Raw genomic sequence first — 72,089 nt, 5'->3', positions numbered from 1 at the left:
AGTATATAAGTAAACAAAAACAATTCCAGTTGAAAATCCTCCCCAATAAACCATAAGACAGAAAAAACAATAACTAACTTCCAAAGTAAATTAAATAGCTGTAAGCAATCATTTAAAGAAGTTTTTTCAGAGATTTTTTAAATGCTTAGAATCAGAAATGTAAAAACTAAAACTAGAAAGAAATGCAGTGAGAATCACTAGAATTCAAAAAAGAACTTGAAAAAGATAAAGTCATAAAATTAGGAATAAACTATTAGTTGCACAAGGGAGAATCAGTTAAAATGAAAAGTTAGTAAGATATTAAGGAAAGAGGAAAAATAAGTGAGAGTGAAAATGAGAAAAGAAAGAAGTAACAATGATCAGAGAGTAAAGAAGGCAAAGAAGATCCAAACTGCGTATAATTGGAGGGTCTGAGGAAGGAAAACAAAACTATGGAGTCAAAGTCAATACTTAAATTAAAATCAAGTAAATAAAAGAATATTTCCAGAAATAAAAGAATATTTGAATCTATATATTGTAAGGGGCCACAATATATCTGGGAAAAAATTGGCATAGAACAATCCCAATCACACTTCTAGACCTATCCTAGTAAAACTATTATATTTTGAAGACCAAAAAAATCATCAGGGCCTTCAGGCAAATGATCAAATTATCTATGAGAGCAAAAAATTAGGCTGACATCAGATAGTTATGAGCAACATAGAAAATATGACTACAGTGGAGCTGAATTTTCAAGAAGTTCAAAGAATGAAGTGCAAGTCAAGAATTTTATGTTTAACCAAGCTTTGCTTCAAGTGTCAAAGCTGTAGAAAAACGGTTTTGAACATCAGTCACCTCTGGGAATACTATACACGTGAGCCATTCCTGAAGAGTCCACTAGAGAAATGTTTCTCAATCTTTTTTTCCCATTTTTGCTCCTCTAAAAAAAGTCTTTTTAGATATTCCTAGACACGTAGTCCACACTGTGAAATTTTAATAACTCACCTATCCTGTGTATCTGTTGATGTACTGCTGTCCTTTGGAAGGTTACACGCCACTGTAACATGGCCACAAGAACCAATTTGAACCCTCTTGGATGTACTGAAGGACAAACTTTTTTTAACCAAGAGATAAATGAATTCTTTTGGAAAAGGATCGATGAAGGATGTATTTAATTGTAGAAGTAGAACTAAAACAATGGTAAGGTCATGAGATGAAAAGGAGTATTTAAACATTTTATGTAGAAATACAAAGTAGAAAGACTATCAACTCCCCAAAAAGAGAAAATGAGAAAGGGTAAAGTCAAATAAGATCATTTACCATTGTATGGATAATCAGTGGATATCAACAGATAATATCTATTTAATACAGGCAAACTAGGTAATAAATTCAAGTAATATGGAGATAAAAAGAATACATTAAAAAAAAAATCACATAGGCGACTCCCAACTGGATGGGAAAAAACACTATGAAAGACAGGTATTGGGATAATTAACAAAATTGGGATATGCTCTACAGATGAAAGCATTGTACCAGTGTTAACTTTCCTGGATTTGAGAGCTATATTTTGGTTTCATAAGAGAATATCCTTGTTCTTAGGAAAAACACATTGAAGTATTAAGGGATAAAAAGACATGATACATGCAACCTATTCTCAAGTAGTGTAGGAAAAAAACGTATTTATGTTTACTGATAGATGATAGTTAAAACACTGTGACAATATGCAAAAAAATTGGTCAATCAGAGTATGTGGGAGTTCTCTTATTATACTTTCTGCTTTTCTATAAGCTTAAAATTATTTTAAAATCAAAACTTAAAAGGGGACTTAGGAGCTATGACAACAAAAGCATAGGCAACAAAAGAAAGAGTAGATAAAATGGCTTTACAAAAATTAACAACTTTTGTGCACCAAGGAGCACAATCAAGAAAGCTAAAAGTCTACAAAATGAGAGAAAATGGTTGCAAAATCATGTATCGGATAGGGGAATAATATCCAGAAAATATAAAGAAGTCCTATAATGCAACAACAATTAAAACAAAACAAAAAAACCTAGGTGTAACTGGCTGCCTCAGCCTGTTCAGTATCCAACTCTTTTTTTTTTTAAGATTGTATTCATTTGCCAGATAGCAAAAGAAGACAAGCAGGGGGAGTGGCAGACAGAGAGAGAGGCAGGCTCTCTACAGGGCAAGAAGCCCAATGTAGGACCCTGAAATCATGACTTGAGCTGAAGGGAGATGCCCAAACCAACTGAGTCACCCAGGTACCCCAAGTGTCCAACTTTTGATTTCTGCTCAGGTCCTGTTTTTGGGGTTGTGAGATCAACCCCCACATCACGTTCCATGTTGGGCATAGGGCCTGCTTAAGATTTTCTCTCTCCTTATCCCTCTGCCCCTCCCTAATTGTCTCTCTTAAAACAAACAAACGTCTTTTAAAAATGGGCAAAAAAACTTGAATAGACATTTTCCAAAGAAGATAGGCAAATGGCCAATAAACCCATGAAGAGAGGGGCACCTGGGTGGCTCAGTGGGTTAAGCCGCTGCCTTCGGCTGGGGTCATGATCTCAGGGTCCTGGGATCGGGTCCCGCATCGGGCTTTCTGCTTAGCAGGGAGCCTGCTTCCCTCTATCTCTCTCTCTGCCTGCCTCTCTGTCTGCTTGTGATCTCTCTCTGTCGAATAAATGAATGGGATCTTTAAAAAAAAAAAAAAACCATGAAGAGATGTTTAATAATATCTTTAGCCATTAGGGAGATGCAAATAAAAACCGCAATAAGGGGCGCCTGGGTGGCTCAGTGGGTTAAAGTCTCTGCCTTCTGCTCAAGTCATTATCCCAGGGTCCTGGGATCGAGCTCCTCATCAGGCCCTCTGCTTGGCAGGGAGCCTGCTTCTTCCTCTTTCTCTGCCTGCCTCTCTGCTTACTTGTGATCTCTATCAAATAAATAAATAAAATCTTTTAAAAAAAATCCACAATAAGATAACATTTACATCTACAAGGATGGGTATAATTTTTTTAAAAACAAACAAAAAATAACATCTTGGCAAGAGTGTAGAGAAACAAGAACCTCATGCATTATGGTCAGACTATCAAATGATGCAGCCACTGTGGAAAACACTTTTGTGGTTCCTCAAAAAGTTATCAAACTATCTTATGGCCCACTAATTCTACTCCCAGGTAAACATCCCAAAATGTTGAAAGCATTGTACACGAAGGATTATAGAAGCATTATTCACAATAGTCAAAAACAGAAACAACGCAAGTGTGCATTAACAGATGAATGAGTTTTTAAAGGTGTTACATTTATAAAATAGCATATTATTCAGCCATGAAAAGGAATAAAGTCCTAGTACATGATACAGCTCAGATGGAACTTGAAAACTTTGTGCTAAGTGAAATAAGCCAGATTTAGGACACATATTATAAGATTGCATTTATATGAGATCCCTAGAATAGGCAAATTCATACAGACAGAAAATAGAATCAAGATTACCAGGTGCTATCAGGACAGGGGATTAAGGGGGTACTGTTTTATGGGTACAGACTTTATTATATTGAGTTGATGAAAACATTTTGGGTTCTAGATGATAGTGATGGCTATACAACATTATGAATGTAGTTAATGAATTTTACACTTACAAATGGTTAAAATTATAAATATTATGTCTATTTTACCATAGTTGTGGAAAAAATAAAAAAGGAACATGTGGAGAAATGATTATGTCATTTCAAATACAATACAGCATGCATGAGAAACTCTTCAAATGTTCTCTGTACCTTAAATACAAAGAATCTGGCACATATTTTCCTTAAAACAAGCAAGCAAGCAAGCCAACAAAACACTTTAAAATCTTTTTTTTTTTTTTAGGAAAAAAAATAAAATCTTTTTAGGAGAGAGAAAACCCTGAGTTATGAATTAATTATACCAATCTCTATACCCTATTATATTACTTGTTAATGATAATCTAACTATACTGTAAATTCCTTCATGTTGAAAATTGCTACTCACCTCTGTGCTCCATGACCTGCCGTCAGATGAATAAGTGAATGAAGAAAGGATGAATTAGTTGGACGAAGGATGCAAGGAGCTATTACAAGTTGGAGAGAAACCAAAGTCTAAGAGGGTTGGGGAAGAGAATATGGTGGGGATCTGACCTGAGGCAGGAAGATATGGAGGATTTGGAAGGGCAGAAAGATAAAGTAGAGACCCATTGAGTGTGAACAACAGAGAAACATGGACAAGTCACAGGATTCCATTAAGTACACAATAGCACCAGGACTTTTTTGGAAGCTTTTGCTTCTTGGGTTAGAGCCTCAGTGAAGTTCTGATTTGTCCTGGGACTGAGTAAGAAGCTTAAAAATAGAATAACAAGTCTTGTCTCCTATTCAGCCCCCAAATAAGCCACTTTTTTGAGTAAAGCCATTTTTCTGATATCTTCTGATTTAGTTCATTTTAAGTTAAGGTAGAATGATTACTGATCAATAAAATTACAGCTATGATTTTAGCTAGCTGAATTAGATGGAGTAAGAGAAAGAATCAACACTCTGATGAACAAATTGTTATGCTAGTAGTCTTTTGGACCCTTAGCTACAAATTTTCTAGGCAGTTACATGCTTTATATAGAAATTATTTTTAATTTCTCTGGCTAATTTGTTGAAAATAGTCATAGTGTTCCCACCTTATTGGAATTAAGTATAACCAAAATTTATATTCTGAATCAAAAGTAGAAAATTTCCCCAAATAGTGTAGATTGTCCTCACCAATCTTGTCTCCCAGTGTTTGTTTATGAGACTGTTTTCTGAAACAGTACCAACATTACATTTCAATGTTTTAATCTTTGACAATATGGTTTTTTTTTTAAGATTTTTATTTATTTGACAGAGAGAGATCACAAGTAGGCAGAGCAGTAGGCAGAGAGAGGGGGGAAACAGACTCATGCTGAGCAGGAGCTTGATCTCAGGACCCTGAGATTATGACCTGAGCCGAAGGCAGAGGTTTAACCCACTGAGCTACCCAGGCCCCCCTGACAATGTGGTATTACAGAAAAATTGCTTTTTTTTCTCTTACTGGTCAGTTCAGTCCTTTTTATATGTCTTTAAACCTTACTAGTCACTTGTTATTTCATTTTCCTCTGTGTGTTTCTTTTATTTCCCTCAGAATATTAGTGTTTTTGTTACTGGTTTCCAAGAGATCATTTATGACTAAGCATGTTACCGATTTGCCATTCATTGCAAATTAAATACCATGTGTTCTCACCACCATTTTACTGTGATGTTTTAATTTTTGGTTGTACAGAAGTTGTGTATTCAAATATAATAATGTTCTGCCTTAAAAAAAAAAAAGAACACTCTGTGGTCCAGTCATAGATTATTCGAACTAAAATTTCAGATACAAAAAGAAAGGTCAACAAAGGTTTAGGCGAGTAGTAAGAAACCTCTTTTCAGGAATGTAGTCATTAAAATAACTTCCTGTAATCTCTCCCCCAGAAATAAACTCTGGAAGGGTCTAGAAATAGCAGTGTCTTGGGAACATAGGGTACTTTCTTGCAGATGAGAAATGCCAGCCATAGAACCTGTTGAACAAGTATAAATTTTATTTCCAGGAGTTCAGCCAGGTATATAAATAAGGGAGCTGCTAGCTAATAGACGTTGATGACTATTGTCTTGGTCTACTTTGAGTATAAACATCCACGTTCATGTCTATTCTTCCCTCACCAGTTTAAGAAAGTAACTAGTCTTGATCTATAATGTTTTGAAATTGAAAAATGTTAAAATAAAGCATGTTGCAAAATCTATAAATATGTATGTACTAATAAAAGCATTAAAATTCTGGAGAAATATACACTAAACATTTTTTCTTTTTTTTTTTTTTAAGATTTATTTATTTGAGAGAGAGAGTGAAAGCAAGCATGAGCATGCAAATAGGGGGAAGGGACAGGGGGAGGGAGAGAGAATCTCAAGCAGACTCCCTGCTGAGCACAGGGCCCGAATCAGGGCTTGATCTTAGGTCCCACAAATCATGATCTGAGCTAAAAATAAGACTCCGGCACTTAACCAACTGAGTCACCCAAGCGCCCCTACACAAAACTTTTAATAGTTGTCTAAACTGGGAGATGAGGAAGGTGGATGGAGAAGCAGAGAAAATTAGAGAGAACTTCCTTATTACCTATTGTTCCTCATGTGTTTTTTTCCTTATGTGTTTTAGTAGCAGTAATCTTTATTAACACGTAGTGTGTACTAGGTACTCTTCTAAGTATCCTTTAGATGTATATCCACCTCAATGTCCTGAGGTCAGGAATATCATTATCCTCATTCTATAACATGGAAACTGAAGCCTAAAGAGGTTTAGCAACTTGCCTAAGGTCACAGAGCTAGTGGGTCTAGGAGTAAGGATCCAACCCTGGTGGAATAACCCCACTATACCTTCAAGCACAAAACAATCTGATAGTCAGAGAAGAGGCAAAATTATAATTCCTGAAAGGAGCACAACACTCCATTTAAAGAACTATTCCTACCCGGGGGCAGGGTTGGCTAGGGCTGGCAGGGTTTGGGAAACAACAGCACCTGACCCGAGCTGTCCAATCAGAATTGTTCTTCCAGATTCCTTCAGCTAGATCTGGAGGGGCAGGCAAGATACTCAGAGGACAAAGAAAAATGCCCGTGCACAGTAAATAAATAAATAAATAAATAAATCTCTTAAAAAAAGACTCAGTGATTCCCAGAAACTTCTATTTCAAACCATTACCATGGTTATTTTGACCATCTGTCTCCACAGCAAATATTAGATTAAATGATATTTATGTTTACTTGTTTCTGTGAAATGCTTTACTCGTTTCATTTACTCTTATTCTCCTTGATACAGCCATTTGTTAAATACACACATGTGGATTTCAGTTTTATATTTTCATAAGACTTTTTGAAGATTTATTTATCTATTTTGAGAAAGAGAGAGAGTCATGAGGGGCCGAGGGAGAGAGGATCTCAAGCAAACTCCTTGCTGAGGACAACACCTGATGTAGGGCTTGATCTCAGGACCCATGAGATCAGGACCCATGAGATGATGAGCTGAACTCAAGAGTGGGATGCTCAATCGACTGAGCCACCCAGGAACCCCTTTCATAAGACTTTTTATATAAATTTTCAAAAATGAAAAATACCCTATCCGACCATATTTCCTGGCTTCTGATTTTTTCAATGGTCACGAGAAGTTATGCTAGTACCGTATTTTTACTGCATCTATTTCCCTGCTCACCAACTTCAAAAGGAAATATTCATTTCCTTTCTCTAAATTATTTCTCCCCAAGGAGCTGCTCTGTCTTCTCTGAAACAACAGAACAATAACTACTCCAAAGACTCAGGTCAGAGTAGCCAGAGGGGTGCAAGTGACCCTTTTTTCCCCAGAGAAGCAGGAGTCCAGAAGAGTGTCACCGCTAGTTATATGATCTGATCAAATCTTAAGAGGAAGTGTATGGTGGGTTTGGAACCAGCAGATTAAGATGTGAGATTGGAAGCCAGATTCTCACCTACAGTAGCTGACAGTCTTAAGGTGCTCCTTAAAGCTTCAGGTAAATAATAAATTAATTAAAACATATTTGAAAATAGAAAGAAAATAATAGACAAGGCAAGGTTAACAAAAATAAGCATTTATTGAGTCCCAATGAACCATATACAGCAAATGTTCACAATAACTTGAAAGAAAGAATAAGCGTTCCTATTTTGAAGATACGGGAAACCGAGTCACAGAGAAATGACATAAATTGCCCAAGGATACAGTAAGTGGAGAGCCAGGATTTGGACCCCTTTCCATCTCCCTCAAGAGTCCCTACTTTTCCACTAGACTGCATGACCTTTTTTTGTAAGCCAGTATTCTACTTCATCCATTCCAAGTAATTAACTACTCTATCATTTATAGTATCCAGTATTAATTATAGAGGCTGAATTGATAAGGCTCTGTTTATTTCTCTATTATATGCTTAAATATTTTCAACCTTACAGGTGCAAGAATTGAACTCTTCATGGCGTACCCAGATCCACAGCTCTTCCCTGAAACAAAATCACACTGGTTTTTCTATGCCAGTTTTGGCAGGGCAAAATGTTTCTTCAAAGGCAATAAAGTCATCGTCAGGGTCCTGTAGCTTATCAGCTGTAAGTGTCCTCTGCACCTCCTGTCCTCGGGTGCTAGACTGCTGTCTGCCTCCCCTCTGTGCAGACTGCAAAGGGCTTTATTATTACCAGCTGAGAGCCAAGGCAGCTGAAGGGCACATTGTCACTACAGTTTGCTTCCCCACATGTCAACATATTCTGAAAGCTAGTGACATCTGATTTTAGCTCTTTGCTGCCTTCTGTTCCTCTGGCTTTGACAGATTTTAATGAGACAAATGCTAGCCGTGGGTTTCCTTTATCCATCTTCCCCTGCCTTACCCCTCAGGAACTCGCTTTCTGCAGCCATCCTTTGCAAAACGGCAAACCCAACATGAAAACTGCTGATAAAGAGGAATAGTCTTATGCCCAGAGGAGAAACTTAGCAGAGCATTCCCAGCCTGTCTGACATCGACCCCTGCCTCTACCTTTTCAGTACCAGCCATGCTTCTGACACTCAGGAACATGGACATCAAATTGCTCTTAAGAAAGAAACAGCTGATGCTTCCAGAAGTCTTTTCTGTAATGTAAATACTAGGAAATGTGTCAAATAGGGCTCAGGTTCTTCTTACTGAAACCCAAGCAAGTCAGCAGGTATATTCTCAACCCAAATACCTAGGGGGATTCTCAGAATAACAACCATTCATTGACGATCCACCATGTGTCAAATACTTTCTATATATTTGTTTGATTGTCCTTGAAGATGAACCTGTAATATACTTCTATGATGCTAAAGACCAGTTTTGAGGTTGGACAGACTTGTGCCCAAAATTATACTTCTATCCCTTGGGGAGTTTGCTTTGTAGTTTGAAAAATGCCTTTCCAAATGGCAGACCTCCCGCTTGATGAGCTAGAATTAGTAGGACCACCTCCATTCCCTCTTTTCCTACCAGGTTTTCTAAAAATCTCAACTTGGATATTCAAGGGTTGAGGGCAGCTGGAAGAAAGAGGACACCATATAAATTCTTAGTAGGTGTGGAAGGCTTTGGGGGCACAGAAGATTTGTGCCTTGCTTGCAGGGAAAGCAAATCACTCATATCTAGCTTGCCCTGGAGGGCAGATCACTGGAATGTCTTCAGGATGATGGCATGAGATAGCCCATTCCATGCCCTACAGCTTGGGCGGAGCCCACTGGAAACTAAGACGTCCCCACATGCCCCAGTAAGATGACAAAGGGAATGAAGTGGCCTGGTGTATGGATGGACAAGTGGCCCAAACTATGAGGGCATCACAACTGAAGGCTATGATAGGATTTTTCAAATATCAGTAGATGTTGGTGATGGCCAGAGACCAGGTGGGATGTGTTTTATCACCAACAAAGATTGGACAAAGACATAGAGACCAGACAGCCCTCCTCTTATGGCTGTGATGCTATTTATGAAAGGTTCCCTCTATGCACAGACATCTTCTGGAAGAAAGAAAGGTGGGGAGAGAAGGGGAGACAGTCTGGGAAAACCCATGCTTTACTCCAAAGTAAATGAATTGAGACTGAGATAATACTTAAATTGACTAGGAAAAAAATCAGCATAAAAAATGGGACAGAATAGGTTGTGAGACCTAGGGCCTAAAAGAAAAACTGAATTCAAACTGTATTTTGGTACAAGTGAGTTGCAGAGTGCACTAATATTACCTGATACACATGTTGTTCATGTTTTTATCTATTGCTTAAAATTACTGAAAAAAACTGGACAATGGAGAGAACTTGGCATATATATAACCAGAGAATTCTTTCTGAGATGACATCAATCTATAAATCAGTATTCATTAACTACATTGATTCAACCAAATACAATGCAATATTCATTATGCCCCATACTTTCCATGAGGATATCAGTGAGGATTTGGCCATTGAGTAGCTGAAATCAAGATATGCAATTATCTTCAGAGAGTATGAAGTAAGAGTCTGAGTAAATATGAGTAAGAAATATGTATAGGCCTTGGAGTCAGAAAACCTCTTCAAATTCCATAATTTACTAGTTGAGGAAGACTGTATAAATTACTTAACTTCTCTAAGTTCCCATTTTTTTAAAGTTTTATTGTCTGTAAAATGAGGGTCAGAATCATCAATAATGCCTGACTCAAGACTTGTTATGGAGATCTGAGGATCAAGCGAGGTCATGTATGTGCTGAATATTCCTCAGCACGCACTGTTCTTCTCTTCCTATGTCAGGTGAAACACACAAATCGCAGCCACATTGGGTTGCTCCTTCCCAATTTGAGGATAATCTTCCTAAGAAGAACTCCACTTTCTCTTTAGTTTTCTTGTAGCCTAGTGTAATATGCCAAGATTGGTACTGTCTGCACGGCTTCCAGCAGCACCAAGTCACCCTGCCCTCTTGGGCACAGAAAGAAGCTTGGCAAATAAATAAATATATATATAAATATATAAATAAATTCATGTCCATATATGAGTATGAATGTAGGGAGAACATTTTAAGTAAATAACCAAACTCTCGAGCAATCAATACGCTTGAACCACAATTTTCTCATCTGAGTATTCTAAGATCTCTTTAAGAGGCAAGAATTCATTTTGAAATTGTCTTATGAGACCAGTTTAATAGTTCGGTTCTCTCTATATGATGGTGGTAAAACAGAAGTTTTGTGGTGATTTGATTTTTTTTTTTTAAAGACCCTATCTTTTAAAAGTTGCTTATTTAAAAAAAAAAAAAAAAAGTTGCTTATAAGAAATTCTCCCTGGAAAGAATGCAGTGTTGGACTTAACCTAAAATCTAGATCCATGTTAGTGACTCACGGCTGGACTTAGGAAAAGACATTTTATTTTGAGTATTTATGGAGATGGGGGGGGGCAGAGGAGATGAGAAGCTAAGTATACGATCTGATTCCTTATCTCAAAGAGCATTTGGCACATCTGAAGGAAGAAGATTAACTGTAAAATAAGTAAGTGTCCTATTTTGTATTAGGAATTGAAGTATAAGAAAGAAGTTCAGAGACTAGGAAGCTGAGCATGGACGGGAGCTATATGTTCCCGGCTGTCCTCTACAGAAACATGAGGGATCCCCCCGCCCTTGGGGAGTCCTATTGCTCGCTACCATATTTAAGCTTCTGAGAAGTCTGCAGTTAAGGGAACTGTTTAACTTCGAGTAAATACCTTTACCCAAATATAGTTGACTTCGCTTCTGATCTTCGGGCAGGGGTGGGGTGGGAGATTGCATACCGAGGGCTGGCCCCCTGCGGACCCTCCAGATGTGGCGCCTTTGAAAAGGTGATATGCTGACTAGGTTACTGTTGAGACTAGCATGAAAGATTCGAAGGGAAAACGTCTGAAAACAAGACCCTGAGGCGGTGTCCCTCACCGGCCTGTAGAGCAGGTCCTGTTCTCCCTCATCCCCTCACCCCATCCACGCACCCAAGCTCATTTCCAATGGTCAGGACCTGGCTCGGCCCTGGCCACTATTCTCTAATGGAACAGATCTTGGCTGACCTCAAATATGGCAGTGCCCTGATATGCCCATAGGCTCTAAAGAAGGTCTATTTTTTTTTAAGGCAAAGTTTCCTGTCATTCACTTAATTGCCCTATGATTTGCCAATCAAAACAAAGGGCACATTTCCCAGAATGGGTAGTTACAGAGATAATTCTGTCTCCATTTCTCCTTCCCCTTGGTTTAAAAAAAACTTCTCCCCATTGTTTATCAGATGAAGCCCAAACTTCTTAGCCTGGGGTACAAGGTCCTCCATGATTACTCACCTCATGCCATTCCCTCGTCCTTTGCCTCTGCTACTGGCATTGCGCGATTCTTGCAGTTCTAGAACTCTCCTGTCTCCCTCCCTTGTACATGCTGTTCTGGCTGCCTGTATCCTTTCTCCCCTGATTCTTTGCCTGGAAAACATCTATTCAAATGTCATTTCCTCTAGAAATCATGCCCCATCCTTTGCCAAGCCTTGGCTAGATGTACTCTTTTGTGTTCACAACATTTGTGGATTTGGTGGCAAAACACTTAGCAGATCATATCATGATTAATTATTGGTGTAGGTCAGTCTCCCCTAGACCCTTGCTACTTGAAGTATCAGAAATGCAGACTCTTCAGGCCCACCTCAGACCCACTGAATCCGAATTTGGGGGTTTTTGGGGTGGGGGGAAGGGCAGAGAAAGAGAGAGAGAGAGAATCCCAAGCAGGCTCCCCAGCCAGCACAGAGCCCAACTGGGAGATCATGACCTAGCTCAAATCAAGAGTTGGACGCTTAACTGACTGGTCCACCCAGGTGCCCCAGACTTTTCATTTTAACAAGATTCCCATGTGATTCCTATGCTCACTAAAGCTTGAGAAGGCTTCCCTTACAGGAAGACTGTGAGGGGCCTCGAGAGGTAAAACTGTCTTTCAGCTCTGGATCCTCAGTAACTACCATGGTATCTGGCATGTCCCAGGAACTAAATTTGGCACTGTGCCTATACCTGAACCTCACCTGACCTCTTAGATTGGTCTTGAATCCCTGTCAAGAGCTATTTTCAAGATTGGTCTTGAAGAACTCCTGTCACAGTAGTTTGTGGGGCCCACATGACACGGTGCAGCCCAAAGCCATCCTCCACATCTCTCCCGTGGGATCCCCACTCTCTGGAAGGCCCGCATTCCAGGCCCAGGTCTTGAAGTTATCATTTTGGTGTCAAGGTGAAGCTTCCTCAGCTCATTTTCTGGGGAGCAGCCAACTTTAACAAGGGGGAGTCTGTTGTGAGCAACTGGTAGGGGGTCAGGGCACTCCTAAGGAACTCCAAATAACCAGATAGAAACAACCGAAGGGGTCAAAGTTCCTCTATAAACAAATGGGAGCAAGACAGTGTGGCAGGCAGAACAATGGCCCTCCTAGATATGCCCAGGTCCCAGTCCCCAGAAGCTGTGAATATTATCTTATGTGGCAAAAGGGACTGGTGAATGTTAATCAAATTAAGGATCTTGAGATGAAGAGATTGTCCTGCATTGTCCAGGTGGACTTGATGGGACACAATGATCCTTATAAGTTTAAGAGGAATGCAGGGAGTGTCAGAGTCAGAGGAGTAAGAGAAATGACAACAGAAACAGGAGTTGGAATGATGTAGGAAGGTGCCATTAGCCAAAGAATGAGGACAGTCACTAGACAGGGAAGAAAGCAAGGAAAGAGAGTCGTCCCTTCAGTTTTCTGAAGAAACCAGCCCTGCTGGCACCTCGATTTTAGCCCAATGAGGCTAAATGTCCCATATGGGACGTCTAGCCTACAGAACTACAAGAGAATAAGTATGTGTTGCTTTAAATTACCAAATGTAGGGTAATTTGTTATAGCACTACTGGAAAGCTAGTAAAAGTAGGAAAGCTCAGTTATTCATAATGAATGTGGATTCCCTTTTGCACACAAGCTCGGCCACATGGGAATGTCTGGGTTACTCAAAACTAAACTCCTGCCGTCCCAGGCTGCCAGAAATTGATTTTATTTCCAGCTGATCAGCTCTTGGAAAGTTCTAGAAAGAAACATACTCCCTTGAGTGAGGGGGAGTAAAAGGTTGGTTCTATCACAATTTCAAAAGATCCAGCATTTTTCAAGCAGATGTACTACTTCATATAAGAACACTCTCCCAAAGGCATCTTCCTAGCCTAAAACCCCGAGTAGTTCTTGAGAGCCAAAGCTTCCAGAGAACAACAATGAACTTGTCATCCTGTGTTGATAAATTGACTGCTGGGAGCTCTGGAGGCTTGGTGGAGAAAGCCAGTCATCATAATCATGTAGCAAAAGTCCCTGGGGCCATCAATGCAGAAAACCAGTAGCTTCTATTAATAAATCAATCCCTTCCCAGAACTTAAGTTTTTTTTTTTTTTCTTACTGTTGGTTTATGGGGAAACCTTAAAGAAAAAAAAGGGTGGAGGGAATGTCAGATCTGTCTAGACCATGAAATCCACCTGACATTATGATTTTTATGGACCGTTGGAGCTATCCCCTTTGAAAGATCTCATTAAAAGTGGAGCTCTCAGCAGCTTTGAATTCACATGGCAGGAGCCTCCCTTTGGAGAACTAACAATGGTCTAGATGCCGGAGAATCCAAAGGCTGAACAGTTTCCTTGGTGTCCACAGCTAACGCTACTTTCTCAAGATTTCTGCAAATCGCATTACTTTAGCTACGGGTAGCTGGCTCTGAGTCTCCCAGAAGAGCTTTCTCTGGAGTTTCCAACCCTAGAAACCAGGGGCGGTAGGGTGCAATTTGGCTTCTGAAAGGGAATATCCATCTTACCTGCTCAGGGCAGTGTTCTGAGTTCGTGGCCCCCAGGAGGGGAGGGAAGATGGGCTTCTGTTCAGAATCTAAGACAACCACCGAGAGGGGCCGGATCCACACATACAGGAGAAGTGACAGCTTAATTCCCGGCCCCCCACCAGGAAACCATGGCAGGGGTTAATTAATTTCCTCTCTAGCGGTTCCCTGGGAGAGTTTGCATTGGTTCCTAGCTGTGTGAACCCACAACACTCCCTGCGTGAGGCCTGGTGAAGGAGGAAAAAATGAGCTTTTTGTTCATTGGTGTCTTTGTTTCTCTCTCTCTGTCTGTCTTTCAGGAAGTAAGTCAGGGAACTCAGTGACTAGGCTTGGAAGGGGCAGAAGACAGGGCTGTCTTCAGGGGAACTACAGAATAGACAACAGTTGCCTCTGGCTTCTCAAGGTAACCTTTTTAGGGCCCCTACCTTTCATATACATCCTCTCACCTCTCTCGGATCAACCAAATTAATGTAGGGGAGACTTCGAATAATATCTGAAATTTTAAAATCACCTATTCAATTCATTCAATAAATACCAATCTACTCGGTACCAGAGATTAGAGAGAACAGATCTCCTAAGGGAAGTCACATTTACATTTACTAAGTACCTACTATGGGCCATACATTGTGCTCATTTGTACTGACAACTCTGTGAAGTACGGACCCCTGACCCCATTTTATAGATGGGAAAAGTGAGGCTCAATAAAGTAAAGTAATTCACCCAGCATCTTATAACTAGTAAGCTGTAAGCAAAGCAAGAAATTAAACCTGGTTTGCCTGCCTCTAAGCCTTCACTTTTTCTGCACCTAGGTATGACCTAGAAATCTGGAATTAAAAACAAAAGAAATTTAAACATCTAGGTTCAACTCTTGGCTTTGCTATCTAGTAGTTGTATGACTTTGGTCAAATGATTTAAATTCTTTAAGCTTGAGTGTTTTCATCTCTAAAAAGAGATAAAATAATATCTATTTCATAGAATTGATGAGAACTAAATAAGATAATGCTTGGTGCCTTATTTAGTACAATATGTGGTACATAAGAAGTTTTCAAGAAGTATTAACTACACATCAAGATGACGATTTTCCATGCTGTTCTCTAGGAACTTATTCTGTGATGGTGACTCCCTCGTTGACACATTTCCCCTTTTCTAAAATTTTAACATTTGTAAATTGCCTTTGAGGATTGTTTCTCCATTAGCAAAAAATGTCAGACTGAGTGATCTTGAGTTATTCATGATCATAAAATGGGCCAAATCAAACTGTAGTCACTAAGTTTTCTAGACCACTTTTTCTTGGACAGACCAGAACTTTGGCTCTCTTACTCCCCCCTCATAAAACTATCTATTATTACCTTTAGTTTGTAAAATACCAGTGATGATCTCCTTCGTAAGGGCATGGTTTTTATAATTATTGTTGTAGCAGACATAAGAATATCTCAAAGCGTTTTTGTAAAATTACAACCTCAAGTTTCTCCTCTAAGGTCTTGAGTTCACAAATGGTGCCTCCCCTTGCCAGGGTGGTTTAGAGGGACAAAGATTAAGTACACCCCAGGAGGTGTGTGTCTGGGACTAGACAAGAAATGCAACTGCACAACTGCCTAGCAGATATCCTGGTAGTGTCTGGTGAAATTGAGGCAACATAAGTCCTGTGACTAGGTAACGCTGTTCTTCAGTTGGTGTTTCAGAGAGCTTCTTATGCAGATCCATCAGAGGCCACCTCTGAGAATGTTTGCTGTGGCCTCCTTAAGACAACGGAGTGTTGGCGGCCGGCTCACATCCTTTAAGAGGGAAATAGACAAGGAAAATGTAGTGAAGGCCCACTAAGGAATACTATGCAGCAAGTAAAAGTAACAGTGTGGATGGGTCATAAAAAATCTAGGGTGAAAAAGAAAAAGTGAGGTTTAGAGCATAAAATCATCTAAGTAAATTAAAAACATCTACACACAAGGTAGCATGACTTATTTTAGGAGGATACACATATATTTTTAGATACCGTTCAAACATATTGGAGGGGTCTTGCATTAACCAATGAAGAGAATATGATGGACATAAAGGAGTATGATGAACTCAGCTTTGTACAGCTCAAGTCCAACCAAACCAAACAAAATAAGAGAGATGCAGCTAGATTGCAATGGGCATAGAGAGAAAAGCATGAATTGTCTTCATTTGAAAAGATCAAAGTTTCATGAAAGTCATGGCATTCAGGTTGTTGGAGAGCAGGATATAGGCTGGTCAAGGTGGGAAAGTCTTTTGAAGGTAGAGCTGACTGCATAAGCAAAGACTCTGAAAGAAGGCAGAAGTTATTTCAGGAAAGGATCTAATGTGCATGTTAAGAGATGGTTTGCAGTGGGGTACCTGGGTGGCTCAGTCAGTTAAGCATCTGATCTTGGTTTCAGTCCAGGTCATGATCTATCTCATGGGTGGGAGATGGAGCTCAGCGGGGATTCTGCACGAAGATTCTCTTCCTCTGCCCCTTGCTCCACACTCTCTGTCTCTCTCAAATAAATAAATAATTCTTCCAAAAAATAAAGGGGGAGGAGGTTTGAAATGGAATGCTTGAGAAGGTCAAGTAAATGGATGAAAGCTGGAGGTGGGGAAAGACCTTCAAAGCCACACTAAAGACTGTTTTGAATACAAGGGGCGAGCACTGAATGTTTTAGACTGGGGAAGGGATAGCTCTTTTTGAAAGATATTCTGTGAACCAAGTTAAAGGTAGAAGGGGAGAGAATGGACTGCAGTCAGACAGACCCATCCTTGGGTAGAATAGGAATCCTTTATAGCACAATCACGTAGACATATGAGAAATGCGGTTTTTTAGACCGTATCCCAGTTCACTGTGTCAGAAATTGTCTAGGGAGAGCCCTGACATCTCAGTTTTTAAATTAGGCCCAAGGTGACCCTTACTTACCTCATCAGGGGTTAAGAACTATGTCATCTTCAACCATGGCTGGATGGAAGAATCATATCAGTTAGGGAGATCTTTAGATCCTTGATGCCCGGGCTGTTGGTCAGACCAAACTGAACTCTCCACTCTCCAACCAGGAGGGGCGGGGTGGGGGGGTAGGGAGTCTGGGTATGAGCATTCTTTTAAACCCCCACAAGTAATTCTGCAGCCAAGGTTGAGAGCCACTGCACTCCAAGAATCCTCCTTTAGAAAGTCAGGAGCCAGCAAGACTTCTCCCTCATTCCATCTTCATTTAATCTCCAGCTAATTTGATTCTCTCCTTAATTGGTTAAAAACCTCAGGCCCTAAATCACTTATATTAAAAATATAAATTACCCACCATTTTATTTCAAGAACCCCCGGGCACACAGTACAGTGCTTTTCCATCCCTGGCAATTGACATTTGATTATCATAAAAGGACTAAAGTTGGAATTAAATAAAAGTAGTAAGATCTCTGCTCTAGTTGGGTCTGATGAAAAGCAACAGTGACAGGTGCTTGAACATGCCACATATTTTGTATATTAAGCACACCATGAAATCACATACATTTAAAAGTCAAACATACAGATATTAGCTGCATATATCAATTAACATGACAGGAGTGGGTTTGAAGTAAAGAAAGCAACAGACTGGGTTTGTAACCTTGAGCAGCACTAAGACACATAAATTAGGCCTTGGAAGTCTATTATTTATTTGTCAGTGAACAGATTTCTCATTTAAAATGGTGCCTGCCTAGACTTTCCTGGTGTGGCCTCCCCAGCTTTCTATTAAAAATATCTATGGAGACCCAGAAAAACAAGAAAACTTGAAAATTCACACCACCCAAAACAGAGACTGTCAACTCAGTGCCAGAAACTGGGAAGATTTTCCATTAAATAGAAGGAAATATAATATATTAAAAACAACAACAACTGACATTCCCAATGAAATGTAATAACAATCTTTTTTTTTTTTTTTTTTTTTTTTGACAGAGAGAGATTACAAGTAGGTAGAGGGGCAGGCAGAGAGAGGGAGAAGCAGGCTCCCCGCTGAGCAGAGAGCCCGAGGCAGGGCTCCATCCCAGGACCTTGAGACCATGACCTGAGCCAAAGGCAGAGGCTTAACTCACTGAGCCACCCAGGTGCCCCTGTAATGAGAATCTTTTAATGTAGAAACAAGTAATTATCAAAGTAGGTTCCAAATTGAATACTGAATACGGAAGCTGATAAACAAAATAGTTTGTTCAGAGATCACAAATATTTAGGATGTTGATAAAGAAAAATAAAAAATAAAAAAATAAAAAGCCCAATAGAGAGAAGTATACAAAAATAACTGATCAATTAGAGATACAAGTTTTTTTAAGAGGAATACTTTATATTGGGGCGCCTGGGTGGCTCAGTGGGGTAAGCGTTTGACTTTAGCTCAAGTCATGATCTCAAGGTCCTGGGATCGAGCCCCATTTGGGGCTCCATGCTTAGTAGGGAGCCTGTTTGTCCATCTTCCTCCCCTTCTGCCTCTCCCCGCTGCTTGTGTCTCTCTCTCAAATAAATTAATAAAATCTTTTTTTTTTTTTAAAGTACTTTGTACTGCTCCTGAGGTCCTGAGAATACTCTGTAAATTCAGTGATATCCGTATCAACATCCCAATACATTTTGTTCTATAATGTGGTGAAATGATTCTAAGCTGTATTTGAAAAGTATCATCAGAGGGAAAGTGCCAAGAAAATACTGACTTTTCCTATCAAATATTTAAATTTATCAACAAACTTTCATGGTTTTAAAGATAGTAGTACAGAAATAGAATGTGGAATAGAAAGCGTATCAAGTTTAATTTTTGATTAAATGAGATGTTTAAAGTTGTCAGAAAAAAAGATTGAGCTGGCTTTCTGGAAAAAAAAAATCAAGCTCTCCCTCCAACTTTACACTAAGTAGAATTCTAGACAAACTGAGGACTTAAGTATTTTTTTTTAATTAATTTTTAAATTTTTTTAGAGGACTTAAGTATCTTTAAAATAAGAAAATGTTGGGGCACCTGGGTGGCTCAGTCGGTAAGGGTCTGCCGTTGGCTCAGGTCATGATCTCAGCGTCCTAGGATGGAGCCCTGCATCAGGCTCCCTGCTCAGCGGAGAGCCTGCTTCTCCCTCTCCTCCTGTTTACTGGCTCCTGCTCACTCGTGCTGTCACTATCCTTGTCTCTCTCTCTCTCAAATAAATAAATAAGTAAATAACATCTTAAAAAATAAAATAAAATAAGAAAATGTCTTTCAAGCCTATTATAAAAAACCAGAAATCAAAAAGTAAACAGTTGATTATAAGTTGTAAATTTCTGTATGAAATAAAGAAATAGAAGGAGGAGGAGGAGACAAATCCTGCTGTAAACTAATATCTATGGACATCAGGTGAAATACCAGTCTTTGGATATTTATATCGATTTGGCTTAAGTCCCTATTCCAGATCCATGAGACTGGCCACCCCTCACCTCTCTCGAAGAATCCTTGATCTAAATCTGCATACACCTCCCTCCTGCTTTCATGCCAACTGTATTCTTTTATTTCCCCCAAACCTCAGATAAAATATATGCATGTTTGACAAAATGTATTGAAGATTTAGAGTGAGAAGACATATACTGACATCAAATTGAATACTTGATTGTTTTGCCCTAAAAATTCCCTTGTACGCTTTCCTCTTTGGAACAAATAATTAGTACTTCTCTGCAGCTTCCCGCCCTCTGTTGTGTTGTCCAGGCCCTTCTATTACGGTATTCCTTCGGACTTCCTATATCTTCATCTCTCTGCTTTCTCTAACTCCCCAAATTTCTATTTTATTGTTAAATATAACATGAGTTAAAATGCATAAATATTAAATAGCAAATACCTACATGGAGAAAGACAACGTCATTGATACCTTGGGACTCTTCTCAAACATACGCACACATACATACACAACATGCACACATGCCCCTTTTTCCTATCACAACCACCACTCCATCTGCTTAAAAACAACCAGGATTCTAGTAGTTAGGATACTACTAAGATAGTAATCATACCCGGCTTTTCTTTATAGTTTTGCCACCTGAGCATACATCCTTAAACCATATCATTTAGTTTCCTTTTGAACTTGTTATACATAGAATAATCTTCGTGAATGTTCTTTATGTCTCGCTTTTCTTGCCCAACACATGTTGGGAAAATTTATCCATGCCAGTGTGCAACTTTAATGTGTTCGTAGTCACAGATATATAGTTTTCCATTATCACAATGTGTTTATCTATTCTATGCTGATGGCTATTTGAGTTGTTTCTAGTTTGGGGAAATTGTAAACCAGGCTTTGGTAACCACTATTGAACATATATATATATATAGAGAGAGAGAGAGAGAGAAAAATAGATAGATACATATATATGCAGAAAATCCCTGGATCATAGGACACGCATATCTACACTGGAAACAGTATGCTAGGAGCTTTTCCAGAAAGATTGTATAGTCACATCAACAATTGAGAGGAATTCCTGATCTATACCCTCAAAAACATTTGGTGGTGGCAAACATCTAATAGGTTTGTTTCTATTGATGTTTTAATTTACATTGATCTGGTTACTAATTAGGTTTTAGAAGATTTACATACATTTATTGGTCATTTGGATCTCTTATGAAGTTTCTGTTCAAATCTTTTGTCCATTTTTCTATTGGTTGTTTACCTTTTTCTCTCAATTTGTAGCATTTCTTTATATAAACTAAAAACTAATACTTCATGAATTCTATGTGCTGCAAAAATCCCCTGTTTCTCTCCTTCTATTGTGTCTTTTGTTAAACATTTGCCGGCACTGCACTGAGTTTGGCTGACCCTTTGTTTCCCTCTTTTAGTACAAACTGCACTCTCATTGTCTACAGTCTAAGTGGTTCCTTAAACTACTCTCCTAATTTCGCACTCAAAATACTCTCAGGACAAATGTTAAAATAATAAAAATGTTACCCCATTATATAAGGTTAAAAGACAAATGACAGATTCTCTTACAATGTAATTCATATGAGAGAAACAATGAATAACCATAATATATAAAAAAGAAAAAGTTTATATAAAACCATCAGAAAAAGTCCAAGAGACTATTTTTAATTGGGAAAAAGATAAAAACAGGCAATTCATAAAAGAAAGATCAATAAACATGAGATCAGTTTAATAGCATTCATTAAAGAAATCCAAGTTGACATGATTTGATATAAACATTCATCTCTAAGATCAGTGATAAATAAAATCTTGAGCAAACTCCCAGTTAGAGTGTGAGAAATGGAGAGCAATTAATGAACAGTTAATGGAAATATAAATGTGCTTACTTATTGAGAAGCTATTTGACAATGTGTGTTCCAAATAACTCCCCAAACACTATGTCCGTAACTTTTGAATCTCAAATATTCTTTCTTAAAGTTTACCTTAAGGAGATAATTGCCTAGATATGAAAAGACAGATACAGAAGGCTCTTCACTGCAGCATTAGTAATAGTAATGGAGTCTCTGGACACTCCCTAGGCTGATGGATATCGCCCCAAGAGTATGCTATCATTGACTAACAAGTAGGTTTCAGAGAGATGCCCTGGAGGCAGGATATTTTTGTTTGCCCAAAACATGTAGCTGACTTCTGTTTAATGTGAGTTTGTTGCCTTCATTTAAAAATCAGTCAATTTCAGGGCACCAGCATGGTGCATTCAGTTGCACGTCTGACTCTTGATTTCAGCTTGGGTCATGATCTTAGGGTCTTGGAATCAGGCCCTGAATGGGGCTCTGTTCTCAGCGTAGAGTCTACTTGGGTTTCTCTCTCCTTCTTCCTCTGCCCCTCCACACCATTCTCCTTCTCTCTCCAGAATGGATAGATGAATCTTTAAAAAGAAAAACAAAATTAAATTAAAAATCAGTCAATTTCACTTAAAAATATTAAGGACTTCTCTGGAAAAATTTAGTTGCCACTTATATTTCCATATGATAAACATCAGCAGGATAAGCTTTCCTGTGGTTTGCCATTTTCTTTTCCAGCCCTGGCTCACTCATTTATATTATCTGCCTAATACCTACACCATTTTAGTGTACAATTCCTGGGCTAACAATTCATTACGTCCTGCCAAGGGCACGGATCTGCCAAAGATTTTATTTTTACCTCTTTTAAAATAACTTTTTTTCTTAATTATAAAAGTAAGGCACACTCACTATATAAAATTTAAAAGTGCAGAAAGCCCTAAAAAAGACAGATATTAGTAATAGTATCCCCTTCTAAAAATAACTCCTGTGGAAAGGGTGTACATATTCTTTTAATCCCTCGCCCGTGCATGTATCATCTCATACAAGTTGAAATTATTTTGTATTCTAGAATGTTCCAGCACAGCATGTCCCAACCACTGCAGCATAAACAGCTCATCATTTTTCATGACTGCATAATGTTCCGTGTTATGACCATAAAAGTTATTTATTTCTCTAATGTTGGGCATTTAATTAGATTCTTTATGATTAGGGGGGCTGTTTTGTTTTTCTTTTTACTATAATAAAAAATGCTGGAGTGAAGATCATCACCATGGTTTAGCGCATGTCTGTATTATACGTAGGAGAGAGTCCCAGAAATAGAACTGTGGATCAAAGCATACAAGCATTTTTAAGGCCCTTGCTATCTAGAGGATTGCCAAATGGCCTTTTTGAGGGTTTGAGGGTTTGTTGGATCAACTGATACTCTAGCAATAGGGCAAAGGGTTTCTTCTTGAGTTTGTACCCTTTCCCCTAAGGTACAGACACTATGGTACCATTCTTAATTCTGTTCATTGGGGTCGTTATCCATATCAGCTAACACCGTAATAGTCCTTGTCAGCCAGGGCCTTGCCAGACTATACAACAAACACCGGCAGGATGGATTCAAAAGACCAATATCATGTCTAAAGTCAGTTCCGCAATCACTCATGAGTGTAAGCATGAAAAATGAAAATTATCCCAAATGCTAACCCGGACCTCACTGCTTTCCCCTGCAAATCCCTTACTGCAGGAAGCCCAGAGAGCTATCGTCCAAGGAAGAAAAGTGCCCTGCCCCTTGGCTGCATCAATAAGAGTGAGAGGGGGTCACAATACCCTCGCATTTCCAGAGACTGTTCCGTCCAGATGTGCCCGCCCCAGGTATCGAGGCTCTGCACCAGATGTGATTCCCTGGGAGCTGAAGTCGGGGGGAGCGGGTGGCAAGCTCAGGAGGACACAGCTGCAGCTGATGAGGTCATCAGCACAATTTGGGGGGACTAGATGAGTTCACTGGGGAAAGGGAAAAAAAAAACATGTCACTTTTCTTTTTTCTTGTTTGAAGTCACTAAGCTTCAGGGTTCGGGAGGGAATTGTTGCTCTGACTTTATTCTTTGGGAGGCGGGTGGCGGCCTGCCAGAGGCAGCTGCTGGAGGGGTCATTTGCATCGCATGCGGGCTGTGGTTTTAGAGGAAGCTCTTCCTTTCCTTAGATCGGCTGTTTCTTTAGAGTCGGGCGGGCGGGCGCGCACTGCCTCACACAAATTGCGCTCCCCTCTTTCATCTTTTCCCAGCCCCTCCCTCTCCCTGACTTCCTCGGTGCAGTTTAACAAGCTTCCCAGACAGGTCCAGCAGGCTCATCCCGACAGCTTTGAAAGCCAGCTGGTGGACAAAGGAGGAATTATTTCATACACTCATGGCTGGGTGCAGGAGCGAGGCACTTTGCAGAACACACGGGGTCCCCCTGCCTCCCCGCCCTCTCTCCCTCTCTGCCTCTCTCTCCCTCGCTCTCTGCCCTCAGTCCACCCCTAGGCGCTAACACCTTACAGCCGGGACCTTGGCTGGATCTGACGTCCCAAAGTACCGTTAAGATCACTGAACTTTCAATGGGTTCCGCCAAACCTGATGGGGGCCCTGAGGCAGCAGTTTCCCAGAAGGAGGAGCAAATTCTCTTTTGTGTAGGGGCACATTCTTGAAGTTTCACCAAGGTGATGCACAGGCTAAAAGGACCAGGGATCTGGTTCTCCAATGCAGGGAAAGTTGCTTTCAGTTCAGTGAGGCACCTCTTTTCTTTTGGACGAGGCAGGGGGAAAAAAAGCGGAAAAAAAGTGTAACAGAAGGTAGCTTGGGCAGAGGACAGGGCCGCGTGGCCTTTTCTCTGCAGTGGAAAGTGTGTTTCTAGCCTGTCGGTTGTTGCCTCACTGACAAGAATGTTTCAGGTGTCATTTTACTTTTTATCGCTCGAGCTAGAGATGATTTCAGCCATTACTTCAGAAATGGGAACAAATGGACACTAAGTGGTCCATTTCAATTTCATCTTTAAAGCTCGGTCTGGATAGAGGCCAGGGAGCGGGAGCCAATAGAAAGAACAATCAGGGATGTGTAACAGTCCCTGTTGAGGTGTCTGTGTCACGGGACAGGCACCATATATTACTCAGTCCCCAAATGGTCTTCCTCTCCTCAGAGAATCTAGCAATAGATAAAGCAAAGAGCTGATTAATCATATCGCATGTGCTCCGCTTCTCACTGGGAGCGTTTGGAAGGTCTTGATTCCTAATACTAATGTTGCTGGGAAGCAGCTTGAGGATGTTGAACATTTTAATTTCTTTAGAGTGAGGGCACTTCTATTAGCTGGAATCCAAAGAACCAGCATTCTCAATATTTTCTCCCATGAGTTGTTTTGAGAATAAGGAGGCAAAAAAAGAGGAAAAAATCACATGAGTTTTTTTTTTTTAGAATAATTTGTTTCAAGGGCTATCATAATCGCCCAGGTATCCTGCTGCCTGGTTTTCATAGTGATGATAACAACATGCCCCAAGTCAGAAATGAAAGTAACTTTATTTCCCAACCAACACCAAACACTGGTTACCACACCCAACACACCTTATTTTGTTGAATCTTCATTATAAGCTCACGATGTATTTTATGCCCATTTCACAGACTAGACTCTGGCTCTGCACATTTCTCCTCCTGCATGGCCCATATATTTCCAGGCCCAACCACCTTGGAGTACTTTCCTATAGAGAGTCAATTTCCGGGCCTGCCAGCAACCAAGTGGCCAGACATGGAAGTGACTTGGACCCTCATAAATATATCTCATTAAACTCAGATTAAATCTATCTCTAACTCAACTGCTTGGGACCCCTCTGACCCCATGCAACAGGAGGAGAAATACAGCAGAGGGGACTTGGAAATGGAGGTGGTGGTTGACTCATTGAGCCTTGGCCTTAGTAGAATTTGCAACAAAAATGCAAACATGTGAACACATTGTTAGGATCCCTCTCAGGGCCTCAAAAGGGGCCCAGGAGCTTAAGCTTTATTAGCTTCATGGTAAATTGGCCTCTGCCCAGGGTTCCTGCCATTGTCCAAAGCATTTGGCATTGACTTCAGAGCTCACTTCATGCTTGTCTGAATAGTCTCACTGGTAGCTTTAAGGGTTGATTGGACTTTTGGAAACAGCCACAATCCTTTGGACTCAAGTGTTATGGTTCAGGTAATTGGCCAGGCTGTGGAGCCCCGTTTTCAGGTCAGAAGTTTGGGTGGCGTTCCGCCGATCATTAACTCTATCTGAGAACAGTTCTCTGAAACAGGGGGGTTGCCCTGACAATAGGAGGTACAGCCCAGGATTATTCCAAGAGCATTCAGCAAAGAAGTGGCAGATTCCAGTTTGCAGTTCCCAGGACCCAAAGTCCAGCCTGTAACACAGTCAACTGTCTGCCTCTGTCAAGTGCACAGGGAGTGGAACCCAGGACGGGAGCGCCCCTTGGCTATCCTCTCCAGACACCGGGAATTAGCTTATCCTTACAGCTAACAACTATCATGAGCTGTCTTTGGGGAAGGGTTTTGTTTTGCCCCAACTTCATCCCATGGCTTTAATCCCACTGCATTTGTCATCTTCAGCCTCACTGAATACAGAGAAAGAAAGGCTTCAACCAGCTTGCCAGAGAGGTAAATAGGTTTAAACTTCACCACAGATGGTCTCATCTCTCGGTGCCAGATTTTCGTCAACAACTGGTGTAGCTAGTGACATGGCAAAGAACCACTGCTAAGCCTGGCTTTTGTCCACCTCTCAGATAACAGAGACCAACAGGGAGATGGAGAGAACAGACAGTTTGGGGTGGCGGAAGGAAAAGGGAACCGAGGGAGTGAAGGGAACAAGAGATCTGTCACATAACAAGCTGGGACAGCCATCTTAACAGACCAAGAATGGGAACTTAAGCATGGTGTGTGTCCAAGCTGTTTACTTATTTAATGCCCCGATCCACAAAGGACGATGCCCCCCCCCCCCTTTTATTTGAGTTAAGGCTCTATCAAGCTGAAACCATTCTTTTCCGTTCTCTTCTTTGGGTGTATGGAGAGGGGAAAGGTAGCTTTCACCATTTATCATTTTAAATGTTCATTCTTTCTCTTTCCCTATGTACTCACCACCCCCCTGCCCATTTTCTCACTGTGGCTAATGTCTTTCCCTCAAACACATGGTGATGAGAGGAAGTACGTATTTGCCACTGCTGTGTGGCCACACCCCAGTGGTTGGGGAGAATGGGGAGAGAAGAGAGGGAATAGCAACAAAAGAAAGATAAAAGGAAAACTGGGACTTGGTCCATAATCTTCAGGTGTCAGAATCCTCCAGCGAACCAAGTCCATCCTATGGTGTGCGTGTGCGCACGTGCGCACGCCTGTGTGGGTCCTGCTCCCCCTCTAAGCCTGGGTGAGCACAGAACACTCAGATCTCCATCCATTCCTGGGATACATGAGGCTGAAGAAGTGCTCCTAGCAGCCGTCACGGTCCAACCAATTATCAAAGAACTGCTGTCCTGATCAGGTTTTGTGCTCAACACGCCAGAGGAAGAAAGGAAGGACTGGCGACGGCTTGTTTGGCATTTCTTTGTAGTTGGGGGACTTTTCTTCCCCTGAGGTGGTGGTTGTTGTTCACCGGGGTTGTGTGAAACCCCTTCTGTGCAGAAACTGGGGCTTCCGCTTTGAAGCCGGAGTGTCTTTGTTCTTCACCTAAATTGGTGCCATTTTCGACAGGAGTGTTTGTATTGAAGTCTGGTCAATGGCCGCCACCCAGAAGTCAGGGAGGCTACTTGCCAGGTGGGAAAACACAGTGATGGTGAGGCCGGAGGGGATGGTTCTGGGGTGGGGGCAGAGGAGAGATGGGGAGGCATTGCCTGCATATAAAAATACAGAATATGATGCTGTCAAAGTTGGCCTGGATTGGTGGGTTAGAGTTCGCAGTTCCCTGGAATGTGCATGTTAAAAGGAGTGTTTAGGGTCAGGAAGAGGAGGGAAGAAGGCACATGGGATGTATTGTTGGATCACGGAAGAAGAAAAGGGAGTGTAGGTAGATGTTTACAAAATACAATCACAGTAGAACCCCCTGATAACTGGCATTGAAACCAGGAATGGGTTTAAGAGGTATTGACACAGACAGCAATAGCTTCTAGGGTTTCCCCCCAAACATGCCAAGCTTATTTTCTGAAATTTATATTCAAAATTTTAACTTAGGAAATAACTCAAATGTATTAAATGCTAAGTTTCAAATGCACAAAAGCTGATTTCCATCTTCTCCAGAATTAGGCTTCAAGGTTGGCAAATTTTGCTTATTAGCAAAGTTGGCTTGAATAACCTTAAATTTCCCATGAATTACACACATCTCTGAATAATAATTCCTCTGCACACTAAAGTTGGAGAACCAGTGACCTCACAGGAGAAACAAACAAACTAACAAACAAGCCTGGGTTAGGATGTTGTTTTTCCCTTAACAGTGCTACCAAATCCAGGTGTGACTGGGACAAGAGAGGAGACCTCTGTAGTGCTCAGTGATAGTCTCCCTGGGCACGGAGCCCCTATTGCCTCATCACGTGCTATGGTTTGTTTGTTGTTGTGACAATTAGGCTAGGCCTTGTAGTTCTTCTTACGGCAGGGAGTTGCCTCTCAAGTTGGTATGTGAATTCGCTCCTGATTCAGCTCCGCTGTACATCAAAGCATTAACTTGTTGGCTCAGCGCTACCACTAATTAGTGGAGGAACTCAGGCAAGTAACTTAAGCTCTCAGCACTTCTATGTATTTGTGGGCTTCATGGCTTCTAAATCCCTTGAGGACTAACAGTCTGTGCTGCTACAATTAGAACCTTACCTTTAGGCTCCTAGCATCAATCTGGGTTTTAACTGTATGCCACACATTAGGACTGCAAAAGGGTCACTCAAGTAGGGAAAGATCATCGGCATATAGGACAGCCAATCTGGCTCTGTTCTGGAGCTAGAGGTTGTTCCCCACACTGGTTGGACACCTCCAACCCTGGACCTTGGGGGCTCGGTGATACCTTATAAAAATGGGCAAATACACTATTACTAACTGGGGAAAAAAAAGCATCTCAGCCCAAACTCTGGGGCAGTGGCCCTTCTTGTTCGTGTTTTTTTGGGATGACCACATTCACAGACTCCTAATGTGGCACACTTCGAACCAATATTCTTTGAATAGTTATTCAAAATGTGGAGTTGGTGGATGGAGAGAACTCTTCCTGGTAACAAAAAATTATTTTCTGGAATAGATTCATTTCCCTAATTTACTCTCCTGGGCTGAATTAGACTTAATAGAAAATTCAACAAAATACAGTAGATACAATAATATAGATATAATGAGCTCTTAAATGCAAAAAAAAAAGTACTACTTACACCTTTGAGCTACAAGTGGAGAAGATGCAAGAGGTATTTCATGGGGTAAATCATCAAATTGTATTGACTGGAGATGCAGCCACAGTGAGACCATAAAGCCTCCTATAGTCGAAGAGCTGAACGCCTGCTGGATGCAAAGTCAGTAAAAAGAATTCACAGCACTGCCACTTTTCAGCAACTCGGTCACCTGATGAATTAAAGATTTAGCTGGAAACAAGAAGACTGCACAGTTGTACCTTTGCCTTATAAATGGAAGAATCTAGAAACGTAACTATATTGCTTGCATTGATCCAACATCAGCACCAAGGGATCATTAACAAAGGTCGTCTTTTATGTGAATACTTGATGACAAATATGAGTGGTGCTGAAATGTTCAAAGTGCTCAATCCCTTTTAAAAAAATCTATTGATTAATCTCTGGAACCACCACGTCTGCAGAGCGCTGATGTTGCAAAAGCAATGGTAGATAAAACTGCCGGCCTCCCGTCTGGGCACCAATCATGGCGCCAAACGGTGCCAGGAACCATTGAGCTCTTCACCACCACACATGAAAAGGAAAGACAAACAAACACTTGTTTCACTTAATATTATGTTTGGTAACACAAGAAAAATACTGCTGTTACTAAACTTGGCTCTTCCGTATGCATTTTTTAACTCTATATGGCAAAAAGGGAAGTAGGCGCCAAGTACTTCTGCATGTGGAAACGTGAGAGTTGACTTCTAGGGATGTTTTGAAGAAAAGCACTCGTGTGCCTAAGTGGCAGGCTGAACTTTTCTCGTAGAATGCCATTTTTACTTGCAAGAATGACTTATGTAAAAGCTGTGGCTGTTTAGACTTGAGTATTTACCCGACATTTTCTAGAAGAAGAATACAGTGGTGAGCCAGTCACTTGTCACTTGAAAGAAAACAGCGGACGGTATTTGTTGCCAGGGAGGAAACTTGTGCTTCCCGAGCACAACTTAGAATTCTGGTGAACTTGTCACCATGAGCTTTTTAGCTTCCCAGTACTTACAGACTTTTCTGATAAAGTTGGCAGTAATATTAATAAATCTTTTTTAAAAATTTTATTTATGATGTATCATTATGTTATGATATTTATATTATATAAATATATTATGACCTGATGTTTTATAATGAAGCATATCTATCTCTGGTTCCCTCAGTGAATCAGTATTTTCCAAATGACTAATACCTGATGTTACAAAATCACACCAAGTTAAAAGATCCATTCAAAGTACAAAGTAGACTAATACATTTTCATATGACAGAGTACCAAAAGTTTATTTTTTTTTTTAAGATTTTATTTATTTATTTGACAGACAGAGATCACAAGCAGGTAGAGAGGCAGGCAGAGAGAGAGAGAGGAGGAAGCAGGCTCCCTGCTGAGCAGAGAGCCCGATGTGGGACTCAATCCCAGGACCCTGAGATCATGACCTGAGCCGAAGGCAGAGGCTTAACCCTCTGAGCCACCCAGGTGCCCACCAAAAGTTTATTAATTGATTTCAGATTCCACATTGCAACTACTTTTAAGAAACTAACACTTGTCAAGTTTTGGTGAAATGTCAGAGAGGAATATCCATAATTATTGGGAAGGGTTGTTGAAATACCCCCCCCGTTCCAACTACATAACAGTATGAGCCTGGATTTTCTTCATGACCTTCAACAAAACAACAGCTCACATCAGACTGAATACAGAAAACAAATATGAGAATTCAACACTTATGAAGCTAGGCTTGGAGACTTGTGAAAACGTGAAACAATGGTAACCTTTTCATTAAATTATTTGTGAAAGAAAAATAACAAGATACAGTTATTTTCACTAAAATACATTATTTATATTAATGTGATATTGGTTTATAATTTTCAATTAGTTAATAAATCTTTTTTAAAATTTCTGTTTTAATTTTCAGTACTATGCATATGTAGTACTATATATGCCTCATCAACAAAAGTCCTTTGGGGACCCTCAATAATATTCAGGAAAAAATAAAGGAGTCCTAACACCAAAATATTTGACCACTGCTAACTTATACTTTTATACTCATTTTTTACTCTTGATTATTCTCCTCTCTCATTATACTGAACTCCTTAGATAGGCACTGTATCTTATTTGAATCTGGAACTATCTTCAGTGCCTAGTTCTCAGCAGATATTAAGCAAACATTCACTAAAGGAAAAAAAATGAATAAATTATTCAACATTAGGATCTGAAATTTTCCTGCATTTTATAAGATTGGCCTTCATCTCATTGACCAAGAAAATCCTCAGCAATTACAATGCCTGGGTTGTAGAGAAAAATATAAAGGAAAACCACACATTCTTTTATCTATCTCCTAATACATGCATGGCTAACCCTTCACCTCACCGTCCCCACTCCCTGCCTGCTGCTGGATCATTCTTTAGCATTGTCCCACCCCCAGTATCTGGAAGCTGTACACACAGACACACACACACACACACACACACACACACTTCACAGTTATAACTCTGAACTATGAAGATTCAGATCAGGCTAGGCAGTGAGGCTTCCCTCTGTTCTCTGAGCTACTGTAATACACTCTGTAGATCTTTTTAATTGCTCAGGCAACATTTTGCCTGTAATTATCCCTTTGTGTGTCTGTCTTCCTTTCTCATTCATGCATTCCTGTATCTTTAGTACCTTACCTAAAGTCCGACGCTTAATGAGTGCTTAATAATATTAGTTAAATTGAACTGAAATGCTCCCCAACCACGTGGTAGTGTTGAGGTGTACGTCATGCAAAGTCCATTCCACTTCACTTTTATTGAGCACTTACATGTGCCAACCACTATGATTGGCATTGGGGGATTACAAATATTTATATCAATGGGGGAGAAAGAGAGAGAGAAAGAGAGAGATGGCAGCATATTATAAACAAGCTACAGGCGCATGTTTCTGTAGAGCCCAGGAAAAGCACATTTTTTCAACAAATATTTAAGACCCCTTCTATGTGGCAAGACATTGTGCAAAATACTAATGGAAGCGTGTCCCTTCAGTGAACTTAAAGTCAAGCCTTGTGAAGGAGACAGGCATTAAACAAATGTCACATAAATAAATATATAAATTACAAGGGGTGTGCAGGGCCAAGGAGGTAAAAGAGTATACAGGTGCCATTATTTGGAGTCTAATGTAGATGGAGGAGGGAACAAGGATCAGAATAGAGGTTTCTGAGGAAATGATTGACATGTACCAGAGTGTAGGCATGTGCAGGAGCAAACCACAGGTGTACTGGGAAAGGCATTCCATGCAGTGGGCAGGGTGGTTAATTTGACTCGGGCAGAGGGCATGGCACGAAAGTAAGCATTTGCCAGTGTCACCAGGCTAGTGAGCTAGAGAGTGAGGTCTGGAGAATGGGAGAGGGATGCTATGGTACAGCACAGAGACCTAAAAGAAGCCTCGAGCTAAGTTCGGATACTTCATTTTCTTCTCGTGATATGCAGAACCACAATTCTGGGTGGTCTATATTCATCTCACATAAGCCCTCACAAGATAAATGGAGCCCGTTTCCTCAAGTAACTACTGTTAAGAGAAAAGATTTCTTCAGATGGATTTCTCTGTCAGCCCTATCCCCATAGGGCACCTAAAAGTCTTGATTTATCATAAATGTTTCGCCCAGAATACACACACAGTAATACAAATGTGGCATATTTAAATGCACTCCTCAGAGAAATTTGCTGGCAGTGATCACAAACCATAAATAAAGGAAAAAATAGCCCAGCTATGGTTGTTTCCAGAATGAGTAGATAGACCCCTACTCGGGCTATTACCTGGAAACCAAAACATAACTCAAGAGAGTCGTGGCAATGTTATGGGAACACCCACCCTGGAGTTGGGACCAACTCTTACTGAAGGGTCAGCCACTCGATTGGGAGGATACTAGCAAAGCTCCAGAGTTGCTTCTACCGGTTTGTTAGAACTGGGGAGGAAGGCTGGCTAATCAGCGGCCTAGGTCCCGCAGGTTGATTAAAGTACACTACCTATGTTCAAACCTCAGCTCAACCAGGTGTGTGTCCCAGTTAAGATATTTGACCTATCTGTCACTTGTTTCTTCCTCTGTAAAACGAAGTAATACCTATTTCATAGACCACTGTGAGCATTCAATGAGATAATATAAAATCGATGTGTAGCAAAGCCTTCATTAAATGTCAGCTATGATCAGGATTGACCATAACCAATCAGGCAAGAGTTTTTCCAGGTCTCAACACACCAGGCCTCAAGACCAGCCTAACTGCCTTTTTATTTCCATCTGCAACCACTTGTTTGGCACCTTAAAGACACAGTTTTTGTAATGAATCACCGTGTTTTTAGTCTCCTTGCAGATATAACACTCATTTGATGAAATCCTAGCCAACCAGCCATACAAGAAAACTACTTGGTTTTTTCCTCCCTTTCCTTATTGCTCAGAACCTTTATATCCTGTTAAAAACATTCTAAGAAAGCCCTCTCTATTAATTCCTAAAACATGATTCCAAAGAGCCCTTTCTTCTCCGAATTTGCCCACAGCCTCCTTTCTGCTCTGAACAGACACAGCAGTCTGAGAACCGCAGGTCCCTTCTGCTGTCACTCACCAGCGTGAACCCCCACCCAGACGCGGGCACGTCGCAAGTCCTCATCTCACATCCAGCAACACCTGGAAGCCAAGAGCCGGCCATGCTTACTGAGAAGGCACGGCCTGAAGGAATCACAGACTTTGATATTTTTCCAACCTCAAGGCCCCTCAAAGTCCGATGTGTCCGTGAGAGAAAAGTGACTCTTTCTTACCTAAGCCACAGTGGAACAAGGCTCAATAGAGATCACATCAAATTGTGCCGGGCAAGAAATAAGACTTTCACAAGTATAGGTTTGGTTGAAGCAGGCCCAGAATATGAAATAGCAAAAACAACACCCTTGACCTTCGTGTGAAGACTTTCATAGCAATATCTCTGCGTCTCAAATGAAAGAAAGTACTTAGAACCTTGAAACACTTTTTAAAACCTGCAGACAGCTTAATTTAAGGGGGCTTGTGAAAGGTTCGTTGTCAGGAGTTTCGACCAACTGTTATTTCTTCCTGAATTCCAAGAACCAAGTACTCTGAAGTTTACGTTCATAGGATGAACAAACCCACCACAGCGTTAAAAGGAATAAAATACTTGATGTGGTTTTCTTTGAGGGACAGGTTTAACACCCCTACACACACACAAGCAGACCCACTACCTGGCAGATGGCTGAAAGGCAGGTGGCCTCCCACGGTTGGGGCTAGGCTAACATCATACACAAAATTTAAAGCAAGTGCTGGCAACCAGAAAAGTAATTTATGACAGTAAACAAATGGCTCTCCAAAAAAAAAAAAAAAAAAGAAATGTCTGTCAGGTGATAGAAAGCAAGGACAAAAGACAAACATTTGGCAAAATAGTATTTAAAGGAAAGAAGAAAGGATGAACCAAATCACCACACGGAAGGTTTTGTGTACCTGAAGGTGCCATGCGAGAGAGCTCATAAGTAATGAGCGGGGAAAGAAGTCCGACGGAAGATTATCATCACAATCACAAGGCTGTGCCCAGATCCTTCCTGTCTGTCTCAGTCAGAATAGCCAACATAAGCCTTTAGGGCTAGCATGTGTGCTGGAAAACGCAGAACTATAGGTCTAATGAAGAGAAACTTGACTTTGGCAAGAGGAAGGAGGGAAAATTCATCCTGTGACAGCCATGAAACATACATCTGATTCTTGAAGACCCCTTAGAAATGACTCCTGATGCTAAATTCGAGGAAACAATGTGCAAAGTTTTATCAAGGATTTGCCCTCCTGATTGGCATCGGCCCTTGACTCCTCTCTCTTTAAAAAAAAAAAAAAAAAACACACTTTATTTTTGTGATTATAAAAAGAATACATGTTAATTGCAAAATTAAGGGGCTCAGAGTGAGTATTGAAACCAGTTAGTTACAGATGTCAGTCCAAATAATTGTATCAATATGGTTGCAAAAGCAAGGGCTTCTCTAAATTGCTCTTACGGGCTAGGTAGAAAATATTAAAAATTATAGTAATAATTGAATAATAATTTAGTTATTGAATAATAATTTAGTGCTAAACCCCCAAGTTATATTTTTTTCAAAAATTGGGCAATAAGGGTAGAGCTTGAAAAAATATAAGAATATTAATTTTTTGTCTAGAAAAGGGGTCTCAAAAGATTGGTGTTTGTATTTTACTTTAATAAATAGACATTGGTCAAGGAACAGTCTTTTTAATTTAAAAAGAAATAGAATTAAAATAGAAAATGAATTTTCTAAAGCACTGTAGAAGACAGAAGAAAGTATAGTCTCTCTAAAGGGAAAAAAATTGGAAAAAGACAAAAAAGCATAGGGAGAATAATTAAAACATGATGTTAGAAGTAAAATCAAAATAGTTACATCAATAAATGGGTTGAAATTCCCTATTGAAGTGCAAAGAATTTCAAAATAAATATTTAAAATTTGGTGATAGTTTATTAAAAGTGATAAACCTGAGTTATAAAGATGCAAAAATGTTAAATGTATTCCTTCCCCCTTAAATATTGGTATCACAATACTGATACAGAAAAAAAGAAAATTTAAGGCATGAGCATAAGACAAAGTATGATTTCATGTTGATAAGTGGTTCAATTCATAATGAAAATACGAGTTAATAAATTTTATATACCAAAAACTCATGGCATCCAAATATTAAAAAAGAAAATGTAGATGCCATACAAAGAACAAAAAAAATTGTTTTTAAAAAAAACTGGTAGAAGGGATTAAGGAAGATAGCACAAACAAACGACTTAAAAGCCAAAAAAGCAGAATCAATACATTGAAGCATAAAATAAAACTTTGAAAATTTCATGTAATTTACCAAGCTTTTCTCCTTAAATTTAAAAAAGAAAAAATAAGTTAGAAAGAGAAAAAGTGTAGGTAACCACAGACATGAAGATTTTCAAATGACAAGATAATACTCTATTTTATACTAACAGAATGAAGTTGGTAATATTCTCAAGAAATAGACCACAATTGACTGAGGAACTTAGAAACTAATATACAAACTAATAGTTATTTTTTTAAAAAATGGAAAAAGTTGTCAAATAATAGTAATAATATTCTTTAGTGCCTCCTAAGTGCTCTATCTTGTATTCATTATCCCTGATCTAACAACCCTGTCAGGTAGGTATTATTATCTATATCACTCTGTCTCCACACCACTCTGTATTTCTGTTACCAAAAAACTCATTAAATACTGTTATTATCCCCTGTCTTCCCTACGGTAGTCTAAGCTCCACCAGGACACTGCTGGATGTTTTGTGTCTACATAACCATCCCTAGATACCCAGTACCTGTATTTGCATAGAGCCCGTCACAGAGAGTAAATCAATAAACCACTGAAAGAATGAGAACTGTGGAAGATCATACTATAGTAGAGTATAGAGTAGTATAGTATGGTATAGAAAAATTAGTCTTGTCTCATTTATATATATGGATGCAAAGATCTTAACTTATATATCCTATCCAAAAGATAGGTAGGTAGGTATGTAGACAGATACTATAGATCCTATCATATACATATGTGTTCAACTATAATGTCATAGTTGCATTTCTAAGAAACCTCATATTATTGAGAACTACATTTAAAGGCAATTATTTCGGGGCGCCTGGGTGGTACAGTTGGTTGGACATCCAACTCCTGATTTCAGCTCAGTTCATGATCTCAGGGTTGCGAGATCAAGCCCCACATTCGGCTTTGTGCTCAGTGCCAGTCTGCTTAAGATTCCCCTGCCTTCTCCCTCTGCCCCCTCCCCCATGTGCTCACACGCATGCTCTCTCTCTCTCTCCCAAATAAATCTTAAAAAATAAAAAATAAATAAAGACAATTATTTCAATGGGAAGAATGAGAAGAGTCACAACAACAAAGTTACTTTCCTGCAGGAAGTTTAATATTTTTAATAGAAAAAATGTATAGCTACAGCAAACATATACTGAGCAAATCTAGTCTTTGATTAGGGTATGTGCTTAAGTAAAGCCTTGAACTGTATCTTCCAGTCCTGTCATTATCCCAGGACTTCTTTTTTCTTTTTTTAAAAAATTTATTTGTTTTCAGAAAAACAGTTTTCATTATTTTTTCACCACACCCAGTGCTCCCTGCAATCTGTGCCCTCTGTAATACCCACCACCTAGTACCCCAACCTCCCACACCCCCGCCACTTCAAACCCCTCAGATTGTTTTTCAGTGTCCCAGGACTTCTTATACTCACTTAACAATGCTATCACCTTTATCAGACCACTTTTCCTTTTTTCTTGTGCTATTTCCATCAGTGAGCTGATATCTTCAGCTGTCACCCTTAAAGTGCTAGGCTATTGCTTTTGTCTGCCAGTGCCTCCCCTGAGCATTTTCTGGTAGCCAACCCCCCGCTGAGGTGGAGGGCCCAGGACCCAGGCTGGACCTGGAGACTGCCTCGGCCCATGCAGTCCCAGCCCCAACGAGTGGCCCCCAGAGTGAGCTTGGGCATGTCAGTGTTGAGACACTGCTTATCCCTTATCTTGAGATCTTACTATGCAGCCATTACTTCAAGTCTGCAATGTTCCTAATATCCTCAAAATAACACCTTTTGGAGGTGTTTACGTTTTTCAAGTTACCCTGAGTCCATTTCTGTTATGGGGTGCAAAAAAAGAGCCATCTTAATTGATAGATCCATTTTTTAATGATAAATCACAAAAGCATTCAAACAAAATGAGAGGGGTTTTTTTCTTCTATTTTTTATTGCAGTGTTAGCTCCTAGTATCAACGGGGCCTGGGGCAGTCAGTCTAATGCAAAATGTGTTTTCTAAATAATGCATCATATTGTATCCAGTTTGCCTCAGGAAAATGTGTCCTGGAAGAAAATGCAAACACTGGAACAGGATAACCTGTCAGAGATTAAATTTGATTTGGGCTTCTTTCTCTCTGTCTTCTCTCAAAGAGGAAACAGAGGACAGCCTGGGTCTTCCTTGGAAAATGAATTCCTTCTAAGACAAGAAGAGGGAGTGGGAGGTCGGGGAGGCTTCAGAGGCTTGTGTTATACAAGTCTTGGCTTCCCTTCGGTAATAAGTCCTATGGTTTCTATCAGAGAAGGGAGAATTGTCGAGTGTATCTGTTAAAGAGTGTCAGAAAGGAGCATTTCTTTTTGATTTAATGGCACACACAGACCATGATAATATTTGAATGTACAATGGGGTAAAAAAAGAGGTTGATCAACCTCTTCAAGGTTGGTTGGGGGTTCCCAAGAGATAATCCAGGGAGTAACTCTTCGTTTTGACCCTCTTTTATTGTCTCTCCTGGGACAGTGATGACATCCAATGCCTCATTTGTGGTAGGTTCAATATACAGGTTTCCCTCTGTTTTTTTATTGTACCATTGAATGAAAAGCTGGCTCAATTTTTGAACCAAGGTCTCTCACAGGATGCTTGTAAACACTGTGCATTCCACTTGTAATAATACTTTAGAGAAAGATATACAGAGGTCTTGTTGTGCCTTAGTTGAGCATGATAGTTACTCTTCACAATCAATGGTTTCCATCTTTTCCCAAGGAAGAGAGAGGAGAAGAAATACTTAAATGTGTTTTGACCTCATGGGGACTTCAGGCACAAAAACAAAATTGGAGAATGTTATCGCAAAAGACTCTTAAAAGCTGATTAAGCCTAAAAGAACTGTGTGCATATGCTTACCAAGAAAACAAAAATGTTCATGATAGACTAAAACGGAAACAGCCCAACGTTCATCACCATTAGAAAGTGTAAAGATGGTCACACAGTGGAATACTATACAACAATGAAAGTGGAAAAGGTAAAACTGCAGGCAACAAGGCACATAAAACCTCACAAAGCTAATGTTGAACAAAAGAAGGCAGACATGAAAATTGCCAACTGTGTGGTGAGGATGTGGAGAGAAAGGAGCCCTGGTGCGCTCTTGGTGGGACTGCAAACCAGTGCAGCCACTGTAGAAAACAGTATGGAGATTCCTCAAAAAATTAAAAATCGACTTACCATATGACCCAGTAGTTTCACTATTGAGTATTTACCCAAAGACTACAAAAACACTAATTCAAAAAGGTATACATACTCCTATGTTTATTGCAGCATTGTTTATGATAGCCAAGATATGGAAGCAACCTAAGTGCCAATGATAGAAGAGTAGATAAAGAAGATATGACATATCTATCTATCTATCTGTCTATAATGATATTACTCAGTCATTAAAAAAGAGTGATACCCTGCCATTTACAATGACAACGGAATTAGAGTGTATGATGCTAAGTGAACTAAGTCAGAGAAAGACAAATACCATATGATTTCGCTCATGTGTGGAATTCAAGAAACAAACAAAAAATGGGATTCTTAAATACAGAGAGGATAAACCAGTGGCTGAAGGAAGGGAGGCTGGGTGAGGGAATGGTTGAAATAAGGGGACTAAGAGAGGGGCATTAAGAAATAGATAGAATTGTTGAGTTATATCCAAAATGTACAAAGAACTGATACCACTCAACAATGAAAAAACAAATAATTCAATTTAAAAAAAAGGCAGAAGACATGAGCAGACATGTCTCCAAAGAAGACATACGGAGGGCCAACAGACACATTAAAAAGATGTTCATGTCTAATCATCAAGGAAATGCAAATCAAAACTACAATGAGATACCACTTCACAACTGTCAGAATGGCTACCATCAAAAACGCAAGAAACACTTGTTGGCAAGGATGTGGAGAAAAAGGAACCCTCGTGCCCTCTTGGTGGGAATGCAAACTGGTGCAGCCACTCTGGAAAATAGAGTGAAGAAAACAGTATGGAGATTTCTCAAAAAGTGAAAAATAGAACTACCCTAAGATCTAGTAATCACACTACTGGATATTTACCCCCAAAACACAAAGACACTAATTCAAAAGGATACATGCACCCCACTGTTTATTGAAGCATTACTTGCAACAGCTAAATTATGGAAGCAACCCAAGTGTCCATCAATAGATGAGTGAAGAGAGAAGAGTACCATATGTGTATAGACACACACACACACACGAATAATTATACAGCCATAAAAAGAATAGCCTCTTGCCATTTGCAACAACATGGATGGAGCTACAAAGTATAATGCTAAGTGAAATAAGTCAGAAAAAGATAAATGCCGTATGATTTCACTCATATGTGGAATTTAAGAAACAAAACAAACAAGCAAAGGAAGAAAAAAAGAGAAAGAAACAAACCGAGAAGCAGACTCTTAACAATGGAGAACAAACTAGTGGTTACCAGAGGGGAAGTGGGGGGAGGATGGGTGAAACAGGTGAAGGGAATTAAAGAGAGCACCTACCATGATGAACACTGAATAATATATAGATCTGTTGAATCACTATATTGCATACCTGAAACTAATATAACTATTAACTATCCTAGAATTAAAATTAAAAACTTAAAAAAACAAAAACAAAAAACAAATAAAAATACAAAATATTTTATAGTTTATACTTGCAAATAAAAAAGAATTGTTGAATGCTATACTGTACTCCTGAAACTAATATTACACTCTATGTTAATTATACTTGAACCAAAAAAGAAAAGAGAAAGAAAAATTGCCAATTGTATATAAAGTTCATATTCAGACAGAACTGATCTATGTTGTTGGGGGGTGAGTAGTGATCAGAAAAATGTTAACCTAGGAGCGTGAGGGAAGGGGTACTTCCGGAGTTCTGTTGATGTTCAACATCTTAACCTGGGTGCTGGTTACATAGGTGTGCTCAGTTTTTATAATTCACTGAGCTGGAAACCTACTATTAGCTCTTCTTTATATGTGTACAATACTTTGATACAAAAAATTTAATTGATAGGATTTAGAAAGAAGAACAAACAGAAGGTGGGGGTGGTTTTCTCGGCCAGTGAGTCCTAACCTTTTTAAATGTATGGCACAGAGAGACCATGATAATATTTAAGTGCATATTGGGATAAAAAAATTTTTAAAAAGAGTTTGGTCAAACCTGAAGAACTGGTCCCGTGGCCCCAGCTGCTCGGAGGGCTGAGAGGATCAATTCCTTAGAACTGTCCCTCGTCTTTGTTAGTATGTCATCTGTGACTTCCCCTTCTAGCCAGACAGATCTGAGTGCATAGCCAAGGACTGGAAGAGCATGGCTTCAGACACTTAGGCTTGCAAAAATGCATCCTCCCTCCATATCCATTGACCTTCTCCAGCTGTGGCTTCCAAATCCAGTGTGGCCAGTTTTGGCTGCTGCACAAGCATTAGAGACCCCATTTGTTTTCACAGGCCTATCAAGGTCTCACCACACGAATGCTTTCCAAACTGCTTTCTCCTGGAGAGTATCTGTTTCAAATTATTATTCCCCAGATGTTTTGGGTTCTCGTTCTCCAATCTGAATGACATCTAGCTATTTCCTGCCCATATTCCTGATCTCGGTCGGCTTTTGGTATTGCCTTTCGATCTTCACTGGAACTTTCAACACCTCCCACTTTTGCATCCTCCAAGCATTTTGTTAAATCAATTATATCCATTTTTCAGTGATCTCAAAGAAAGCAGTCAGCTGGAAGTTAGAAGCCCCGGATTTATTTCCTGAGATGATGCTTTGGGGCTTTAGGCAAACATTTTGCCTTCTCTAAAAGGGTATGATCTGTGAATTGAGATAACCATTTTCTTAGATCTCCAGCGTAGGAGCATAGGAGTACTTGCACCATTAAGCCCTGAGGCTCCAAAAGGTACTCAAAGAAAAAATTAATTTGAAACAAGGTAGTCACCACAGGCCCCCAAGATTAAAACCTACATCTCCAATCTACTCATTTGCTCCGATTTTCACACCAAAATCTCTATGAATTTGACTTCTTAGATTCATCCATTCAGTTACTGATGTCTCTGATTCAACTCCTGGTAATAGAATTGTTTCCATGTCATTGATCTATTATTAGATTTTGCTCTTCTATTCTACATTCCCTTGGATTTCTAATGCTTCATCCAAACTATTCTGGCCCCATTAAATAAGTTGCTCTACACACACACACCCACTCACCTCCCCCCCACTACCCCCCCCCCCCCAACCCCCCCCCCCCGCCCCCCCCCCCCCCCCCCCCCCCCCCCAACACACACACCCACTCACCTCCCCACCCCCGCCACACACACCCACTCACCACCCCCCAACACACACACACCCACTCACCTTCCCCTCACATACACACTCACTCAAGCTTGTGTTGGGAGCAAACCACTCCAGAAGTTTCTGCACTCCACTTTTAGAATGTCTTCAAGCCAGGGATTTTTAGACTTAGACTTTCTGAATCAGTAGGAAAAAAAACAAAGATAACAGGGATCACTGTCACAAGATTATTCCCTGGAGTTCTAACATCCTATGAAGTTCTAGTTCTGATGCCGGTCATGGCAAAATAACTTATTCAAGTTCATATGGGATTGGCTCAAGGAAAGGGGCCCATATCTTTTTGTACCAGTTGTGTTAGTTTTCTATGCCATGTAACAAATTATCACAAACTTAACAACTTAAATCAACATGCACATGCATTTTATCTCCCAGTTTCCACAGTTCTGAAGTGAAGGCAGAGTTTAACTGGGTTCCCCCGCCACAGGATCTCATCAAGCTGAGGTCTCATCAGAGGCTCAATGAGGAAAGATCTGCTTCTAAGCTCTCTTGTTGTTGGCAGAAATCATCTATTTGCACTTGCAAGACTGAGGTCCCGATCTTGCTGGCTGTTGGCTATTTGTTATTCTCAACTCTGAGAGGCTGCCCAGAGTTCCTCCTCATGAGGTCTTTCCTATGAGCCCTCTTATAATCTGATAGTTTACTTCTTCAAAGCCAGCAATGGAGAGACATTGTTTTTTATTTCCAGTTTTACTGAGATATAATTGTGTAATTGTATAATTGTATAATATTGTGTAAGTTTAAGGTGTACAATACATTGATTCAATAGATTTATATATTGCCAAATGATTAGCAATATCATATGAGCTAACATCTCCATCCTGTCACACAATTAGCATTTCTTTTTTAGTGCTAAGAACACTTGAGATCTACTCTCTTAACAACTTTTAAGTATATAATATAGTAGTATTAGCTACACTACATTAGGTCCCAGTACTCATTAATCAAGTTAATCTAATCAACTAGAAAGAGAAACATTTTCTTTGCTAAAATAAAAATATACCATCCTGAGGATCTGTTAGGCTTCCTCCATTCTGCTATCGAAAGCTGGATAACTGACCATATGGCCCCTTTTCCCTAAAAGCTAGGAAACTGAGTTACTCAATGAATTTTGGTAGACCCCAGAACATCCGCATTAATAGATGGTTTTGCACACACATTGTTAATATGGATAGCAGAGAGTATGAAGAAGGCCATGTATACTTGCTGGGGAAATGAACTAAGAGGAAGCTCCCTGGTAGCAGGTGGATACCCCCAGTGTGAAGCAGGTTTCCACTGAAATATAGGAACTCACTGGAAAGCTACAATGAGGAGGTCTGTTACCTATGTCAGTGTTGGAGCTAGACACTGACTTGAAGAGAAAAGAGGAGACTTTTCAAGAAAATCACCTAGGACTGGAAAAAAAAATTGTTCTTCTTGAGACCCTTTGGCACTGGTTCTTGAGGTTAGACCAATTTTGGAGATTTTAATAAAATTTCCTGGTTTGTATGGACTTGGACATTGGCTGTGCCAAGGTTCTCTCAATTTGCAAGTTTTGCTTATGTTTAGCAATTCTTGGTAGTGCCTTCACTGGTAGATGATTAAACTTCAGGTAAATCAGCAGTAGCTCTTCATCAAGATCATAGACCCTTGGGCACAGGATAATTGCCAAGAACACTTATATTTCCTATTCCTGAATCTGGGTGGTCTTCGGATGTTGGCAGGTTTGGCAGGGCACATGATAGAATATTGAGTGCACAACACTTAAAATTGCTAGATTTGTTCCTGGGTTCTAGGTGTGCCAATACTGGTTATGTGATGTTTGGCAACTAACAATAATTATAATTCATAAATCCTCTTGATCTTAACTATAAAGTGGAAATTGATGTAATAAAGGATGATTAAAAGCACTTTGTTCATCCAGCACTGTACTAGATTCTAGTGGAGTTAGGAGGGTAGGAGAATATGATTAAAGAATTATGGCTCAGTTCTTGCTTTCAAATGAGCTGTCCTACCTATCTCATAGGGTTGAAAATACCAAGTGAAGTGGTTTATATGCTTCAAAGAAGTGTAATATGCTATGTAAATGCAATTATTGCTTTTACTGAAGAAAACATGCTGGTTCCTATAGTTCAAAATAATTTGTTTCCCTGACAACATGATGCTTCCATGTATTTCTGACCAATTTCCTATCCCCCCAAAATGTCTGCCTCTCTAGGTCAGTGACACATCCTATAATGTTGTCACTTGGAGAAATGGAGGTCATTCTGTCCTTCTTTGTCATTCCTTCTTCAATTTCCAAGACTTTGGCTACCCTTAGCTCTCCCTTACAAGGGCTTGGTGGAAAAGTAATTCCTTTGTCTCAACACCACCTCTGATGTACCCCATGCTGACTCCAAACAGCTCATATTCGCTAAAATTGAGCTTTCCTCCTATTCTCACATATTCAATCAGAGCTCCATATGGATAAGCAGGAGATCCCAGATGGCCTGACCACTTCCTGGATCATAAAGCGTCTCAGTATATAAAATAGAAAACTCTTTGAGGATCCACGTATTTGTCAAGATTTGTTACACAACACATGTCCCAGGAAAGTCTCCTGTGAGTTCCAGCACCTCTATCATAAGCCCAGAAAGACAGTTGGTTGGGCTGTTTGTTTATTTAGCTTTCACTTGGGCAGTTGGTTGCAAAGTTTCCTCTTTCTTTTTCTTCTGCATACCTCATCATCTCCTTAGAATACAGTCATGAAGACCTTATTTTAAAAAACACATGAATGTTAAGATCTAGGATGGAATGCTAATTCTCTAAAATAGTGTCATGTTCTTAGTTATTTGAAATATATTTCTCATCATGTATTTGAGTTCTCTGGCTCTCATCTACCCAAGTGGCAAATACCCAATCTGAGTAAATTTTGGCACAATAGGAAATGCCCAAGACTTGCTAAATCTAAGATAAATTTTACTTTAAATATATGTACTTATTTAACAAATATGTAATGGGGGGTACCTGGGTGGCTCAGCTGGTTAACTGTCCGACTCTTGGCTTGGGCTCAGGTTATGATCTCAGAGTCCTAGGATCAAGCCCCATGTTAGGCTCAGAGATCAACACAGAATCTGCTTGAGATTCCCTCTCTCTCCCTCTGTCCCTCCTGATCATGTTCTCTCTCTCTCTCTCTCTCTCAAATAAATAAATAAAACCTTAAAAAGAAAACAAAAAGCAAATATGTAAAGAATTCTTACTATGTGTGACACTATTGTGGGTGCTGAGCAGAGTAACAAACAAATATCCTTATCTTTCCTAAGCATCCTTATTCTTAGCTCACTGGAACTTATGTACTAGTGAGAAAGAGAAGACTATGACAGAGAAGAAGAAGGAGGAAGAGGAGGAGGAAGAGGAGGAAGAGGAAGAAGAAGACAAGGAAGGGGGAGGGGTGGGGGAGAGAAAAGGAGGGGGAGTAGGAAAGGGAGAGAGAGAGGAGGAGAAGGGGGAGGGGTAGAAGAAGAAGACAACGACAACAGAGAAGAAGAAGATGAAGGAGGAGGAGGAGGGGAAGAAAACAGGTTCACTGTGATAAGTACCACGGAGAAAAAAAGAACGACAGGAGTTGGCATGAAATTTAACATTGTAAATGCTAACAACAGACTATGAGGACGAGGGAGAAGCAGGTGTAATGGTGGCTTAGGGCAAGTGGTGACAGTGCGAGAGGTAAGAAGATGTCACTTTCTGGGTTTATGTTTAGTGCCCACAGGATTGGTGATAAAGTGAATTGGAGAGAAAGAAAAGACAGTGACCATGAGAGAATCGAACTTGGGGTAGAAAGTGAGGGATGCGTCTTGAATGACGAAGGTAGAGGAGGTGTTAGATGTTTGGAGAAAGAGAAAAAAGTATGAAATAGAAATTTAGGAAGGAAGAGAAAGGAGAAAAGAAAGACCCAAACCATAATAAATAGTCATTTTCTAAAATTGAAAAAAGACATAAGTTCTCAGTTTGGAAGTGCATCCCCAAGTCTTGAACAGGATATATAACAATAAAGTCACATCAGGGGCACCTGGCTGGCTCAGTCAGTTAAGCGTCCAACTCTTGATTTTGGCTCAGGTCATGATCTCAAGGTGGTGAGATCGAGCACCACATCCAGATCTGTGCTGATCATGGAGCCTGCTTAAGATTCTCTCTGCCCTTCCCTCCTCTCTAAAATAAAAGATAAAACAGATTCATAACTGGACACATCATAATGAACCTGCAGACCACCAAAGAAAACTAGAAGACAATTAAAGCTCTCAGACAGCAGACTTTTCCTTCATTGCAATCAATGCCAAAAATAACAGAAAAAGATCCTCAGGGTTTATAGGAAATAACTGTCAATCCACAATTTTTATGCCCCATCTTTCAACTGTATAGACAAATAATGTCATTTTTTACCAAAGAAAGAGTTGGGGCTAAGTTTACCACCAACAGACCCTTACAAAAGAAACTATGAAATGATTACCTCAATCAGGAAGAAAAATTAACCCAGAAGGAAGAAATGAAGCAGTGAACACACACACACACACACACACACACACACACACACACACACGCACACACACAAAGAATGAAAAATAACTATTTTTGAATTTTCAAAGTTACAACAAAAAACTCTAAACAAAATTAAAAGATGAGAGTGGGGGCATTATTCATTGTTGGTAAAGGCGGGCTATGGAGCTTGTTATATTTAGCAAGAAGACAAATGTTAAGTACTGAAAGCTGGTAGAAAAAGATATGCTTAAATATTTTGGCAAACATCTAAGAATAGCAGCTAAAATGGTAGGCAAACAATCTGGCTTATAAAACAGCAGGATAGTGGCACCTGGGTGGCTCAGTGGGTTAAGCCTCTGCCTTCGGCTCAGGTCATGATCTCAGGATCCTGGGATCGAGTCCCGAATCTGGCTCTGTGCCCGGCAGGGAGCCTGCTTCCTCCTCCTCTCTCTCTCTCTCTCCGCCTGCCTCTCTGCCTACTTGTGATCTCTGTCTCTCTATCAAGTAAATAAATAAAATCTTAAAAAAAAAAAAAAAAAAAAGCAAATCAGCAGAAGAGAAGGGCGCCTGTGTGGCTCAGTTGATTAGTTGATTAGGCATCTGATTCTTACTTAGTTTTGGCTCAGGTCACAATCTCAGGGTTTTGGGATTGAGTCCTAGATCAGTCTCTCTGTGCTCAGCGCAGAGTTGGCTTCAGACCTCTCTTCCTCTTTCTTCCTCCCACCCCCCACTCTCTCTCTCCAAAATAAGTAAATCTTAAAAAAAAAAAAAAAAAGGAGAAAGGAGAAAAGAATGTATATATCCTATCTACCAGAATAAAGGAAGTAAAAGAAAGTAAGCAAGAATAAAGAAGATAATCAGAAAACCTAAAATAAAAGAGTAGGAAGAAAGATATATATGAAAATGCAACCAATGTAAGTATTCCAACCTACCTAATAAAAAACATAGCTTGGCTTCCAGAGTCTTTTGTAGGCAATATAAAACTAGACTGTTTCCCATATGGTAATCTCTACTTCAGAGAATAAAAGAAAAGGTAACATTTTCAGCTCATTGTGCGAGGTTAGTATAATAACATTGATATTAAAACCAGACAAGGACTGTAGGATTGTAAGATTGTACAAGAAAAAGATATATTTGCAAAGAGATGCAAAATCCTAAATAAAATATTAACAAATCACTAAACAGTGTATAAAAACCAAACAGTTTAACTCAGGAAAGTTCAGAATGATTCAACATAAGGCAATCTCTCATATACCTTAAATACAGATAAAAGGAGATAAATATATATAACTATCTTAATACATGCAGAAAAAAATCAATTGATAAAATCCAATATTTGTCAATATTTCTAAAAATCTCTGCAAACCAGAATAAGGGAAATTCCTTAACACCATAAATCTGTAGCAAGCATTATCTTAATAAAACATTTCACCTGCTGTGACTGATTCTCTCCAATATTGTAAGAAAAGTCCTAACTGACAAAATAAGAGAAAAAAGGAAATAAGAAGTCTAAAACTTGGAAAGGAACAAGCCAGCTTCTCTTTGCTTGCTGATGATTTTATGATTGTCTAAGAAAGAATCTAGATGAAGTTAGAATCAATAAGAGAGTTTAAGATACGAAAACATCGGTGGTGTTCCAGTAGACTGGCAATAACCACATAGAAAATGTAATAGACGGGCACCTGGGTGGCTTAATCAGTTAAGCATCTGACTCTTGGTTTCAGCTGAGGTCATGATCTCATAGGTCATGCTCAGCAGGGAGTCTGCTTGAAGATTCTCTCCCCCTGCCCTTCCCTCTACTCATACATGCACCTGTGCTTTCTCTCTCTCTCAAATAAATAAATAAATCTTTTTAAAAAAGAAAATGTAATAGGAAAAGAAGGTACCACTTAAATATCAGTGAAATGTAAAAAAAAAAAAAAACAAACAACTAACAACAAACTAAGGACAGATATGCTACAATTTTATGAGAAAGGCTTGAAAATAGCATTGAAGGACACACAGACCTGAATAAATACAGTGACATGCCCTATTCATTGATGGAAAAAATTCAATAATAGAAAGACATCTAGTCTTCTCAAATTAACATGTTAATTAAATTCCAATCAAAGCCCATTAGAAATTTTTATGATACTTAAAGGGCTGATCCTAAAATTTATATGGAAAAAAAGAAAGATAAAAAGTATCCCAGAAAACTTGGAAGAAAAAATGAGTAGTTTAGCCCCATCAAATATGATTTTTCATAAGTTGGAACAGTTAAGAGAATGTAGGGGCACGGGGGTGGTTCAGTCAGTTAAGCGGCTGCCTTCGGCTTAGGTCGTGATCCCAGGGTCCTAGGAATCAAGCTTCACATCAGGCTCCCTGCTCCACAGAGAGCCTGCTTCTCTCCCTCTGCCTGCTGCTCTACTTGTGCTCTCTCTCTGTCAAATAAATAAATAAAATCTCAAAAAAAAAAAAAAGTGTGATATTGGTGCAGGTAAATAAACACATAGGTCAACGGCATAGGATAGCAAGACAGAGAAACAGACGTGTGTAGATCAAACAAATTGACCGATTTCTAATTAGTGGGGATAAGATGGCTTATTCAATAAATGCCGTTAGAAAAATGGACCTTTTTTAGGAGGGAGGGGCAGAGGGAGAGAGAGAAGATCTTAAGCAGACTCAGCATAGGACTCCATCTCACAACCTTGAGATCATGACCTGAGTTGAAATCAAGAGTCAGATGCCTAATGAACCAAAACACTTAGCTGGCTGAGTCACCCAGGTGCCCCAGAATAACTGGCTATATAGAAACTGAAATTATATTCTTTACTCTACAGCCCCCCTAAATTCATGTAGGAATCAAGATTAAATATGACAAATAAAAACCTAAATTGTTTATAAGAAAACGAAGTATGTCTTTATGTCTCTAAGCTAGAAAATAATTGCACCCCAAAAAGGCATAAAACCTAAAGGAAAATATAAAGTTGATTTTATAAAAATGTAACACTTCTGCACATCACATCAAAACACACCACAATGTAAAAAGCTATACACAGGGAAAAGGGATTTGCAACATATTTAACATAGATGTACATAGATAGATACAGATAGGTAGATACAGATACACCTTCAACTGCTTGAAAGAACCAGGCAGATGTATCTACTAAAGTATATGTTTATATTCCAGCAATTCTCCTCCTGAGTATTTCCTAGAACAGTGTTTCAAAAACTTTAGGTTGTCTGCCCTGGACAGAGAACAAAATCAATTTCAGTGAGCCCTAAGGGAAAGAGAGGGTTGGGGAAAGAGAGCAAGAACAACTATACATTGAGATCTTTATTCATCCATGAATATGTGTGTGTGTGTGTGTGTGTGTGTGTGTATTAGGGACACAATTTTGCTTTGTTTTCTACATAAATAGCCATTTTCCTAGCACCATTTATTTTATCCCCCACTAGTTCACTGCATCAATGAAGTCAACTTGGTAAGCAAGGAATAGAAGGAAGGGGGAGGGGAGGAGAGCAGAAACTCCTGTGGGAATGTATCCCAGGCGAGAAGGTGTAGTCAAGGCCGGCGAGGACAGCCTACTACTGCACTCTTCCAGAGACTTGCCATTGGCCGATGGGAACCACCTCAACAGGAAATGCCTGAGAGATTACAATACCCCCCAACCCCACCACGTGGAAACCTACAGCCAATGGTTTATAAATAAGCGGCATGAAAGCCAAGAGCCTTTGTCTCAGTCAGACGGATTCATGGAGCTGGCAAGGCCCAGAATTCTCTTGAGAGCTCGGACTGAGGCTAGACTTGGGCAAAAATCTTACCTTTGCTCCACTCCTTCCTCTCTTCTTTCTTCCCTCGCTTTCTTAAAGATTTTCTCTTTCACAAGCAACTCTCTCCCAGGCTCTGCTGCCAGGAAACCTAACGTTGAGGGTAAATGCTTTTAAGAGTTCCTAGTTGCTACTTAGGTAAGATCCATTGTTACAAGTTTGAGGGGTGTCTGGGGGGCTCAGTGGGTTAAGTGTCTCTTGGTTTCAGCTCAGGTCCTGAACTCATGGGTGGTGGGATGGATCCCAGGAAGGCTCCCCTTGCGAGGCTGGGAAGTCCGCTTGAGATTCTCCCTGCTCCTCCCCCACTGCTCTAAAACTAAATCTTAAAGTCTGGGAGCTTCAGCTCTAGGGAGAATCCGGCAAAGGAGAGGAGGGAGGAAGTGAACGTGAGGAGAGGTGGCAGCAGTTCTCACTCCTCTAAAATACTATCCTTACAAATGTTGAAGCAATTTGGGCAAGTTTGGTTTTATTAAGGCTGGGACACCAGTGGGTACACCTGGTATCTTCTACACTCTATGGGGTTGATGATCTTTCTGATACTTTCTCTACTTACCTGTTTGCTTAGAATGCTTCATAAAAAATAAAACAAAAGCTGGGTTCTGAATCATTCAAACTTGTCCCATTCTCCTCCCCTATTACACTCCCATGCAGACCTCTATGTGGAAGCAACTTTTCTTTTTTTGAAGGTTTACTAGAGCGCAAACAAGTGGGGGAGGAGCACAGGGAGACCGTCTCAGGCTGACTCCCCAGTGAGCGGGGAGCAGGACCTGGGGCTAGAACTCACGACCCTGAGATCATGATCTGAGCGTAAAACCCAGAGTGCTTGCTTAACTGACTGAGCCACTCAGACAATCCCACTTTAACTTTTTGTTCAGACAATCCCACTTTAACTTTTTGTTAACAAAACGTTATGTGAAAGGTTTCCCTCCTCCAATCTTCATCGCAAGGTCCCTCTGGAGTTCTATGGAGATTCACTAACGCTAACCTCTGCTGGTCTTCATGGTGAGCTTGTGCTCTCAGCTGCCGTGGTGCGGAGATTGAGTAATCGCATCTGGTCTTTGTGATCCCACATCCCCTTACGAAGTGAGCAAAATAATGTGTACCTCCATGGGAAGGAGGGACGGGGAGAAGACGCGAAGGGGAAAAAAACAAAAGTTCGAGAAACTGGGAATCGCAACCTTTATCGGGGGAACAAAATCTACACCGTGAAGATGGCTATTTCCTTTCCGTTTCTAAGGCTCAGTCAGAACTAACGGCTTTGGAGAAAGCCCCAGTGGCCAGTTATATTTTTGACTGCAGGTTAGCTTTTTTTTTTTTAATTCCTAGTTGACTTTTGAATGTGTAAGGAAATCAAGGAACAGTTGTCTCCCTCGACCCCCACCGCACCCCACCCCCATCATCATGGCCCAGTGTAGCTTCACATACTGAGACTGCGCGAGCATAGGCTTCCCATATTCTCCGTCAAAAACTCCCCGCGCTGCGTGTTTACCTCCACCACGTTTCAGAGTAAGGTGAAACATATGGGGAATTCGCAGGAGATCCAGTGCATCAGCCAGGCATCAGTCTGTAGTGATTTGTGGCCATGTACATATAAAGAGACCATAGTCATCTGCTAACTGCATACATATGGCATTCGGGAACGTAAACTCCCAGCCTTTGCCTTCAACACCACATGCTATCCAGGGAGGTAAAAATTGTGGTTCACAACATGTGGGTTGTGACCCTGAGTTGTCTGCCAACGTCTGGCAGGTGGGCTAGAGATGAATTGTGTGCCTACTGCAATTTCCTCTCTTTGGGGCTCCCTTGGGTGTGTGCGTGCCCACATTCTCTAGGCCATGACCTATACCTGGCATGGAGCTCCAGCAATAGGGACGATGACCCAGAGCCACATACATATTCCTCTTGTCATCTAGTGGGCACATTCTTCCATCTGTCTTTGCTTTAAATATATTAGATACATGTTTCTATATTGCATGGACCTAGGCAACTTCTGTAATCGCTCTCAACCATGTGTGCGTCTTACAGCCCCGATGGGGAAACCTGACCATTTGTGAATATGTACGTCCAGCCAGAGCGATGGACTCTGACTAGAATCGGGGAAATTATTTAGGACTAGAACACTTGTTCTGATTCGAGCTGACAGAAGGGGGCGGGAGATGTCGTCGTAAAAACCTACTTGAATAGCTTTTTTACTTGTTATTTTGCACTCCCATCCAAGGGAAATCCCCAGAACCTTTCTAATAAATTAATTACATTATCCATTCTATAAATCCAAACATCTGCAGTAACTTCATTTTATTAACTTCTAGATGGTTCATGCTCTGGTTCTGAACGACCTTGAAACGGGGGCCTTTCTGCAAATGGTCAGGTTTTCCTATACGCCAGGACACAGAGTCAATGGTTTTAAAATATAAATATGATATGTTGATTCTGCCGGACTCAAATATTTTAACTACACTTTGCCAACAAAAACCCCTGGTTTGTTTATGGTTTTTTGGGGTATGTGATGGTGTAGAACTTCACTTTTCTTCAGCCTTGTGGTTCTCTAATAATCTGGCAAAGTGGTCCATACCTATTTGCATCACCTTACTGGTGTTCTAATATCAAATCAGCCATAAAAATACTTAATGACAACTCAGCCATTCGGTTGAAGGTCTAATGGAGAACTAAAAGCCTATACTTATGCGTGCTTACACATCTCTAAGGAAAAGTCTGAGCAGAATGAACTGCCGATGCCTGGTACCATGAAGCAGCCACATTTCCATAACGCTCTGTCACAAAAATAGTGTCTTCTGTACGCTTCCATGCACAGCTATCAGCGAGACCTTGGAGCATTCCAGAACGGTCTAGGTACCGAATTGGGCTCAAACACCTGAGCTCAGGCTGGAGACTTGATCTCTTAATATTGCTTCCCCCACCCCTCCTGGGACCACTGCCCCAATGAAGTCTTGCACATGTCTCCCAACTAATATTCAGGGACTGTGTGTTATGAAATAGACCTTTTCTCCCAAAAGGAAATAGTTACAGAAAGGCCCTCCATCCATGGTGAAAATAACCTGGTCCATTTTCTCTTTTTGGAGTTCAAATCTGGACCCTCTTTGTTTGAAACCCCATTTTCATTGCCCTTTGCAAAATTAAAAGGCTCAATGAAGTTGTCTAAATCTCCACCTCCTGTAACACGAAGAAATGCTAGAAGCTTTGAAACGACACTTTCCTTCAATTGCACATTCTCTGTTAACTTTGCTTAAGTACTGGAGAACTGTTTTTGTTTTTTGGTCACAGGACCTAAGAACAAATGAAATTTGGAACGGTTTTCACATAATGTCCCCATAACCAGAGGAGATTCTAAACCATGTTTTCCAGGGATCCAACCTCAGGGCTCAAAGTCAAAGCTCTTGGGTTCCCTTTTCTCCTTTGGGACATACAGGCTTTTCTGTCGCTCTTACTCTCTGGTACAAAGACCGTCTCTGATGGGAGAGTCGCAGATCTGCCAGCTACTGTTATGGTAAACACACTTGACTTCCATCTACACCAAAAGCAGGCAAGTTGAAGATAGTTCATGAATCCCCATGTAAGGGAGTAGGCACCCAAAACTTAAAAACAACAAAAAAAAAAAAGGCTGGAGAATGAGAGGTGATGCTAACTCCGTAGAAGGGCATAGACTAGAACATGGGCATTTTCTGTGACGATTTTCTCTGCTCTCTATGACCCCAAAAGGGAAGGAGAGGAACGCCCCTATTCTCCCTGACCCAGATAGAGGTTGAGACCTAGAAGAAAAAGATTGTGATGACCCCCATTGTGGGTACAATCCAGTCTGGCACCCAGGCCCCAGTCTGGCGTGGCCCCCCACTCCATGTATAGCTGGGAACCTGTGGAAGAGAAGGGCCCGCAGGCAAAGGAGAGAGATGGTGATGCTGAGGAGTTTGGTCTAGATAAGGGCATCTGAACAGCCATAAATGGAAAATAAAGCATTGTGGTGGTTGCAGCGTGTGAAGTCCCAAAGGCCAGCAACCAGGGCCAGTCACCCCTGGGAACATGGACTCGTGTGGAGTTACAGAAGCAGATGCTTGCTTTGGGTCAAAGAAAGGGATTTAGGGAAGCTGCAGGACCTGGGGCAGGAGATGGGGTTTAGCCACACTGTTAACACTCTATGGCTCTCCTGTAACCCCCAATGTGCTAATCTTCAGGAAAATACAGGCTATCCAAGTTCCACTTCCATGTGTTTCTTGTTAAACACCGCTCATCACATTCCTATGGTCAAGACAGAGCCTGTTAACTTGCAGGAAGCAGTGTAGTACAGAGACTAAAAATTGCGACCCCAAAGTCTGAGCCACGGTTCAAATACAAATTCTACCATGGAATCGTGACCTTGATTCTTAGTGCTTTAGCCTCGTGGTGCCTTGATTTTTCTTATCTGCGTAATGAAAGCAAAAGACTTTTTATTTTAGAGAGCATGTGCACGAGCTGGGAAGGGGCAGAGGAAGAGGGAGAATCCCAAGAGGACTCTGAGCGGAGTGTGGAGCCCAACATGAGGCTCGATCCCAGGACCCTGAGATCATGACCTGAGCTGAAATCAGGAGTCAGATGCTTAACCGACCGAGCCACCCAGGTGCCCCAGTTAAAGCATAATATTAATATCACCTTAGACTTCAAGGAAGTAGTGATTCAGCTAATAAGCCTGAGAAACCATGACAGGACCTCATCCACGCTAGGCCCTCAGTGAACGGTCTTGTTTAAATTGGAGACTCTTCGAGTGCCTCAATTTCACTCACATGGTAGAAAATGTTCCAGACAATGAGCAAGGGCCAGATCAGACAATAACACGGCTCTGTTCATGACTTCATCAGCCTCTCCTGGTAGCAGTCCAGCCTTGGGTTCATTCTCATTTTTTTTTTTTTTTTTTTTACTATTTTTGCATCAAAGTGTCTAACCTTAGACTTCGTGATTTTTTTTTTATATTTTTCTCCCCTCCCAAAAGCGCGGACTAGGATCTAGAGATCGTTGTATCCACCTTGTCCAACCCCAAATCAACATCTTAGACACTCAAAGAATGTTGAATGATCCCTAGTTACCTTTAGTTCATCTGTGTACTTTCTAGATGTCCTCATGAGAACACAACACATCAGAGGGGAAACAGGGTGAGTGTTAAATATCTTAGCACCAGCAGTGGTTTCTTTAAAAAAAAAAAAAAAAAAAAAAAAAAAAAAAAACCCACATGCTTCCCTGTGCTAATCATTTCTCCAAAGAGAAATAAAGAGCACTTGGAACCCCTGGTGCTTTAGCCTCAAGTTGTTTTCTCACTTGAAACAGGAAAACCTGGTGTCCTGGTCGGCAAGACGGAAACCTAACCTCCATCTGAAATTCTCAAGTGGATACGTTGATACCATTCAGTAGAGGGTCAAGAGGAAGAACTCACTGGAAATTAATGTCTGCATTATACATAAATAGCTGTTGGATTTCCAAACGTCTTTTTGCCAGTGTTGGCTTAAAAGGGAAAAGACTCCTGCACGTAAGCACTCCATTGTATTGGCAAGAGGCTGTGAATCCAACATTTTCAAAGATCAGTTTTCCTCTGCTTGATTCTGTCCAAGAGCTGTCCACTTCTCTTGTCCATACTCACCGTCGTGTTTGAGACCGACTGAGCAGGTTGGATCTAAACCAATCGAGCCCGAGCTCTAGGACCAGCAAAATGCTGAATTCACAATCCTGTACTCAGAAACCCCTGAATAATTGAACTAAAAAAGACGCCAGCATCCTGAATAATTGAAAAGGCTTCTGCACCAAATCTGTCTTCTCTGGCCCTGAGAAGCAGAAGTGTTTTCACCTGTGGTGGGTGGAACTCTTTGCAGAGTGGACCGCAGAGGGAAGCTTGTCGGGGCACTGGTACCAGACTGTAGGGCGATTATGCGATGTGGAAAGTATGTGTCCGTGATGTCTTAATTATGGCTCCCTACTTGTTGGGTCCTGCAGGTAATCAGGGATGGTTACAGGTAAACGTGACCCAGATCCACGAGGGCTGGAGGAGGTGGGGATGAACACAGTGAGCCGGGAGAAGGGAGGTGTGTCGCACGCTGTCAGACCAAACTAAGGACTGTGATTCATCAATGTGAGACCCAAAGGAGCCCTCCAGTCTGGGGGCTCAGGACAGGACGGGGAACTCCCTTCAGGCTACTCCTTTGGCTGACTCTCTGCTTTTGTGTCAGAGAACATGTCAAAGTATTCCATTCATTTTTAAAAGATTTTTCTCTTGTGTTCTCTCTCACGAGTAAATAAGAAGACATGAGCAGAAGGGGGAGCAGACACAAGGGGAAGCAGGCTCCCCACTGAGCAGGGAGCCCAACATGGGGCTCGATCCCAGGACCCTGGGATCACAACCTGAGCTGAAGACCAACACCTAACCATCTGTGCCACCCAGGCGCCCCTCTGTTCATTCTTTCATGCTTCACCAAGCATCTACCATTCATGCTTTATTGAGCATAAGGTCTAATCTTAAATACCTTCTGTAATGGCCGCCATTTGATGAGCACCTTCTAGGCACAGGCACTATGCTAAGTTAAAGTAGGTTGTAGAATTCACTGTTAAAAAAAAAGAAACTGAGGCTCAAACGGTTAAGTACTACTAGCCAGTGGGTGGCAGGGCTGGTATTGGGACCTAAGTCTTTCCAAAACCAGAGTCTACCTTTTCTGCATCACAGTATGCAGACCATTGGTTTGCAATGGGGAAGAGAATGAAGTTGGAGAGGGACTGTTTTGGAAGGTGTTCACACCAACTAGAGGAGGCTAGGCAAGCACCGAGAACACTGTTCTACCATGTATTGGAAATAAGAGCACTTACCTGGCACTAGAAAGGAGTTGGATTTTTAATAATTCTTGTTAAGACTTGATCTCAGCAGTCTTCATAGGAATGATTCAGCTCTGTTCTGATGAATGATTGAGCTGTCTTGGGGGGCAGGGTCTCTCTTGTCCTCTAGACAAAGGGCCCAGTTCCCATGGTGTAGAGTAATTCTCCGTTGCAGCCCTACATTTGGATAGTTCTAGAAGGCCTTATTCCTGGGTTAATTTATCACAGTGCTCCAGAAAACTGGGATGGAGGTGACCTCCCTGCTCTGTAAATTCAGGAGTCCTCTCAACTTCCCAGAAGATCCCAGGGGACCCCAACTGGAAACAGGGGTGTGGGTGGTCCAGCTGAGGCTGACAGAAAGGAGAAGCCTGGGTTCTAATTCTACCTATTCAGATCTCAACTACATGTATGGGAGGCTTAACACCAGCCAAGGAGAGAGATGCTTTCACATGTTATTTCATATCACCCCTATACCCCTCCAGGAGGCAGGTATATTTGTCACCTGTTTATGAATGGGGCGGGGTGGGGGGAATGGCCTCCAAGAGATGAATGGCCGCTTATAGTCAAGCACCCTTGACACAGTAAAACCGAAAGTTTGACCCTCACATCCAGCAGTTTTTTCACTTCCTAGAAGGAGAAACCCCTGAAGCCATCTGCACCAACATTTACATTTCTCTTAGATGGGGACTTTAAGCTGCTCCTTCTAGCCCCCACCCCTTACCCCGCCAGATGAAGTCAGAGGTGAGCCAGATAAAAGAGGTCATGTTCTGTGAGCACAATGGGCCATGGAAATCACAAATGTGAAATTTGAGAATAAAGAAATCTATAAAGTTCAGGAAACCAGCACACCCCTAACAGGGGTACAGTTGAAGTTCTGGTCAGTCCCCCTTCTCTGACTTTTTCTGGCCCAGAGAGGGCTCTTGCTTGCATGCCTTTTGGATGCCCAAGGGTGCTTTATCTGAGTTCTGTGTACATCCCTACCCAAATTACCACCAGGAAAGAGTCCACCTGGTCCAGGAAGTGAGCTGAGCCTAGGGTTGCCAGAAAAACCTACAGAATTCCCATTTAAATTTGAATTTCAGATAATTTTTTAGCTTTAAATATGTTCTAAATATTTCATTGCACACATTTATACTAACAAATTACTGCTTATCTGAAATTCAAATTTAACTGGGCATCCTGTGTTTTTACTTGATAAATCTGGCAATCCCTGCTGGAGCCCTGTGGTCTGGGAGTTCCAAAAGCCTGGGTGTCCAGAGTAGAGTCCAAAATAGAATGGGGCCAGGTAAGGGGAAGGTGGGCCCTGGGTAGGCAGAGCCTCCTGGCCCCTCTAGACTCCTAGCTCCTGGGGAGAACTTAATCCCTGTGACTATAACTCAGGGCTGTAGGCTTCTTACCTCTACAGCTCTGGGCCTGAACCAGGGACATCTCCTGCTGAGGCTTGGATGGGGACACAGGACAGTAACTGAGCTTGAACTTCGGAACAAAGAGACTTGGGCTCCATCCTGGGTCTTGGGCAGTCTCTTAAACTCTGAGCCCCAGTAATCTGAACTGTGTGTAAAATGAAGCCTTGCTTGGATTAATATTTGTAAGAAACCTAGCCCCGTGCTCCATATACAGTAGGTCTTTCACTCTCACCTGGAAAGAGTGATCTAGGAAAATGCTTTTAGTTCTCTGCCTTCTTGTTTCTTGTCATTGAGTTGATTTGCCTCAGCTGAACTGGAGAAAAAGGGGTTTCTATTGCCTATTCCTGGGATGGGAAAGTGGCGCTCTGTTCTGTAGTAGCTTCCGGTGAAGTTTAGGGAGAGAAACTAGGGCTGAGGACTTGAACTCTTCCCTGAAATCCATATCCCTTTTTCTCCCTCTTCCCTTCTCTCCCTCACTGCTGTTCAGACCCATTCCTGGGGCCTCCTGGGAAGGTGAAGGCCCCATCCTCCCCGAGAAAGGAGAGGGAGAAGAGCAACCACCTTCCCTGGCCTGAGGTGCTATTTGCTTAATTCGTGTCTTTGCTCTGTCTTGGAAGAAGTCTGCCTTGGATGAGAATTTAATCCCTGTGACTGTAACTCAGGGCTGCACACAAAGGGGGCCCAACAAGCTCACCCCGAGGCAAAGTGCTGAGTGTGGGAGGAGAGATGTAAATGAACTTGGAACTTCATGAAAGCTAAGAACCCTCTGGTGTTGTTTCACTGCCAACCACCACTCCGGGTATCTTTCTGCTCGAAAGTCAAGAGAAGTGGAAGAGTGGAGGCAGGTCGAGGGTCAACTGGCTCAGAGCCTAACTAAGCCACTTCCTCTTTTAATTCAGGTGATGTAATGGAAATAGAAATATCTTGAACTCTAAGACCTTCAGGTCCATTTCTTTCACAGATTATAGCAGGGTTTAAAATGACTAGGGACTAAAACATCCGTGGAGTTCTCTTCTAACCTAGGCCCATCTCTGCCCTGAAAGCCCACTACATTGGTGGCCCTTCTGTCATAGCCATGTAAGTCAGAGCATAGACTTATGAGTCTTACTTTCTCTAAAAATGGATCTTTCTCTTCCCTCCTCCTCCTCTTCCCTTTGGATCCAGCATCCTCCCAGTAAGGGACATGCACCTTTAAGTTACAATAAGAAAGAAATACAAAAAATATATAGAGATTCCCTAAGCCAAGAAAAAACATGTCTCCAGACTTCAACACTACCTTTCGAGACCTGCAAACATTTGTTCACCTGGTGGTAACATTGGGGTTTTCCTTCACCTATTCATGTTAGAATCTAAGACCCGACCTTTAGAGGAATACACAACTTTTCCAATGAGTTCTGAAATCCTCAAATAATTAGGCATCCACTACATGTAGTAAAATAAATACTATACAAATTACCAGGTGAATTTAGCAAATGTTCATTGAGAGTCCACTAGGGAAGTGGTTAGCATAATGATTAAGAGCAGGGACTCCGAACTCCCCTGTGGCTTCATCTGGACTCCACCTACTAATTGTGTGACCTTGATTGCTTTAATCCCTTGGAGCCTAGCTCCACCGTAACATGAACTATGAGAGTACTACTTCATTGCGTTGTTGTAAGGATTAATTGAAATAATGGCAAGAATCTGTAGTGCCTGGCACTAAGTAATTGTTCAATAAATTGGTCAGGGCCTACAAGGATGATCACATGGTCTCTGTCCTCAAAGTCTGTCTCTCTTCTTACTACCTTGAGTAATAATAAAAGCTAGAAACTGCCATGTATCTTGTGAGTAGGATACCCCACCATGTTCAGGGGGCATATTAGTCAGGGTTCTCTGAACAAACAGCACCAACAGGAGATATACAGAGATATAGAAGAGATGATGGACTGGTTCATGTCAAATAATCAGGGGAACTGAGAAGACCTACCATTTGCCATCTGTAAGCTGGAGGGCCAGGAAAGCCAGTGGTTCAGTTCTAGCCCCAGCCTGAAGGCCTGAGAAGCCAGAGAACTGATGATCTAAGTCCTAGGGCCAAAGAGCCCAGGGGATCCAATGGTATAAGATCCAGTCTAAGTACAAAAATGAACCGTGGTCACTGATGTCCAAAGGCAAGAGAGGATGGATGACCCAGCTCAAGCAGGCACCAATTCCTCCTCCTGCCTTCTCTTGAGATGCATTGGAGGATCCACACTGGTGAGGAGAATCTTTACTCAGCCTACCAGTGAAACTCTAAGAGCACCTGCCCAGACATTTTTACCAGCTCTCTGGGCATCCCTTCATCCAGAAGCTGACACATAAAATTAACTGTGACATGGGACTATGAGCCACTAAACCCAGGATAAAGATGGGTGGAGGGAAGCTGGAGGAGAATGTGGCAATCCAACCAAGCCTTGAACGTTCATTGGCCTGGACTGTGTGCCAGAAGGAACAAGGGTAGCAGAGGCAAGACATAGTGCTAGGACTTCTTAAAAACAGGGTCCCTACGTTATTGCTGTCCTTTCTCTTTCCACCAATACCGGATCCCCTCCAAACTGAATCTAGTTGCAACTACTCTAGTTGCTACTCTTCATTCTCCTATAAAGTCCAAAGTCTAAAGACTTACCAGCCGTCTTCACCAAACACCGCTTCCGCCCAGAGCACCCTATCCCCATCCCCCATTCTACAGACTGAAGCACCCCACCCCAGAAGGTTCCCGCTATCAGACCAGCTTCAGGAGATTTGCCATTCTTTGTCCTTCCTCTCCACAACCTGCAACATGGACTTGGCTCAAAGGCTTTTTTGCCTCACTTTTCCTGTCCATAAAATGGAAGCATGTGCTCTCTCCACTTGATTAAAAGACTCCTAAGCTACAAAGGCCCTTGAAGTTTCCAGAAATAAGGCTGAAGAAACACTACTTACAAATAAGCAGCGGGGGCACCTGGGTGGCTCAGTTAAGCATTAGACTCTTGATTTCAGCTCAGATCATGATCTGAGACATTGAGCCCAACCACACTAGGGTGGGCTCCACACTGGGCATGGAACCTCTTGGGATTCTCTCTCCCGCTCCACCCCCGTTCATGCACATGACGTGCACATGTGTTTGCTCTCTCTCCCTTTCTCTCTCTCCACAAAAGTAAATAAAATAGGCAGTGAAAGAGGAAGGATTATCTGACTCAAGACTTTGCTGGGTTAGCAGGTTGCTTTGATCATGTCTAAGGTTGAATGTTATCGATCAGCTGGAAGCAAGGAAATCCAGAGCTCGGACTCCAGCAAGGGAAAGCTGCTGTATATGTTCAGAATTATTCTCCAAGTCAACTGCAGCGGGTCCAGCGGGAGGAGCCAGCTGTCCTGGAATAAGGGCTTCTATCTCTGCTGCTGTGCAGGGAGGGGAAGGGCTAATTCAGGCATGGGGGTGGGTATGTGGGGGGGGGGGGGGGTTCTTCCTCTTCTCCCCTGACCTGACTTGGGGATGCAACACCTGACAAGGGGCAGAATCCCCTCCTAAAGGGTTGTGGTGAAAACCTCCTGATGCTAATTAAAGACAGTGGAAGTGGAAGTGAACATTGCTCAGTGGATGGCTTTGTCATTTGCAGAAACCTTACTTGGTCGCTGCCTTCATGTAGTTAGTCCTTCACTGTTGATCTACTGTCAACTAAGCAGCATATGCAAACCACATCTCTAACTCCGACCTGTTCCTCCAGCCTTGGAAAGATGGGAGGGTGGGGCTTAGAACAAATCAACGAACCAATCGCAGAATGAAAAGTTTCATTTCCTGTGCTTAAGGTGCCAAGACCTTTCTTCAATAACACAGCGGTGTTTTAGTTCTCAGCCAGTGGAATTTCAAATTAGCAGCAGCTTTCATGGTTTTTTACAGACCTCCTTGGTTAGATGAAGAGACTCAGTGCCCATCCCTATATTGTTTTCACTTATTTCTAAGGTTGCACTCACATTCTTTGTCTTTGCATAGGTTTTAAAACTATAAATTAGCACCTTCATTCCCTCATGGCCGACATCTGCATTTCAAGTGAGAAAGCATTAAAAAACCCCTTTTCATGAGACCGTCATAATCAGAAAAGTACACAAGCAGAATGTTGATCTCCTGGTTTCCTTTTTTGTGATTATATTTTTGAAATACTTGAAACCATGAGGTACTACTTAATTTTTACAGCATACTAAATAGTATATGGTACTGTTTGGATACATACATAACAAGTAGTAAAAATATTTAAACATAGGGTGCCTGGGTGGCTCAGTCGGTTAAGTATCGGCCTTCAGCTCCAGTCATGATCCTGGGGTCCTAGGATCGAGCCCCACATGAGGCTCCCTGCTTGGTGGGGAGTCTGCTTCTCCCTCCTCCTTTGCCCCACCCCCTGCTCTTCTCACATGCGCACGCTCGCTTGCTCTCTCTCTCTCAAAATCTTTAAAATATTTAAACATACTTGAATCATAAACATCTCTTTTGGTAAGTAAGGAGACCTGGGACCTAGGATAATTTTACTAGCCAACTTGTAAATCTGCTTACGCGTGCGCGCGCACACACACACACACGTATATCTACATGTGCACACCCATCCTTTTGATTTTGTTCTCAGTACGATCAAGGAATTCTGGAATTTTCTTAGTAGCCTAGAGAAAGTCTTAGGAAACTTAGTTTATCCTTTAAAGAAAAGGAAGGCAGAGGAGATGAGTTTGTTGGTGGGGGTAATTAATGACCTCAGATTTGGAGGGTTCTAAATGTTTTCCACTAACTCCACTCATGGCCTCATTTGGAGGCTCAGACTTGGCTTGAAGCCAGTGTGGCAATCCAGCTTCACAAAGTGTCCCCTTTGGGAGATTATTTCTTAAGTTTCTTTAGGTTTTTTATTGGTGGACAGAAGGAGACAGGAACAGGGAAGGAGGAGGACAAGGCTGGGATTTCTGAATTCAAGAAGGATGTCCTGCTGCCTCACAGCCCAGGAAAGTATGCTTGCATCAGCCCCATGGCCCATGAGGGAGGGTTAAGCTAATTCAGGGAGTCTGGACAGCTCTGAACGGATTCCTTTGAGAGGCTTCAAGCCTCCAAGGAACACCCCTGACTCTGGCAGGCCGGTCAAAGTAGTTTCAAAGAACAATGAACTCCAGGGCAAAAGGAAAAAATCATCGGGTTAAAACATGTACCTTTGAACAGCCATGGGCCAGACTCCAAAATGAATCTTTATGAGCTTCCAAGGAGACAATGAAGGGAAGTGGGAACAAGTGAAAAGTCAGATGAGGATTTCAGCTTTGGAAACTGCAGGAAGGTGGGAGCGGTGTCCATAAAGGGAGTGCTTAAGCCAGCAGGGAAGGATAAAGAAGGCCAGATGGCCCTCACCCCCTCGCTGGCCAGAGGACTCGCCCAGCCCTACACACTGCCCTCCTGAGAAATGCAGGTGGGTAGTCCTCAGGTCCTGCCAGCTTGACACCCTGCCTTCAGTGGCGACTCAGGGAAGGGACCCCAGTGCTGAACATCCTTGAAACTCTGCTTGGGTTCCCAGTGAAAAATTGTTCTGCCTTCAAAGCCGAATGAAGTTTGGTCAAGGCATGGGCTTTCTCCTTAGGTTCAAAAGTTAAATTAATATCCCCACCATCTTGTGCATTTGTATTTTCCTTTTGTAAGTGGAATCGAGAAATGGAGGCATTTTATAAAAACAGAAGGTATACAGAAAAACCATATCATTTCTTTAGAGGAGCAAGTGTCTACTTTTTTAAAAAGTGCTATTTACTCAAGTCCATCAAACCTAGCACAGGTTTATCTCTGAAATACAAAACATATCCTCTATTTTTGATAGGGTATCATCCTGGTTATTTACGCTCATTCCATTTTAGAACAGGTACAGTGTTAATGGTCGCATGGCAAATATCTGAAATTATGTCCATCCATGTTGGAGGAAGTTAACACCCAGCAACAGAGGTTAGAGGGAAATCCCATCCTCGGCCACTTATTCTGATAGAGATTTTAATTTTGGCAGAATATCTGAATTCTATATGAACTGCAATCTTGTATCGGGCCCTAGGAACACAACAATGGATGGAGAAGGATCTCCTGGTCCGTGGTCACTGCCCCCAAGGAGCCCCTACCTAAGGAAGGCAGGCGGAGAGGGACAAGGAGAAAGGCAAGAGGCTCGGCGTTGTTATCGAGCTGTTACCAGTTGTGTGGAGTACACCTAAGATGCAATGGTTTCTGGAGGGCTATAAGTGTTTCCAGGAAAACTACACCTAGATGATACCGTAAAACAAAAGGGAAGCCCAGAGACCATAACAAAGGCTAAGAGGACTGGAAGTGTGAGCTTCTCTGGGATCAGGCAGGAGCCCAGTGTGGCCGGTGGATGGAGAGCAGCTGGGAACGTGGGTCTAGAGCTCCAGAGGAGTTTGTCAGAGGCTTGGCTGCTTGGCTGTGTCAAGCAAGGTGGCCTCTCAGGATAGAGGGAGGGGAGAACTCAATGGAGAAAAGAACAGCCCAGTCCACCTGGGTTGTGCTGGAAGAGGAAAGATCAAGATATTGCAGTAAAGTGCACTTGCACTATGGCAGTGCTAGGATGAACAAAAACAGGAAGAGATGAAGTCCAATTAGATTTGGAGAGGAGGCGGACGTGAGCTTGAGGGCCAAGTTCCTGACCGGGTGCTTGGCTAGAATAGGAAACAAGAGTTCACCTCTATGGTGCGCTATTCCATGCCAGATCCACACTCCCCATTCTAACTTCATTCTCACTCCAGCCCTCCAAGGTAGGCACTACTGCTCTACCCACTTCACAGATGAGGCAAAGGAGGCAGAGAGCGCCTTGGTAAATATCCTGAGCTCCCAGATGAGCACACCAGGATGCCAGAATTCAAACCAAGCTTGGAGTGAGTGGCAAGGGAGACCAGACATCCTACCCTCAAAGGAGGAGATGGGATATCTAAGGGAAAGAAGTTTCGATCACGTGTATATGTAATTTTGAGACCACAGGCTACCAACACAGAGATGGCCACTTAAGAGTTGGGGCAAAATAGGGCATGTGCAGATTTGTTCCTTCAACAAATATTTCTTCAGCACTTACTGTGGTTGTACCTGTCCCATGTCAGAGGCAGAGTTCGACATCACCAAAATATTGACTGAACACCCACAAAGCAAAGTGCGCGTGGTGTCAGATTTTAGTAAAGCAAATAATTTTCATCACACAGCTGAACACATGCCCTTTAAAATAATCTGGAGATAGCTCCTTCCATAAAGCAAATGATTTACCCCGTAAGTACCTGTTTTTGCAATTTTGGAATTACTCATACCGGCTCTCCTGAAAGCCAAACACCCTATAAATGTATACAAATTCAGTCAGGAAGAAAGAGTTCATTTTTAACCTTATGAATGATTCAGCACATGTGTTGGGCTCAGGAAATAATAAAATAAATAGATCTCAGTCGGTCCTGTTGAATTTAACAGGAAGGGCACTGTAATGAAGGGTTACCCCTAAGTGAACAGAAGGCAGATGCCCTTCAGGAAGAGAGGGAAGAAACTCAATCCTGAAGTTCAAGGACACTGGCAGGGTGGGAACAGGGCCCACTTTCTGGCCTGTCCTGGCCCCTTAGCTTTGGTTGTATCATCTGCACAACCGGGCCTGTCGGCCACAGACACCCCTCAGATATCCTGGCCCAGCAGGAGAGCCGGTGAGGGTTCCCAGCATTCCCACCCGGCCCTTCTAGACCTGCCACCCCCTCCCCACACCAACACCAATACAGCCTCTGAGTGAAATCTGCTCCAGCTCAGCCTTGAAAGGGGGAGGGGAGGGGGGAACAGCACTGGGATCCCTGTTTCCAGAGAACACGGTTTTCTGGTACCATTTTTCTGCACCAAATGACCGTGATACAGAGTGCTACATAATTACACAATGATAGGCCTTTTGCAGGAAAACACCTGAGACCATTTATATCTTGAACTTAAATGACCTCTTCTGCCAAGGACTTCAACTGGACTTCGATAGACTTTCAGCTCTCATCCTATTAAGTCTCGAGAGATGTCTATACTGAAAATATTTTTCAGTCGTGGCCTGAAAATCAAGGCCTTTGCATGAATCCGCACTCTAGCTGAGAGCCATTACTGACCGATTCACCCACTGGAGAATCAACACATGGTTTGCTTTTAGAGCAAATCCATGGCGGTATCCTTCTCACGTTGGCCTGGCAGACCTTTATCAGGATCTCTAAGATCCTCTAGGTGGTCTGGCCTCTCCCACCTCACTCCTTACTTCAACTGTGTTCCAGTTAGGGGCCTTTCAAGTGATTGTCGCAAAAACCAAGAGGCCACCTAATGGATGGGTTAGAGCATGGGCTTGAGGCCAACCTACCTTCCTGTGCAAACTTGCCAATCTCTGTGAGGCTTAGCTTTCCAATCTATAAAATGGAAATGAGCGTGCCTCCCAATATACCCACGAGAACTGCGTTCTTACAGAGTGTTTGGATATTGTAAGTGCATGGCAAACACTCACCAGACACCGCTTGATCAGCTCGACATGCACAAGAAGCAAAGGACACCAGAAAATCTGGACTCTAGACCCAGGCCTCACCCCCACTAGGTGTGTGTTCTTGAGCAACTCCACCGCTCGGAGCCCCCCGTTTCTGATTCTTGAGCTACTTCTGAGGGGATGGCTTTGGCTGGGACCAGACGTGATGCCGCAGACCGCTGTGGGGGTTTCCACGGGGTCATAGTTTGGATCTTCCAGGTTAAGACTTGCTGTCTTGCCTCAGGGCCCTAATAAGTATTGAAGAAAGATCCTAGAAAGGAATGCGCATTTCTCTGGCTCTGCCTCACAGAGCTTCCCTTCTTACCAGGAACAAATCAACTGCCCAACCGCAATCCTAGGTTCAACTATTTCTGGCATTTATTTTTCAGAGACCTCTACATGGCAGAGCTCCTGAAGAGCCTTTGTAAGCAATAAGAGATGTTCTAAATGGTCATTTCCTCTGGAGATCTACCCAAGGTTCTTCCTGCTCCTCATCTCTCTTCTCCCCCATAGAAGCTGCTAGATGTATAGCCACGGTCTGCCCAGGTGAGGGAGCATAGTGGAGCAGAGGCTCGGATCCCACAGTCCTGTGCTCAAGGTGAAGACAACAGTGTTGTGGCCCCCCAAGACAACCTTCCTGCCTAGGAGCCCTACAAGCTGTGTGACCTTGGGCAAGTAATTAGCTTCTCTGAGCCTCCACTTTCTCAGGGGATAAATACTTAAATAATAAAGGATCTACCTAACCTGGTTGCCTCATAGATCAAATGAAACAGTGCATGTCAACACTTAGGGTAGTGCCAGCCCAAAGTGTATGCCCAATAAACATTAGCTAGGATTAGATTTATCACCATTCGGCCATTTTATGTCTGGGAACTATGGACTCGTTACCTTAATTCCCTAAGTCTCCATTCCTCAACTGTAATCTGGGGACAATAAATACCTTCTATGTTTATCATAAAGATGAAAAGAGATGATTGGTCCATCTGAAGTCTCTTCACTACTAGTAGATATTTTCTCCATGCTTACTATGATCCTATTAGCATGGTAATGAAACCTAATGGGACGTGGGGAAGAGTTAATTACAGTACCTGAGCAGATTCCCAACACTGACCTCTTGGAATCAGGAAATCGACTGTACACAGATCTAGGCTGATCAACATAGATTCCTGCACCCTTCCCCCAACTCAGCTCTACATTTAAATTTAAAAAATGTATTACAGAATTTTCTTAGTAACTCAAAACCCAGAAAAGTTAAATCTACAAGTGGTCTTGGGTGGAGGCCCATTTCCAAAGTTTGCTAAATGATATACACACTTGAAGGGTTCCAAGTCCAATCAATACAAGAGAACAGCAATAGTAATTCTTATTAGGGTTATCCCAACCCTCCTGTGCACAACATCTTACTTAATTCTCAGAGCATCACTATCCTGTGGTTAGAGAAAGGATTGCTAATCCCATTTTGCAGGAGAGAAAACTGGGAACTCGAGAAATCAATCCTGCCTCTACTGGTTAGGGAGCGGTGGTATTAAAAGACAGGTAGCCCAGGGCACCTGGGTGGCTCTGTCAGTTGAGCCTCTGACTCTTGGTTTGGGTTTAAGTCATGATCTCAGGGTCGTGACAGTGAGATTGAGCTAGAGCGCCTCACTTGGCGGGGGGTCTGCTTGAGATTCTCTCTCCCTTCCTGTCCTTCCTCCCTTGCTCCTCCCCTACTTTCTCTCTTTCTAAGTCAATAAATGAATAAAATATTTTTAAACACAGGTAGCCTGGCCCACTGCTCTGTAAGCCATCTGCTCAAATGTGCAGTGGTTGACGTTTGGACCACGGGTGACGAGCCCCCACCTGGTACCCACAGCCGACCCCACGGATCCATAGCAGTTCTTTTTTAATGAGCCCCAGAATCTTTCCAACACAGCCCTTTGGGACACATGACCACTTGATCAAATCTGTCAGGTGGGGAGAAACCTCTCCATCACTCAGGCATAGAACCTTAACGAACACTCCAGTCCCCCAAGCAGGGACCCGTGGGATCGTAGAAATAGCGTATACGTGCACATCTCATGGGAGTGCACTGACCACATAAGCCTAGGTCTTAGGTGAAGGGGAAGCCAAGTCCTCTTCAATGAATGTCTCCCTATGGTGAAGTGCTAGTTCCACACTGCCCCTTCTTCATATTTTAAAAAACCTTTTATCTGGGCATACGTGTGAAATCTCCCAATTCTCTGCCGGCCCAAATAAAATGTACATATGGGTCACGCCCAGCTCAGAGGCCCTCCGTTTGCAACCTCTGCCATGAATCAAGTCTTGTGATCCTTGCCTTTGTCTAAATTCTGAGCATCCGTTTAAGCTTCGTGCCCTGATTCCTGGAAGCACAGCTCTCACCTCGATTAATGAGATCACTAAGATGTATCTGGAAAAGCTGCTCAAAATATGCAAGGCGCCAGCTGGCTCCAGCGGTTGCCTCCTCCAGACAGAGGGGTCAAGGTGAGTTTCTATCAGGTTAGCCCACGCGGAGGGAAAAATAGTGGGAAAGACAAGACCCCTCTTTAACACAGCGAGGAAAGCAGGAGAGAGGGGCACAGCCAACCTCTGGGAAAATCTTGAAGGTTACATTTTGTCTGAGAATTTCCCCTCCACTTTCTTCTCTCCCTAAACCTCTGATACTCTTCAGTATTTCCTCCCAACAAGGTTTCCTGGATTTCCCCCACCCTCATCCCTTCTTCAGCATCCCTTCTAGAAGGACATGAGTCCAGTAAATCCTGTTGTGTGTTTCCTCCCTCCCTCTCCAATCTGTTCCAGCAAGTGTAATAGGTTAATGTAAACAACGAGGAGAAATTGATCAAAAGGTTAGCTGAAGCTTTCTCCAATAGAAAGCTATTACGATTTCTATTCATTAAACACCTCCACATTTGCCAACTCGATGGTCATTAACAATCAGCATTTGTATAATAGGGGAGTTATAGTTTTCACAAAGATAATATTAAGGAAATAAAAATATGTTTATAAAAAATTAAAAATTAAAAAAAGATAATATTAAGGAAAAGTATCAAGAATTAATGTAACATTGTTATAGTCTTACAATGATGACAACTGAAAGTTTTATCAGATAAGATACCTTGGGCCACAGCAACTTTTTTTTTTAAGAGGTTGGGGAGGGACAGAGAAAGAATCTTAAGCTGGGCATGGAGCCCAATGTGGGGCTTGATCCTACAACCCTGAGATGGTGATCTAAGCCAAAATCAAGAGTTGGATGCTTAACTAACTGAGCCGCCCCAGGCACCCCTAGGGCTATAGAAATTTTTAAAACCTCAGACTGACAAGCAAAAAAATAAACAAATGTATCTTTTAAAATGTCTAGCGGTGGGATGGCTGCAGAGATGGTTCCAGCACAATGATTCTCAAAGTGTTCTTGCTGGCTTCCCTCTGCCCCCCACAATATATCAGTTGTGCCAGAAGGCAGCTTTCCACATAGACTCAAGATGCTGCTGAGGTCCCAGACATCCCAGCCAGGTACCCCAGTGCCCACAGGTAGAGTGGTGTTCTGTCTCCTGGGAGTAAGGACATGTTTTCCAGAAGTCTCTGGGTTCACAGACCAGGACTTCGATCACTGCCCATTCTTAGAGCAATCATTGGCAAAGAGAAGGACATTGCCATGATTAGCTTAGGCAAATTATCTGGGATGGAACAGATATGGGGAAGCCAGCCACAAGGACTACAAGACACCATGTTCACATTGTAAATAAAAGTAGACTGCAAAGGGGGTGCCTGGGTGGCCCTGCCTTGCCTTTGGCTCAGGTCATGGTCCCAGGGTCCTGGAATTGAGTCCCGCATTGGGCTCCTCGCTCAGTGGGGAGCCTGTTTCTCCCTCTCCCCCACTCTCCCCTCCCCGACTCGTGTGTGCTCAGTCTCTCTCTCGCTCGCTTGTTCACTCTCTCAAATCTTTAAAAAAAAGACTGCTATGAACAAGATCATTTTGAAAGTCCTTTTGAAGAGCTAGCTCAAAGTCTACAAGTCAGACAACATTCAGTCAAAAGAGTGAGTCTGGAAAGGCACATGGGTTGTAATTCTAATGTTACTTAATATTTATGTAGTAACTAACAGTTTGCACTTTTCTTACCAGTTTCTCCCCTGGGTGTCCTACCTCTAGGGACAGCACTGCAAGCATTATTCCATCTCCCAGAGAAGAAAGCGCTTGATCATTTTGTCTGTTAAATGACCAGGAAGGGATCAAGGGGGAGCATGCCAGGCTTTTTCTGCTAGTTCACACATCCTTTGAATACACCATATCCCTCTCTCCAGAAAAATGTCCAACAGGGGCAGAGCGCCCAGATTCTTTCCCCCAAGTACACACATCTATAATCTCATTTCCTTCTCAGAACAACACTGAGACCTCCACCAAGGGTGAAATTACTTTTTAAAAAAATTTTTTAACAGATAAAGGATATTGAGGACCAAACAGACTGATAGAAAAAACAAAAAAACAAAACTCAGGTTTGTACGAGTTGAACCAATTTTCACTTGTTTCGTTTTTTACTACCAAATGGTAGTTTTTTTCCCCTTCTTCGATATCCCTAGCTGTCTCTCAGTACCGCAAGGATGTCTCCCAAATACGAGCCCTCATTCCAACTGTTGACACCCCATAGCCCCTTCTGGCTCCACGTTCCATCGTCCTTCTGTTGCACCTGACGTAGCAACCTGTGTGGCCTCACGAGCTCCTGACCACTTTCCCTTCATGGCTGCCTTAAGGCTCTCTGACCTTCCATGGGATCATTAGCTAATCCTACCCACAAATTGTCTGAGGAAAGACTCCAGCCTCGTGGCCTTCCAAGGAAGAACAGCAACATTCTAGAGACCAGGCACCCACTTAGGTAGTCTATCCCCAGGCAGTCATCCCTCCAGGGAGGATGTTAGGGCAAGATGGAGGGAAGTCTTGGCCCTTGG

This window comes from Mustela nigripes, chromosome 9 (genome assembly GCF_022355385.1).
Source record: "Mustela nigripes isolate SB6536 chromosome 9, MUSNIG.SB6536, whole genome shotgun sequence".
Taxonomy (NCBI): domain Eukaryota; kingdom Metazoa; phylum Chordata; class Mammalia; order Carnivora; family Mustelidae; genus Mustela; species Mustela nigripes.
The sequence above is the reverse complement of the archived record's forward strand: the minus strand, read 5'-3'. Positions refer to the sequence as shown.